This window comes from Orcinus orca, chromosome 5 (genome assembly GCF_937001465.1).
Source record: "Orcinus orca chromosome 5, mOrcOrc1.1, whole genome shotgun sequence".
NCBI classification, from domain to species: Eukaryota; Metazoa; Chordata; class Mammalia; order Artiodactyla; family Delphinidae; genus Orcinus; species Orcinus orca.
The window spans coordinates 33,375,605-33,447,693 of NC_064563.1; positions in this window are offsets into that span (position 1 = coordinate 33,375,605).

The window sequence follows — 72,089 nt, forward strand, 5'->3', positions numbered from 1 at the left end:
CACCAGCAATACACAAGCATTCTAAATTTTCTACATCTTCACCAGCACCTGTTATTTTCTGCTTTTGATTATAGCCATTTTAGTGGGTATGAGGTGGTATCTCATTGTATTGATTTGCATTTCCCTAATCACTAATGATGTTGAGGACCCTTTTGTGTGCTGGTTGGCCATTTGTATATCTTTTCTGGAGAGATGAGATGTCTAATTCAAGTCATTTGCCCATTTCTTAGTCGAGTTATTTGTCTTTTTGTTGTTGAGTTCTTTATATATGTTAGATAGTACATACTTGTCAGATGTATGATTTGAAAATAGGCTCTCCTATTCTGTAGGTGTTTTTCATTTTCTTGACAGTGTCTTTTGAGGCATAAAATTTTAAATTTTAGTGATGTTCAATTTATTAATTTTTTTATTTTGTTGCTTGTTCTTTTGGTATCATATCTAATAAATCATTGCCAAATTCATGGTTGTAAAAGATTTACCCATAAAGGTGCCTACAGTCCTTGGTCTGGAACCTTCCTCCACATTCAAAGCCAGCAGTATAGCAGCTTCTCTCTTCTCTGGCCTCTACTTCTATCCTTACTTCTTCTCTCTCTGACTATGATCACCCTCTTTCCTTAGAATGAGAACCCTTGTGATCACACTGGGTCCACCTAGATAATCCAAGATAATCTCTCCATCTCAAGATCCTCAATGTAATCACATCTACAGAGTCCCTTTTACTATGTAAAGTGACAAATTCACAGGTTCTGGGGATTAGAAGAGCATGACTGGGGGCCATTATTTAACCTACCACAACTGGTATCAACATTTTACCACTTCCATTGAAATGTGGTAACCTCATTACCATTTAGATTGCTTTACCTTATCCACTTTTAAATATCATTGTCTTGGACATGAAATGTTATAATTTTTGTTTTAAACATCGATTACAATTTATAAAACTCATGAGGAAAATATCTTTTGGATGTAACTGTATTTCTGCTTCTTCCTTTGTTCTTCTTTCCTGAAACTCCAAGATTCCTCCTTTTCTTGTTTTCTTTCCCTTTGAAGAAATTTCTTTAGCAACACTTTAAGGATGTTTGATAATGACAAATTTTAAAAATTTTCCTTTGTCTGAGAAAGTTTTTATTTATGCTTTATTTCTGAAGGGATAGTTTCAACAGATATTACATTTGCAGTTTACAATTCTTTTTCTTCAGTACTTCAAAAGTATTGCACCACTTCTTTCTGACCTCCATGGTTTCATATGAAAAATCTACTGTCATTCAAATGGGTGTTCTCCTATAGGTAATGTGTTCTTTCCCTCTGACTATTTTCAAGGTATTTTTTCTTTATTTTTACTTAAAAATTTTTAATTATGATGTGTCTTGGCATGGGTTTATTCTTTTTGAGGTTTACTTAGTGTCTTGTTTCTATAAGTTTGTGTCTTTCACCAAATTTGGAAAGTTTTCAGCCATGATTTCTTCAAAGACTCTTTCAGCTCCTCTCTCCTCTACACCTGGGGTAGCAGTCACCTTGTTTAGGTTTAACATGCTGGTCTTGGCTTACTTTTGTGGGCTGTTGTTCAAAAGGCAGACTAATTAATCAAAGTCTTTACAGTGTTATTTTGGTCTGCAGAGTGTATCTGGTGCCACTGGGGTTCTCACTGGTCCTTGCTGGTGCTGCCTTTAGGGGTAGAAGGAGACTCCCCAGGTGGGATTCCCGGGTGGCTGCAGGTGCAGGGGCATATAATGGGATCCCCCTACCAGAGCCCACTCAACCTTCACTTCCTCACCTATGTCCCATCCCCAGGGTCTCTGGGTGGGGAAGGAAAGTCTTGGACTCATGGAGACAAAGATTCTTCTTAGATCAGTCTGCCTGCTGTAACTGTGTCTCTCCTGCTGGCTTCTCCTGCCCACTTCTTATATATCTTTGTGAAAAAGAGGAATCTTGGGCCTGGGGAGGAAAGAGAATGCCTCTCCTGGCTCCTGATGAATTCCCCTTGCCTGTTGTGTTGGGCTCACCTGACGTTGCCAGAGGGGCTCCTACTGGATCTGGGGGAAGAAAGAACCTACCTGGGCTGCCTTCTACTGTGAGGTTGGGGACTGGTCTGGATAGCCTTCTTGTGTTGGTTGGGGGGAGGCAAGATGTCTGCCTCTGTGTTGTTGCTCTAGTCTTGAGGTCCCAAACCAATTCACTTTTCTCTTACCACATTTTAGAGTTCTTCTCTGGTTGTCTCTTGCTCTATTTCCAGGGTTATGCTTAGCATGGAGGAGACAGGAAAAACAGGCTTACACCATCATGTCTGGATGGAACTCCACCATTTTTCTTTGACAATTTCCTCATCTTCATTGACTTTGATCTCTCCTACTAGAATTCCTATTAAATGTACTTTGGACTCTGTTTTCTTCCTTCACTTTAAGAAATCTTTACTTTAAAAATTTTCCATCTCTGCCTTTTTGCTATGGAAGATTTCCTTATCTTCCCATCCACAATTTTGGTTTTCATTTTATTCATTCTTTTTTTTTTTCTGCCCTGCTATTTAATTTTAATTTCAATTTTCAAAATTCCGATTTTCAATAGTTCTCTTCCCTTCTGATTACTCTTTTTAAATATTTTCCCAAATGACCCTAAGTATTCAAGTAAGAAGTACAGTTTTTAAATCATTTTCTTTTCCTTGATTTCTTTCATACGTTGTTGTTGTGGTTCATTTTGTCTCCTCTTTCATGCTGTTGATTTTCCTTAAAGTCCTTAAAGGCCTTGTGATCCATGGCTGACTTCTCACATTTATGAGTGAAAGACAAGGCTGTTTGGTACAAAAGGCACACAAGGGACCCTTTGCCACTGTGTGCAAGGCCTTGGTGGGGGGGAGTATTGGTGTTGAGCGTGGGCAGACGAGCAGGTTCATGATTCCCATCACTGCCTAAATACATTATTCTTGACTTTTGTCATAGCACTTCACTGTATTTTACTCTGCCTCCATTTCTGTTTGTCTGCTGAGGAGGTTGGGGGATGTCCAGTCTCTCCTCTCTACTTCCTCCAATACCCACACTGTGGCCTCAGGGCCAGCCATGTACACATGTTGCAGCCAACATCTTTGTGAATCAGGAAGGCATAGGGCCAATTAGCCCGGATAACACACCATGGGTGCTAGTGGTGGGGGTGGGGGGGCTGAGGGTTGTGCATGTGGATCCACTGGGTGTGCAAAGTAATGCTTAGAACTTTTACTGACATGAATTTTATCTCAAATAAGAAAGACAATAATACACTAATTTTAACATATAGATTGTCATTCCAGTAAGTCCAAGAGTTCCTTAATCCACTTATTTGCTTGTTTGATTGTCTTGTGTTGAATTGCAGTTCATATCTTCTTGGTTAAGGAGATTTATGGATAATATATTCCATTAAAAAAATCTAATTCTTTCAAAATGGTTAAGTGATTAAAAATTCTGGCAAAGGAAATGTGAATCAAAGAGAATTTGAAAATGCCAACACTAGTAAACACCTTGAGAATAGCAACGTCTAACTTTTATTGACTGCATTATGTGATGAAAATAATGATGATTTTATGAGATCTGATGGGAATTTGGTCCCTAAAGTTCAAACTATCATGAAGACTACTTGGAAGATGTAGTCTCTCATGATCGTTAATGATTAATCTCACCTAAATATAAATTCTGTTGAGATATTTGCTAATAAGTATAATATATATATGTAGTTTATCAATAAATAAATTTACATAAACTGTGGACATGTGCTTAATTTTTTTAAGTGTTAGAGTATGTGACTCAAAATAATTTGGAAACCACTTCTGTAGATAGTCCTCCAACAAATGATTCTGATTTTCACTTCACAGCCAAACTCAAACAGGGAGATCCTCTGGGGCTCCCCTGGGAAGTACTGTACTTACTACTGCTAGAGCTTTCTCCCTCATGGCTTTGAGTTGCAATAATCCAGTCACATCTATATTCCACTGTCCATAAATTTTTTATCATTCCTGTTCCATCAATGACACTCTTCCATGTATTTAAGACTGCAATGGATTTATTCTTTTTTTGCCAAATGTCTTTGACACTTCTGTGGAGTCCTGCAGGAGGTGGGGACAATGCATATGTATTGGCCACCACCTCAAATCTAAAGCCAAAATGTTGCTATTGAACGTGGAGAACAAGAAATTCTCCACTGAATGTCTTCTCTATAAAGACTACTTTCTTTTTATTTTCTGTTGGTCTTTATTAAAAAAAAGTCAACAAATGAACAAAAGCAGCCAGATTCAGGAATCAGGGGATAGAGCATGCAAGTTTAGATTTTGTAATGCAGTAGGGGACTTCTGGGGACCAACGTGGCTTTTGCAGGTTGTCCAAGGGGAAGGTGAGACTGGCAGGATGAAGGGCAGGTTGTTATTATCATTGGGTGGTGTTATTTAAAGGGAAATAGAAATGACTATTTCTTTCCACCTAGAAAAATCTCTACCAGCATGGTAGAGAATTAGAATTAGAGCCAAGCATTCCCCACTCACCCTACGCCAACTGCAACGTGCCACTTCCTGGTGCCCTTCACTGCTTAGGTGCTTCGAGGCTCCTGGATTTGCTTTTAATGAGGGAGTCTGGTTCTTTACAACAAGGCCCTCCTATTGCTTAACTTTATGTTGCACACACTCCCTCCTAAATATGTCATATTGCACCTTCAACACAAAAATGAATTTAAATTAATTGGATTTGAGATTCCTTTCTGGAGAATTTCATGAAGCCCTTTGAAATAACAGAAGTGTCACAAATACAGGTTGGGAAGAAGACATCAGGTACAAAAAGTATCTTCTAGAGGAAGATACAGTTGTCAAAAAGGTATTTTTCCCCCCACAGTGACAGGTGGCTCTGACAGCTCTGGTTTGTAAGCAGGCAGACACATGAGGATGAGAGGATCAGAAATGAAAGATGCCAGTGAAAATAATTCCTTCTATGGCTGTGAAGTGATCATGACATTGCTGTATCATAATGCAGTGCTGAAGACAGAATCAAATTGAAATCTCTCAACCTGCAGGAGAAAATGTTTGTGATAATGCCCTCTGTCCAGCCCTTTCTATATTTACTGCTGTTCTCTGAGGGTTAACGGGAAGCGCAGGACTGTCTGTGGATTTCTGGAGGCTGGAGGCAGACAGGGTGTGGTTGTCAGGCTTGTGTCCTGGAGAGAATGATGTTCCAGAGGCTGGGTGCAAGCACCTGTGGGGATGAGGTAGGTTGTAGTGCCCGGGGCCCAGCACCAGTGGGAGACCTACCTTCCAAATCAGGAGGCACAGACACCTTGATATGATAGTCATTTGTACTAAGTTCCTTTCCCACCTTCTGAGGGTTGCAGATCATGGGGAGGGTGTTCACTTTCTCAGGAAAGAAGGTCTTAGAGAAATACTGTCTCCTCAAGGCTTCTGGAAATAGCTGATGGCTACTGTAGTTACTGTCCCAAGTGAATAGAGTCTGAGGGCTGCAGCTGAGAACATAGCTAGCCACAGAGTCCTAAATAATTTAAACTAGACACAGGGAGGGATGCTTTTTCCATCAATCGGTCGTAATGATGAAAAAGCATCTTCCTGCTGGGTCTGAGTGGAGGTAGCTGTGACCAAGAGCCAGAGAGGGGATTTGGGGGTATTAAGCTCATAATGTGGGTGAGCACAGGAGGCAAGGGCTATCATAGAGATAGATGGGCTCCTGAATGGGTCCCAAATGCTGCTGCCTTATGGGATCTACTACGGCTTTGCTTCTCAAGGTTTTTCTGATCATTTGGGAAAACAACTGTATGTAAATCAATAGCCTGTACCAGTTCATGTGATAATGAGTTTCCTATGCTCTCCATCTACAGTGGGTAGACGTTCATTTTTATCATACCTTCAAATTTAAGGCTTGCTTTCTTAGTCTACTGATGTGGAGTTTGGGAAAAAGGTTTATATTCATCTTAACACTGCATATATTTGGAAAACTTGGCATGCTTGCTTCCCATTGGTAACTGTGGGCTACCAGTTCTAGTCTTAGGTATCAAGCCATCATTTTTTCTGTCAAATGAAAAAAATATAGAAGGGAAACAACAGAGCTGGCCGCAAGTTCACCGGCTTTCTGTCTGGGGCCACTTTCCTTAAGATAGTGCAGAGAGCTGGAGGGACCATTGTCTCACTGAACTGAGGAGGAAGATATGGAGGTTTGAATCTGCTGACATGGCTTAGAGGGATGGCTATGAGCACACAGAGACCTGACATGCCCAGCAGGGAACAGATGTTGCAGGACAACAGCTGAACAGAGACATTTGATTTCAACTGAGTCAGAGTGAAGAGTGTTTATTATACCTCTGGACTATTCAAGAAACCCCCAAAAGGCCATATCTTAGCTACAAAAGTCACACACATTGTAATAAACAAAAAAATAGACATTAACAAAAGCACAAAAGATCCTTAACAAAATATTAGCAAATTGAATCCAGCACTATATGAAAAAAGTAATACACTTTAGCCAAGTGAGACTTATCCCAGGCAAGTTGGCTTAACATTTCAAAAACATTGTAATTTACCACATTAACAAAATAAAGGGGGAAATGTGATTATTTCAATAGATAGAGAAAAAATATTTGACAAAATTCAACAAATTTTCATGATAAATATTCTCAGAAACTAAGAAGAAAATTGTCCCAATCTGATGAAGAGCCTATAAAAAAAATATATCCTACAGCTAAACATTGTACTTGATGTTGAAGTATTCAACACTTTCCGGCTAAGATTGGTGTCAAGGCAAGGATGGTCATTCTCATCACTTCTATTCAACAATTTATTGGAAGTTCTAGCCATTGTAATAAGGCAATATATAGAAATAAAGTTACAAAGATGTGAGCAAAGAAGTAAAACTGTCCTTTTCCACAGTCAATGTTATTGTTCACGTAGAAAACTTTAAGGAATTCACACACCAAGAAAACCTACAGGATTTAGTTTATGAAACTGACAAAGGACAAAATATAAAGTCAATACAGCTTCCTCTCGCTGGCCTGAGTGAGCCAGAGCCCCCAAATCAGCGGATCCTTTAACCCCGTCTTGTCTGAGCGAAGAACAGAAGCCCCTCCGGTGACCTAGACAGAGAGGCGGGGCTGGATCCAAAGCAGAACCCCAGGAGCTGTGCGAACAAAGAAGAGAAAGGGAAATCTCTCCCAGCAGCCTCAGGAGCCACGGATTAAATCTCCACAATCAACTTGATGTGCCCTGCATCTGTGGAATACCTGAATAGACAACGAGTTATCCCAAATTGAGGAGGTGGACTTTGAGAGCAAGATTTATTATTTTTTCCCCTTTTCGTCTTTTTGTGAGTGTGTGTGTATGCTTCCGTGTCAGATTTTGTCTGTATAGCTTTGCTTTCACCATTTGTCCGAGGGTTCTATCCATCCGTTTTTTGTTTGGTTTTTTACTTAAAAAAATTTTTTTTCTTAATAATTATTTTTTATTTTAATAACTTTATTTTATTTTATCTTTATTTTATTTTATCCTCTTTCTTTCTTTCTTTCTTTCTTTCTTTCTTTCTTTCTTTCTTTCTTTCTTTCTTTCTTTCTTTCTTTCTTTCTTTCTTTCTTTCTTTCTTATTTTTCTCCCTTTTATTCTGAGCCGTGTGTATGAAAGGCTCTTGGTGCTCCAGCCAGGAGTCAGTGCTGTACCTCTGAGGTGGGAGAACCAACTTCAGGACACTGGTCCACAATAGACCTCCCAGCTCCATGTAATAACAGATGGTGAAAATCTCCCAGAGATCTCTATCTCAAAACTAGCACCCAGCTTCACTCAACGACCAGCAAGCTACAGTGCTGGACACCCTATGCCAAACAACTAGCAAGACAGGAACACAACCCCACCCATTAAAATCATAATAACTCCACAGACACCCCAAAACACACCACCAGACGTGGACCTGCCCACCAGAAAGACAAGATCCAGCCTCATCCACCAGAACACAGGCACTAGTCCCCTCCACCAGGAAGCTTACACAACCCACTGAACCAACCTTAGCCACTGGGGACAGACACCAAAAACAACGGGAACTACGAACCTGCAGCCTGCAAAAAGGAGACCCCAAACACAGTAAGATAAGCAAAATTAGAAGACAGAAAAACACACAGCAGATGAAGGAGCAAGATAAAAACCCACCAGACCTAATAAATGAAGAGGAAACAGGCAGTCTACCAGAACAAGAATTCAGAATAATGATAGTAAAGATGATCCAAAATCTTGGAAATAGAATAGAGAAAGTGCAAGAACCATTTAACAAGGACCAAGAAGAAGTAAAGATGAAACAAGCAACGATGAACAGCACAATAAATGAAATTAAAAATACTCTAGAAAAGATCAATAGCAGAATAACTGAGGCAGAAGAATGGATAAGTGACTTGGAAGATAAAATAGTGGAAATAACTACTGCAGAGCAGAATAAAGATAAAAGAATGAAAAGAACTGAGAACTGTCTCAGAGACCTCTGGGACAAAATTAAACACACCAACGTTCAAATTATAGGGGTTCCAGAAGAAGAAGAGAAAAAGAAAAGGACTGAGAAAATATTTGAAGAAATTATAGTTGAAAACTTCCCTAATATGGGAAAGGAAATATCTAATCAAGTCCAGGAAGCACAGAGAGTCCCATACAGGATAAATCCAAGGAGAAACATGCCAAGACACATATTAATCAAGCTGTCAAAAATTAAATACAAAGAAAACATATTAAAAGCAACAAGGGAAAGTAACAAATAACACACAAGGGAATCCCCATAAGGGTAACAGCTGTCTTTCAGCAGAAACTCTGCAAGCCAGAAGGGAGTGGCAGGGCATATTTAAAGTGATGAAGGAGAAAAAGCTACAACCAAGATTACCCTACACAGCAAGGATCTCATTCAGATTTGATGGAGAAATTAAAACCTTTACAGACAAGCAAAAGCTGAGACAGTTCAACACCACCAAACCAGTTTTACAATAAATGCCAAAAGATCTTCTCTAGGCAAGAAACACAAGAGAAGGAAAAGACCTACAATAACAAACGGAAAACAATTAAGGAAATGGGAATAGGAACATACATATCGAAAATTACCTTAAATGTAAATGGATTAAATGCTCCCACCAAAAGACACAGACTGGATGAGTGTATACAAAAACAAGACCCATATATATGCTGTCTACAAGAGACCCACTTCAGACCTAGGGACACATACAGACTGAAAGTGAGGGGATGGAAAAGGATATTCCATGCAAATGGAAACCAAAAGACAGCTGCTGTAGCAATACTCAAATCACACAAAATAGACTTTAAAACAAAGATTATTACAACAGACAAAGAAGGACAGTACATAACGATCAAGGGATCGATCCGAGAAGAAGATATAACAATTGTAAATATTTATGCACTCAACATAGGAGCACCTCAATACATAAGGCAAATACTAACAGCCATAAAAGGGGAAATAGACAGTAACACATTCATAGTAGGGGACTTTAACACCCTACTTTCACCAATGGACAGATCATCCAAAATGAAAATAAATAAGGAAACACAAGCTTTAAATGATACCTTAAACAAGATGGACTTCATTGATATTTGTAGGACATTCCATCCAAAAACAATAGAATACAAATTTTTCTCAAGTGCTCATGGAACATTCTTCAGGATTGATCATATCTTGGTTCACAAATCAAGCCTTGGTAAATTTAAGAAAATTGAAATTGTATCAAGTATCTTTTCTGACCACAACGCTATGAGACTAGATATCAATTACAGGAAAAGATCTGTAAAAAATACAAACACATGGAGGCTAAACAATACACTACTTAATAACGAAGTGATTACTGAAGAAATCAAAGAGGAAATCAAAAAAATACCTAGAAACAAATGACAATGGAGACACAATGACCCAAAACCTATGGGATGCAGCAAAAGCAGTTCTAAGAGGGAAGTTTATAGCAATACAATCCTACCTTAAGAAACAGGAAGCATCTCGAATAAACAACCTAACCTTGCACTTAAAGCAATTAGAGAAAGAAGAACAAAAATTCCCAAAGTTAGCAAAAGAAAAGAAATCATAAAGATCAGATCAGAAATAAATGAAAAAGAAATAAATGAAATGGTAGCAAAGATCAATAAAACTAAAAGCTGGTTCTTTGAGAAGATAAACAAAATTGATAAACCATTAGCCAGACTCATCACGAAAAAAAGGGAGAAGACTCAAATCAATAGAATTAGAAATGTAAAAGGAGAAGTAACAACTGACACTGCGGAAATACAAAAGATCACGAGAGATTACTGCAAGCAAATCTATGGCAATAAAATGGACAACCTGGAAGAAATGGACAAATTCTTAGAAATGCACAACCTGCCTAGACTGAGTCAGGAAGAAATAGAAAATATGAACAGACCAACCACAAGCACTGAAATTGAAACTGTGATTAAAAATCTTCCAACAAACAAAAGCCCAGGAACAGATGGCTTCACAGGGGAACTCTATCAAACATTTAGAGAAAAGCTAATACCTATCCTTCTCAAACTCTTCCAAAATATAGCAGAGGAAGGAACACTCCCAAACTCATTCTATGAGGCCACCATCACCCTGATACCAAAACCAGACAAAGATGTCACAAAGAAAGAAAACTACAGGCCAATATCAATGATGAACATAGATGCAAAAATCCTCAACAAGATACTAACAAACAGAATCCAACAGCACATTAAGAGGATCATACACCATGATCAAGTGGGGTTTATTCCAGGCATGCAAGGATTCTTCAATATACTCAAATCAATCAACGCGATAAACCATATTAACAAATTGAAGGAGAAAAACCATATGGTCATCTCAATAGATGAAGAGAAAGCTTTTGACAAAATTCAACACCCATTGATGATAAAAACCCTCCTGAAAGTAGACATTGAGGGAACTTTCCTCAACATAATAAAGGCCATATATGACAAACCCACAGCCGACATCGTCCTAATGGTGAAAAACTGAAAACATTTCCACTAAGATCAGGAACAAGACAAGGTTGCCCACTCTCACCACTCTTATTCAACATAGTTTTGGAAGTTTTAGCCACAACAATCAGAGAAGAAAAGGAAATAAAAGGAATCCAAATTGGAAAAGAAGAAGTAAAGCTGTCACTGTTTGCAGATGACGTGATACTATACATAGAGAATCCTAAAGATGCTACCAGAAAACTACTAGAGCTAATCAATGAATTTGGTAAAGTAGCAGGATACAAAATTAATGCACAGAAATCTCTGGCATTCCTATACACTAATGATGAAAAATCTGAAAGTGAAATCAAGAAAACACTCATATTTACCATTGCAACAAAAAGAATAAAGTATCTAGGAATAAACCTACCTAAGCATACAAAAGACCTGTATGCAGAAAATTATGACACTGATGAAAGAAATGAAAGATGATACAAATAGTTGGAGCGATATACCATGTTCTTGGATTGGAAGAATCAACATTGTGAAAATGAATCTACTACGCAAAGCAATCTACAGATTCAATGCAATCCCTATCAAACTACCACTGGCATTTTTCACTGAACTAGAATAAAAAATTTCACAGTTTGTATGGAAACACAAAAGACCCCAAATAGCCAAAGCAATCTTGAGAACAAAAAACGGAGCTGGAGGAATCAGGTTCCCTGACTTCAGACTATATTACAAAGCTACAGTAATCAAGACAGTATGGTACTGGCACAAAAACAAAAAGATAGATCGATGGAACAGTATAGAAAGCCCAGAGATAAACCCACGCACATATGGTCACCTTATCTTTGATAAAGGAGGCAGGAATGTACAGTGGAGAAAGGACAGTCTCTTCAATAAGTGGTGCTGGGAAAACTGGACAGGTACATGTAAAAGTATGAGATTAGAGCCCTCCCTAACACCATACACAAAAATAAGCTCAAAATGGATTAAAGACCTAAAAGTAAGGCCAGAAACTATCAAACTCTTAGAGGTAAACATAGGCAGAACACTCTATTACATAAATCATAGCAAGATCCTTTTTGACCCACCTCCTAGAGAAACGGAAATAAAAACAAAAATAAACAAATGGGACCTAATGAAACTTAAAAGCTTTTGCACAGCAAAGGAAACCATAAACAAGACCAAAAGACAACCCACAGAATGGGAGAAAATATTTGCAAATGAAGCAACTGACAAAGGATTAATCTCCAAAATTTACAAGCAACTCATGCAGCTCAATAACAAAAAAAGAAAAACAAACCAATCCAAAAATGGGCAGAAGACCTAAATAGACATTTCTCCAAATAAGTTATTCACATTGACAACAAACACATGAAAAGATGCTCAACATCACTAATCATTAGAGAAATGCAAATGAAAAGTACAATGAGATATCACCTCACACCAGTCAGAATGGCCATAATCAAAAAATCTACAAACAATAAATGCTGGAGAGGGTGTGGAGAAAAGGGAACCCTCTTGCACTGTTGGTAGGAATGTAAATTGATACAGCCACTATGGAGAACAGTATGGAGGTTCCTTAAAAAACTAAAAATAGAACTACCATATGACCCAGCAATCCCACTACTGGGCATATACCCTGAGAAAACCATAATTCAAAAAGAGTCATGTACCAAAATGTTCATTGCAGCTCTATTTACAATAACCAGGAGATGGAAACAATCTAAGTGTCCATCATCGGATGAATGGATAAAGAAGATGTGGCACATATATACAATGGAATATTACTCAGCTATAAAAAGAAATGAAATTGAGTTATTTGTAGTGAGGTGGATGGACCTGGAGTCTGTCATACAGAGTGAAGTAAGTCAGAAAGAGAAAGACAAATACTGTATGCTAACACATATATGTGGAATCTAAGAAAAAAAATGTCGTGAAAAACCTAGGGGTAAGAGAGGAACAAAGACACAGAATTACTAGAGAATGGACTTGAGGATATAGGGAGGGGGAAGAGTAAGCTGTGACAAAGCGAGAGAGTGGCATGGACATATATACACTACCAAACATAAGGTAGATAGCTAGTGGGAAGCAGCCGCATAGCACAGGGAGATCAACTCGGTGCTTTGTGACCACCTAGAGGGGTGGGATAGGGAGGGTGGGAGGGAGGGAGACACAAGAGGGAAGAGATATGGGAACATATGCATATGTATAACTGATTCACTTTGTTATAAAGCAGAAACTAACACAGCATTGTAAAGCAATTATACTCCAATAAAGATGTAAAAAAAAAAAAATCATTACAGAATGCAAATGAATGTCTATGTAGTAGCAGTGAACAATAGGAAAGTGAATTCACAGCATGATTATATACACTATAATTTAAATTTCAAGACATGATTGATAGATGACAAATAAATAATAAATAGATACATAAGTGACAGATAATAGGTTCCTCATGTAGATAAAAGGTATTACAGGGTAGGGAAAAATAGGTCCAAGGAAAAAATAAGAATGTTTCCCTTGTGAACAGAACCGTACCTGTTCCACCCTCGCTGCTGTCATCACAGTAAATGTTGTCTCTATCTGCCATTGCTCAAGTCAGATACCTGGAAGTTATTCCTGATCATAGCTCTCTCTCAAGCACCACATCCAGCCACCAAGCTCTGATCGTTCTTCCTTCAAAGACAAATTTAATCTGTCCACTTCTCTCCGTCTGAGTTGCAATCACCATCTAAGCCATTATCATTTCTCACTGGGACTTCCTCTTAAATCGTTTCCCCAAATCCAACACATTTTCCACTGGGCAATCATAGTGATCTTTTTAAACAGTAAACTGATGACTCCCCTCACTCTGCTTAACACCCTTCAGAGACCTCTAACTGCCTCCAAAGACATCCAAACTACCAGAGATACTAGCTGAGGCAGTCTGATGAATACACATCTGGGCAGAAGAAAGATTCTTGCTGGCTGCTGTGTGGAGAGGGATTGGACTGGGTCACATGAGGAGAAAGGGAGACCCAGGGGAGGCTGTTGCATCTATGCCAGGAGGTGCCAGTGGGGATGGAGAGAACAGGGCAAAGTCCAAGTACGTTTCCTTTCCCCCTTGGCCTAGTGAGGATGGGTAGGGCCCAAACTCCTGGGCATCCTCTTAGTCTAAGACAACTTCTCTCCTTGATTGTTGAGCTCTTTTCTCCTCAGCCTGAGAGCTGCTGGGCTGGAGCTGGGGTAGCTCGTGGTCCTGAAACACTTATGATTCATTTCTCCTTCCTTGGAGCTTCCTGACTCTCTGGGCCTCTTCTTCCAGAAACTGGGCAAAATTCACCCAGAGCCAGAGGCCACTTACACTGATTGTATCAAAGTGGACTTAGGGGAGAGAAACAGAGAGAGCCTGACGAGGATGGTGTCTCCAGTAACTTGGATGGTTTTTGAGGCAGTGGGAAGCCTGGACCCTGATTCACTCATTTCCTTAAATTCCTCCCTAAAATGCCTGTTTTCCAGACCATTTCCTTTTCTCTCTGAGGAACGGATAGAAGTAATGGCCCCTTCCAGCCCCCTTCCATGCATGTGTAACACATACATTAAAGGCAAAGTCTGGGGCAACAGCCCTTCTGCCTTGTGTGTCTGCGGGTGGAGCACAGTCTTGACCATCCAGCTCTGAGCGGGAAGCTTTTTATCCATTCAGCCCTCAGAGCCCTCCAAAGTCCATGGACAATCTACTCACCAGGCCCACAGACCCATTTCTTGAGTCCAGTCCTGCATCGCTCCGTTTCTAGCTCCAGGCTTCTTCTCTGGGAAGAAGGGAATTCACTGTTTTAAGGGAAGTGACTTTCAAAGTCAGGAGGATGCTGAACTCATTGGCATACTCCGTTTGCATACCAAGTATTTACTGGGCATCTTCTTTGTGCGCATCTCAGCTCCAAGTACTGTAGAGAATAGAAATCAATCTCAAGGTAGGTTCTTACCTTTACACTTTACCTAAGAGAATAAGCACCTTATTCGTTCAGCAAACAGCAGGTTATTTCCTGCTTAGAAAGGCATCTGGCAACGTCCTATGCCCCAGTGAACTCTTACCTCTTGGTGGCTCTCCCAGCAGTAAGGATTCGCAGGTACCCTAAGGGCAGACAAGGCTGTCTTGGGCTGGTCAATGAAGAGGCAAATCTTTGTCAGCCCAAAATTAGGCTCCTACCGTAATCTGATAGAATCCCCCCATAGGATTCTCCTCACATTTCCAAGAAATGGCTGGCCATGCACCCTCAGCTCTCTCTCCTGCAATATCAGGTTTGCTCTCTGCCAGGTTGTTCATTCTGTGCTTGGGCAGTTCTGTCATAAAGTTCTGCCTTATACTGAGTGCAGACTTCCCTCCCTGTATGGTGATCATTCCGTCTTCCCAGCTGACTCAGAGCAAACCACCCCCTATTCTGCAGGTAGTCCTGAGGAGAAGGCTGCTCTCAGGTGCCTTCTGGATGTTTCCTGGGCTCAGCCACCCATTTCTTCCTATTCTCCCTCCTAAGGCTTGGTTTTACTTTCCCTCATCATCCTTGGGCTACCTATGGCCATACTCCCTGTGACGGGGTCAGAGCTCAGAGCTAAACCCAGCACCCCAGGTTGGGGAAATGTTCTCACTTGAGTTCAATGGGGTCATTGACCCCCCTCCTGCCCCACCACCCAAGGTAGACATTCTAATTCTGTTATTTCATCTCTCGGCATCCCACTTTCCTGATCCATCAAAGGAGGACAAAAATGGTACTAACCTCATAAGGTCATTTGAGGTTAAGGCAGATAATCTATGTAAATCACCTTACACACTGACTAAACATGGTTTATGAACTTAGCTGGGTTACCTCTGGAGTCTGAGACAAAGATTTGTAGGCAGAGAATTTATTTTGGAAGAAGGTGGCAGGGAATAGGAATGGGGGATGGGAGGGCCACATACAGTCCTAGGAAAAGTGAGAAAAGAGGGAGGTAAGGCCAATACATACCCGTGTCCTTGAGCTGGTCACCACTGTTGCCAGCTGGGGCTCAACCCTGCTGGGATCCTCTGCAAAGCAGTAAATCTTAGAATTGTCCACCTGAGGTATGGAAGAGAGGGGAATTTTTTTTTAATTTACATATTTTTTATTGAAGTATAGTTGATTTACAATGTTGTGTTAATTTCTGCTGTATAGCAAAGTGACTCAGCTATACACACACACACACACACACACACACACACACACACACATATATATTCTTTTCCATTATGGTTTATCCTAGGGTATTGAATATAGTTCTCTGCGCTATACAGTAGGACCTTGTTGTTTATCCATTCTCTACTTAATAGTTTGCATCTACTAACCCCAAACTTCCAGTCCCTCCACCATCCCCCCTCCCCCTTGGCAACCACAAGGCTGTTCTCTGTCTGTGAGTCTGTTTCTTTTTCATAGACAAGTTAATTTGTGTCATATTTTGGACTCCTCAAATAAGTGATATGATATGGTATTTGTCTCTCTGGAAGAGAAGAGAATTTATTGTTGCCCCCTGGCCAAAGATTGCCTTCTTGGGTGTTGACTTCCTCACACTTTCTGACTGCATATGGAAGTGCCAGCAGGTTCCCAAAATGTCCCACACTGAGGAATCTGAGAATCCTCAAAAGCAACAGGGACGAGGTGCAGCAGAAACAAGGTGTTATCGGGTTACACTTGAATAAATGTGGTTGCAAGAAGTGTCTGATACACAGTGCTCGATAAATCTTTGTTATTTTTCTTCTTCTTATCCTCATCACAATTAATGCAAGCTCAAGGTCACGTTCACACTTTGTCAGCCACACGCTGGTCCTGGTCATTGTGTTGGCACAGAACCAGGTTTCCCAATAACCTCAGAGCTACACGTAGTGTCCTCTACTGTGTATCAGCACCAACCAAATTGCACACTCAGCAAAGCATCCTGAGCCCCTCTCCTGTAGATTTTTCTTCATGACCCCCAGGTCTCCTGTGTTTACTCAATCCAAGTTTCCTAACCTACAAAATAGGCGGTTGTGCATGCAAGGAGGGCGGCATCATAGAGCTTTTCTCCTGGTTGGAGGAAAGGGCTTTTCAAAGGCGTCTGCAGGGAGGAACTATGGATGGTCTGTCCCAAAAGCAGATGGGGCAGTGGTCCTCATTTGCCAGTGGTCTCCAGAGGACACAGACGTGGTCCTTGATAGCCTTTTTGGAACATGGAGAGAATGAGGAAGAGGCATGGGCTCTGTAGCTATAAAGGTGGACACCAAGGGAACACTGCCTAGTGAACATGTGCAAGGAAGGGCATTGGGCACATGGGCCACTGGCTGATGTGTCCCAGAGGCAGGTCACACCCTCTTCAATGCAGGTGAGAAATGTGGGGGCAAGTGGGAGGATGGACGGTGCCCTCTCCTCCCCACTCCCTGTCCCCCCAGGCCTACAATGAGGAAGGGGAAATCTAAAGTAGCAATCTAGACTGGAGATGACTAGAAAGCCCAAAATAGTCCAAGAAATACTTGAAAGATGGGAAGGGCAGATTGGACAATGCACAACTGGAGACAGATATTGGAGGAAGACCCCTTCAGTATGTGTCCTGCAGAGTTCAGACGGTTCAATTAGCTGGTTCCATTTGTGGAGCCGGGTGCCAGAGTGGACCACTGAGGGGCCAGTTCACAGCATGCCCGTGTCTCTGACTTAACTTTCCTACAAATCGGTCCATGGCATGGAGAGATTCAGGGCTGCCTTCCTGCCCAAATCAGAATGTCATGCTTGATTGTCTTCATTCCTTCCCTGGAAATGATGCTGACTAAGAATCAGATGGAGCTGCTGTCTCCTAATTTTCTGTGATTTTACCCAGGAAGGCTACTGGCCAAGGTGGGGTTAGTACCCCTGGCCTTCCCATCTGTGCTGCAGATGAAGCCTGGCACTCAGTCATGGGTATACTGATCTGTGCTCTGGGCAAAGGAGCTCCTGACAAGCACACTGACACTTCCATTACTCTCATGCCAGGGCAAGGCACAACTTTAATTAAACGAGGTTGCTTAAAAGTGTGGCAGGAGCGCTGGGGCTCAGAGAGCCTCTTCTCTCCTATGACATCACCCGACTTGCAGCCTTTCTTTCTCCTCTCCTCTGGACTAATCTCCCCTTGGCAGCTGCCGTTCTCTGACTTCAGACCATTGAGATTTCTTTAATTTCTGCTTTCAAAGCCCTTCACAAAAATAAATTCTGAGGCCAAATCTAGTGGGGAGTGGAGGCAGAAAAAGCTTCTTCTCTGTGGGTTGCCCCTTTGGGAAGAGGGAAGTCTTTTTGTACCCTCTCCTGTTCACCCCCTACTCCTGTCTGGTTGTGCGTAGTAAGAGTAGGAAATGTGACTGTCCAATTGAGCGTTGCATGTTCTCTAAGAGGTATCTCATTTGCTCATATCCTATAGACGGGCTTAACACCTGTGGGGAAAATAACCCGAGTCTTCCAGCAACCATATTGCCATCATGTCCACAGAGGCCTGAAGAGTCAGTCCTTTCAGGACAGAGTTGAGGGGAAAGCTTGTTTCTTCAGGACCTTGGGGACCTCAGTCTCAAGCTGCTTCCTCAGCACAATACTGGGAACATGAAGGGACAGGGGGCTGGGAGGGGGGCATGGTCACATTTCAATATGAGTCTGGCCAATTCCAGTTGGCTGACCTCCCGGGCATCATGGCCAGGCACTTCTTCTCCATCGCTATTCACTGCCCACTAGAATTAAGACCGGGTTTATTGATTTTTGTATTTAGTTGTTTTAAAAGAGGGGTCTCTCTTTGCTTGGAGGTGGAGATGTCTTTTTCCCTCTAAGTAGGATATAGTAACTCTGCTCTGGCTTTTTAAAGTTGATCTTTGGTAGGCTGCCATATTTAAAGGAAGGAGAAAGAAAAACCGAATAAATAATCTCACCATGCTTGATGGCTAGGTGTCAGAGAGGGAGATAAAGGCCTATTCCTGGTGACTTATTCTCGGTATGAAATGCATCAGGACAGGGAGAAAAGCCTTGGAGAGAACGTTTAATCAGAGGAAGTGGTAAGCGATGAACGACGGGCAGACTTCTGCCCAGATATCCGCCTTCTGCAGTGTGATCCTCAGGAAAGGGGAAAACAGTGCCTTCATCTGCCCCTCTTAACGGTTTCTAACTTTTCAATGCATTAAAATCCTTTTTAAATAAGTGACGCGTTCTGAAGGTTTTTTAAATAACTCTGACTTGACTAAAAGTTGGATTGAGAACGTCATTTTTTTTTTTCTGGAAATTTTCCCCAGCCTTTGAAGTACTCCCAACTATATTCTCCCTTCAGACAGAAAATGGTTGTTTTGAAAGTTGCCTTTTAAGCAGCAACACTGTTTTCTCTCTGCTGAGAGCTGCTCTTGTGCACTTCAAAAGCAGGGCATGTCAGCCTTCTCCACCCTGTTTCTCCCCTTTGAAGTAAGCGTGGGGGCAGCCGCTGTCTATTAATCACACTCTCTGGCATTTCCACGGCACTTTACAGTTTTCAAAGCTCTTTCAAAGCCGTTTTCTTATTTGATTCTCACGACAACCCCTGAGATGGGCAGGGAAGGTATCTTTATCCCCATTTTACAGATGAGAAATCTAGGGCTCAGAGAGATGGAGATTTGTCCCAAGGTGACAACCACCCCCAAACTTGAGGATACTGGACTAGTGTCAAGCCTTTGATGGCTACATCAGTGCTCTTTCTGCCAAACTGCATTGCCTTGCCCTGTTGGTGTTTGAGGGACCAGGGATTGAGAAGCTGGGGTGATTGAGATATTTGATATTGGCTCTGTCCAACGTAGGAGATGTATGTGCTCCCTGAGGCTTTCTGTGCCCTGTTCTGGAGACTGTGTAGGAATCGACCCCATTAAGATTTCCCTGGCTACAATGGAGCAAGCTTAAGTTAGAAATAAAGCTGACCATTGGCAGATCTCGTCCCGAACTCCCATGGTCCATAAATTCCCACAGCTGTGGCTACTTCTTCCCCCACCTCTGGACTCAGCCCAGGCCTGGCCCTGGGGGCAGGAACATCAGATGCTCTGGCTCAGAAGCTGCTGGTCCAACTAGTCCGTAGTGACATCGTCTTTCAGTGACTGAACTTCAGCTCATTTTGAACCCACTCCAGTACATTATTCATTTTTGTCCACAGCTTATTTGTTATGTCTAGAGCAGAATTTAACTCAGAAATCAAGCTTCCATGGCAAGTGGTCATCTCTTTTACCTATACATCCAGGAACTGAAACTTAGGAAAATTTCTTTCAGTGTAGACACTTCATACTCAAGACTCTTTTTGTGAATTTCATCAACTGTTTCTTCCAGCAAGCACCGTATACTTAGTGCTTCCCCTGAGACTTGGCAGAGAAATGAGTGAGTCCGATGCAAAAAGAGGCAATGACGTTTTGGGGTGGGAGTGCCAGGATGGGCATGAGCCCAGGTGCTGTATCATCTCAGTCCAGAACTGGGGGTCAGAGAAGGCTTCTCGGGGAAGGAAAGGCCTGATCTGGCTCCTGAAATGTGAGTAAATATAAGACAGGCAAAGATGGCTTGGGAAAGGGCAAAAGGAGGGAATAGTCAGAGAGGACATTCTTAGAGGAAGAAGCAGCACAGAGAAATGCCAGGAGATGAGGGGAGGGTGCAGTGTGACTTGAGTATAGAGTTTGGGGAAGAAGAGAGAGGTGGTACATGAGTCCAGAGTGTGAGGGCTTAGTCATAAAGGAACACATTAAGGGTCTTGGATTTTATCCCAAAGTCCATGTGTAGCTTTTTTTTTTTTTTTAATGTGTAGCTTTTTTAAAAAAATTCTTTATTGGAGTATAATTGCTTTACAATGGTGTGTTAGTTTCTGCTTTATAACAAAGTGAATCAGTTATACATATACATATGTTCCAATATCTCTTCCCTCTTGCGTCTCCCTCCCACCCTCCCTATCCCACCCCTCTAGGTGGTCACAAAGCACCGAGCTGATCTCCCTGTGCTATGCGGCTGCTTCCCACTAGCTATCTATTTTACGTTTGGTAGTGTATATATAATATGTAGCTTTAATACGGTTTTTTAAGCAAGATAATGTCATGCTTAGATTTGCATTTTAGAAAGATCATTCTAGTTGCAGTCTAGAGAATTCAGCACAGATATACAGAAATCCAACCCTTCCCACAGGTCTTCTTCAGTCATAGGCGATTTGAAAGAGACAGTCAGAACAGCACACTAGTTCCCCATTTTCCTGGACCCCCTAAGCTCTGTACTTTTACCTAGCAAGGTCATCAGAAAACAAAATGCTTGGCCTGGGCCGTTTTAGTTCCCCCACAGGCATGCCATTGCAGACCTGGCATTTAATGATATTTCATTTATACAAGAACCATCCACCTGGAAAAATGCTCTGCGTTTTTCTCAAACTGAGGTTAAAGACATCAAGTAATTACTATGAAGTAATCAATATCTCTTATCTGAGGAGCCTCTCTTTTATTTTATTTATTTATTTTAAATTTTACCTTTATTCAAATTTTTTTCTCACATCTTTTTTTTTAATTGAATGAAAGATGATCTTTAAATTATTCTACAATGCTTTAAAATTCTTTAAAGATTCTATGATCTTTAAATGATTCTATAGTGCTTTACAACTTTCAAAAGCTTCACACACATGATTTCATATAATCCCACAATAACCCTCCCTTATTAGGAGCCTCCTTTTTAGAACTTTGTTTCCTTCAGCATCAAGAAAAACATCCAACACGGCTTTCCTATTTGTGATATGGCCTCATGTAATTACCTTTCTGGGCTGTTGGGAAGGTCGACTGTGGCCACATGTGTGATGATCCTTGGATCCTTTGGGTACTAAATAAGCATCTTGTAACTGCTCATGATTTACACATAACCTTTAATTCTAGGAGGTGGTGGATGGATATGCGCTTGGAACCAGGTGCCAGATCTGAGCTCACATCCTGGCTCCACCACTTTCTACAGCTGAAACCATGGGCCAGGTATTTATTTAATTTATTTGAACCACTGTTCTTTTATCTCTAAATCTTGGAGACTAACATTCATTCCACTGAGTTAGAGAGGTGAATGAAATAATACATGGAGAGTGTTTGCCACACAGTAGGTGCTAAATGAACATTGATGCCTTCTTCTTTCTGCAAACAAATCTGTGGGCTTCATTTCATCTTAGTGTGAGGATGGTATAAATCAGCATCTTTCTCTTTCCTTCTTTTCTGCCAGGAAACTCAGAGCTCACTGCCAGCATCTATTCTTCTGCCCCCTTTTTTCAGATTTCTCTTTGTTTTCATTTTGCATCATTCTACTTTGTATGTGTTTATGTTTTATACCCATCTCAAATACACTCTTTAAGCTGGCAGATTTAAGTCTATAATAGTTTTACTAAGTCAATTTATTTGGTTATCAGCACCATGTTAATAAGGTTGAGCACCTGGATTTTATCCCTCTGTGGAGAGCTGACCTATGCCCTGGTCTTTTCCCATAAACTTACAATCCAGCCTACGGATTTACAATCTGTAAATGTAATGTGGTAGGTGGTCTCCTATAGAAATAGCCATTCATCTTGTAACAGATCCTACTGTTCGCTGGCAGTTCTCTGGAGTATTGTGTCAAGTAGATACCAAAAGAAATGGTGCACTGGCCCAGCAAAAAGGGAGGATATGGTTGATAACATGGAAATGTTCAGAGATAATGCTGGTTTCAGGCAAAGCTTGATTGGGGCTTATACAATGTCACCAGGGCATGGATTGTCTTGTCTCAGCTCTACCTTCCTCCATGTGTTGACTTTATGCATAGACTCAAGTTCCAGCAAGATACTGGTAGGAGCTTCAGTCTAAAAATGTTCAGGTCAGCCTTAATCTTCTTTCTGCCCTTGTCCCAGAGATCGCAGGGTGGTCTCCATGCACCACATTCACTCTGGCTGAATTTTGTCATATTGCCTTTTAGTTCCTCTTCATGATGATCAGTGTGATGTGGCGCTCTGATTGGCTTACACCCATTTAAGCCTCACCTCTGGAGCTGGGGGTGAATCATTTTACCTAATTTGCAAGGATTGAGACTGAGAAAAATGGGTTCCAAAAAAATTTGATGATATTGCTTTTGTCCAGGAGAAAGTGGATGGATGCTGTGTGGCAAAAGGGATAAATGAAACAATGCTGGGGCCATACAAGGATCAGCTATTCACCTATTGTATCTCACCCTCAAGACCACTCCTTCATACTTTGCTCTGTGATGCTGGGGTGGAGATCCTGCAATCTCCACTCCCCAAGCTCCCTTTTCGGCAAGACTTCTATTAAATTTTACCAATGGGAGGCACTAGAGGAAGACTAGAAAAGAGAAGAGGAAAAAGGGGAATTTATTTCAGTTTTCATGTTTTCTTCATCTTCCTTCCAATAACAGCAGAAGGTTGGCTCCAGCCCCAGCTTCTTTTGGGCCTTCCAGAACCATTCTTGCCTGAGCTATTGCCTCTAGTTCTTCGCCTTCCTTATTTCTGGACATATACCCAGAGGTAGATTACATGTTCCAGAGGACAGGTGCAAAGTCTGTCTCAGAGGAAAAGAGCTGAGAGGCCCAAATATCTGCAAGATTTTGCTAATTTACATAAGCAGAGACCTGGAAAATAGTCTGGGGATGATTTATAAGGTGATAGAGCAAGAAGGGTTGTCTATAATAGTGAATCAGGCTGAATTTATCTATATGGTTCTTGGGTAGTCGACTGAAACCCAAGCTTAGTGATGCTGAGATACTCAAACTTCTCTGGCATAATAGAGAGGAAAGTCAAAATGCGGAAGAAAATAAAAACGTTGAGGTGGATTTATCTTGTGCAGACTCCACACTTCCTCAGCCCCACTAAGTCCACCAAAAGGCCCAGGGTGTATTTCCTTAATTAAAGTATTGAGAAGAGCATTAGTGAAGGAACACCTGAAATCTTAATAGCTGTGTTGTGGCCATCTGTAGGCTGGGAGATGCTGTCTGTGACATGGTTTCCTGATTTCAATGAGGTTGATAGAATTCTGAAGTAGCAGAAACCAAGTGATAACACCAAACTATCAGAGACAAGGTGGGTAGAATGACCATAATGAGCAGCAAGGACAAAGTGATACTCGTCATTTGAGCAGTTTTAACCTGCAGGTATTTTTGGCAGTTGGCTAGTTGATCACAATGTCCCAAGGAATAAAATATGTAAACAGCCTCTTAGACTGTTATCTTAATTGATATAACAGGAAAAACTACAGTCTGCTTGTCCAAAACCTGGAGAGAGACGCCAGAATGGAGGATACTGGTCTCTCTCCCAGCTTCAAAGCCTAAATCAGGTCACAGACGCAGAGCCCTAGATGGCTGGGAAGACTGAGTTCTTTTGAGACAAGTCCCTGCAACACCACCTCCATGTCTGCCTCCGCAAATTCTGCAAAGGTGTAGGAAGACATTTACTAGGACGATTGTACACAGGCTAATGGGTAATATCAAGACCTTTCAGGAATTAGCCAGACACTGGCTCTGATTTAATGTTAATCCTTGAGGACCCAAAATGCCACAGAGTCTTGGTGATAAATTGGGCCCAATTCTGTCCCATCTGTTGCTCTATAGGTCCTCTTTGTGTGTATTTTCCTGATTTTTTAACATACAATTAGAATAGACATACTCAGCAACAAGTAGGACTCCCACATTGGCTGCCTGATTTAAGAAATAAGGACTCTTATAGCAGGAAAGGCCAAGCAGAAGCCTCTGGAACTTATTGTCCCTATTAGGATAGTAAGCCCAAGGCAAAACCATACCTCAGGGGAAACTGCAAAGATTAGTGCTACCATTAAAGACTTGAAAGGAGCAAGGGGGGTAATTTTTCTCAGATCCCATTGAATTTGGTCTCCTGGGCTTGTGCAGGAGGTGAATGGAACTTGGGGAATAACTGCAGAGTATTGTAAACTTAATTATGTGCTGACGCGAATTACAGCAGCTGTTCCAGATGTGGACTCTCTCCTGGAGCAAAATGACACAGCCCCTGGAACCTATTACACAGCTATTTGTATAGCAAATGCTTTAGCACTATATCAGTTTACAAGTGCTACAAGAAGTGGTTTTCTTTCACCTGGCTGGGGCTTCAGTACACCTTCCTGGTTGCTCTCAGGCTATGCCAACTCTCTTACTCTTTGCCATCTTATCCAGAGATATTAGTCATCTTGACATTCTATATTCTATAGAATATCACACTGATCACTGCTGGCCCTGAAAATCTGAAAGTATCAGGTACCTTAGATGTTTTAGTAAGACATATTGGTGCCAGAGGACTGGAGATAAATCCCATAAAATTTCAAGGGCCTACAATGTCAGCGACAAGTCTAGGGTTCCTATGATCTGGATCATATGGGATATAGTCTTCAATGTGAACGAAAGTGCCTGCACCTTGTACCATGTACCGCAGAAGATGGAACAACATTTTTCGAACTTCTTTGAATATTGGAGGTGACATATAGCACCTTTGAATGTGATGTTCAGACCTATTTATCAAGTGAACTGAAAGTTTTAAATGGGTCTCAGAGAAAGAGAGGCTCTGCAAGAATCCAGGCTTCAGGGCAAGAGACTCTGATGTTTGTTCCCTATGACCTAGCAGAGCCAATGTCACATAGTTTCTGAAGCTCTTCGTGTCTTCTGGCAAGAATCACTGTGGCAACTTATTATCAAGTAAAAATATAAATGATACAAATGATCAGCCTCACGCAGGTCCTGCAGGCCCAAGCAAGTCAAATTCACCAGTGACTCAGACTCCTTCCTTATAGAGCTGCATTGCCTCTCTCCCTCCGTACACATATTCCTGTGTGACAATTGGCTCCCTAAACTTAGGCCTAGTTTATAGATAGTTCTTCATGATATGCTGGCAACCATAGGAAATATATTGCTACAACTTTACTGTCTAGATATATTATGGTTCTACCAAATATTCTGTTTTTTATCTCCGCAGTGTCCCTTCTTGTTTGGAAGTAGGCATTCCATGATCTTTCTGTTTTTCCTCTCCACCACCCTTAGCAGGTTGACTTACATGGTACAGTGACAAGATGGCAGCTGAACTTCCAGACATCATTCATAGTCAATGCAGGAAGAAATGATAAAGGAAATGCCAGCTGGCTTTCTCATTAATCAACAAAACAACCTTCTGGAAAACTTCTGCTGAAGTCCCCTTGGCTGTAACTGTGTAGTATGACTACCTCTAGTTGTGGCAGATGATGGCAAAGTATTTAGCTCTTCATATTCTTGCAATGACAAGTGGCAAGGGGGGAGGGGAATGGGAATGGCTGGAGGGTACACCAACCAGCAGTGTCTGCCACAGGCACAACTAGTCATCAACTGCTCTTGGTGACGGAAGCTGCCTCGTGAGACCCCTCCCCAGAATGCTACACTATCTTTAGACAAAAGAAGCCAGCCATCGTTTTCTGCTTCAGCAGACAAAAATAAATTCAAGTAATCTGAAAACTATCAGAATGGGTATAGGGCACAGATTTTTTTTATGATATTGGTAATTTTGTGAGGGATAAGGCCATTTCTTACAGTCTGATTCTTGCATTAAAGTCTCTGAAAGAGAGTTAAATAGGCTTGGGTCAATAATGAGGTTGTACAGCTTAGGCCAGGTTTGATTTCTGTCTGTGGTGTAAATAGTTGATGACAAGATCAATACATGCTTCCAGGTCTTAGGTTATCTTTACTTGTGTTTCCAATTAGAGGAAAACAGACCACACAGAGTATTTCCAATTGAAGTACCTAGGTCTCTTGTTTATCTAAGATAGAGCTGGCACCAAATTGAAGGTACATTCAATGGGCTGATGTAGCTAAAATTTGGGGAAGCCAAGGATTACCTTCTTTAGAGTCATTAAATAGACTTTGAGGCAAACCTGCCCAATTATTTGGAGTAAAGTGTTTTGTAAGAATCATAGTCCACAACCCATTGCAGTTTTAAGGGAATCCTAGAATCAGAATTCATCTTAAAAGCTCTCTTCTTTGGCTCCAGGCAGTTCATCAGATGTTGTGTCATCACTAGAAAAATTCTGTGTCCCATTTGGCATGGAGTGGGTATCACATTCCCACAGATGTAGGAACCATGGCTCACCCAGACATCCAACGTGACCACTTCTTCAGAGGCCTTGCCATAGGCCACATTTTTTGTGTGCATGTGTAGTAAGGTTTTAGTAATTAAAAAAAATCAGAGTATAACATACATATAGAAAAAAAATCAGAAACACAAAAGACCCCGAATAGCCAAAGCAATCTTGAGAAAGAAAAACAGAGCTGGAAGAATCAGGCTCCCTGACTTCAGACTATACTACAAAGCCACAGTAATCAAGACAATATGGTACTGGCACAAAAACAGAAATATAGATCAAGGGCACAGGATAGAAAGCCCAGAGATAAACCCATGCACATATGGTCACCTTATCTTTAATAAAGGAGGCAAGAATATACAGTGGAGAAAAGACAGCCTCTTCAATAAGTGGTGCTGGGAAAACTGGACAGCTGCATGTAAAAGTATGAAATTAGAACACTCCCTAACACCATACACAAAAATAAACTCAAAATGGATTAAAGACCTAGATGTAAGGCCAGACACTATAAAACTCTTAGAAGAAAACATAGGCAGAACACTCTATGGCATAAATCAGAGTAAGATCCTTTTTGACCCACCTCCTAGAGAAATGGAAATAAAAACAAAAATAAACAAATGGGACCTAATGAAACTTTAAAGATTTTGTGCAGCAAAGGAAACCATAGACAAAATGAAAAGATAACACTCAGAATGGGAGAAAATATTTGCAAATGAAGCAACTGACAAAGGACTAATCTCCAAAATTTATAAGCAGCTCATGCAGCTCAATATCAAAAAGAAAACAAACAACCCAATCCCCAAATGGGGAGAAGACCTAAATAGACATTTCTCCAAAGAAGATATACAGATTGCCAACAAACACATGAAAGGATGCTCAACATCACTAATCATTAGAGAAATGCAAATCAAAACTACAGTGAGGTATCACCTGACACCACTCAGAATTGCCATCATCAAAAAATCTACAAACAATAAATTCTGGAGAGAGTGTGGAGAAAACAGAACCCTCTTGCATTGTTGGTGGGAATGTAAATTGATATAGCCACTATGGAGAACAGTATGGAGGTTCCTTAAAAAACTAAAAATAGAGCTACCATACGACCCAGCAATCCCACTACTGGGCATATACCCTGAGAAAACCATAATTCCAAAAGAGTAATGTACCAAAATGTTCATTGTAGCTCTATTTACAATAGCCAGGACATGGAAGCAACCTAAGTGTCAATCGACAGATGAATGGATAAAGAATATGTGGCACATATATACAATGAAATATTACTCAGCCATAAAAAGAAATGAAATTGAGCTATTTGTAGTGAGGTAGATGGACCTAGAGTCTGTCATACAGAGTGAAGTAAGTCAGAAAGAGAAAAACAAATACCATATGCTAACACATATATATGGAAAGTAAAAAAAAAAAAAAAAGCTTCTGAAGAATCTAGGGGCAGGACAGGAATAAAGACACAGATGTAGAGAATGGACTTGAGAACACAGGGAGGGGGAAGGGTAATCTGGGAAGAAGTGAGAGAGTGGCATGGACATATTTGACATACATACACTACCAAACGTAAAATAGATAGCTAGTGGGAAGCAGCCGCATAGCACGGGGAGATCAGCTCCATGCTTTGTGACCACCTAGAGGGGTGGGATAGGATGGGAGGGAGATGCAAGAGGGAGGAGATATGGGGATGTATGTATATGTATAGCTGATTCACTTTGTTAAACAGCAGACACTAACACACCATTGTAAAGCAATTATATTCCAATAAAGATGTTAAAAGAAAGAAAGAAAGAAAAGAATCACAAATGATAAATGTCCAGTTTGATGGATTTTTTTATCATCTGGACATTTGCATGTTACCTGCACCCAGATCAAGAAACAAAACATTACTAGCACCCCTTCCTGTTAATAATTCCTCTTCCAAAAGTGACAGCTCTCTTGATTTTTTTTCAATATTTATTGAGATATAATTGATGTATAACACTGTATAAGTTTAACATAATGATTTTATATATGTATATTGCAAAAGAATCACCACAGTAAGTTTCATTAACATCCATCACCTCACATAGTAACAATTTTTTTCCTTATGATGAGAACTTTTAAGATCTGCTCTCTTAGCAATTTTCAAATACATAATACAGTAGTGTTAACTATAGTCACCATACTGTACATTACATCCCCAGAACTTATTTATCTTGTACCTGGAAGTGTGTACCTTTTGACCCCTTTCATCCAATTCCCCCACCACCTACTTCCTGCCTCTGACAACCACCAATCTGATCTCTGTTTCCATTAGCTTTTTTTTACATTCCATATATAAATGAGATCACATAGTATTCATCTTTCTCTGATTTATTTCACTTAGCATAATGCCCTCAAGGTCCAGCTATGTTGTCACAAGGGCAGGATTTCCTTCTTTTTTATGGCTGAGTTCATTGTATATATAGATACCTCATTTTCTTTATCCATTCTTCTGTCGATGGACATTCTCTTGACTTTTAACAGCATATATGTGATTCACCTACTTTTGAAATTTATGTAAATAGAATCATAGAGCGTGTCTTCCTTTGTGCCTGGCTTCTTTCACTCAATATTACAAGGTGGGATTCACCCATGTCAACACATGTGGTTGTAGTTCATTCATCCTCATTGATGTTCAGTATTCCATTGAATGTATACACCATTGCTATCCATTCTTTGTTAATCGTCATGTAGGTAGTTTCAAGTTTTAGGCTGTCATGCACAGAGTTGCTATGAATAGTAGTAATGTACATGATTTTGATGAATTTAGGATGTGTTTCTGTTAGATGAAATTGCTGTGTCATGCAGTATGTGTATGTACAGTTTTAGTAGACACAAGCTACTTTCTCAGAATCGATAGGCACTGATAGCCCTCGGTACCTCAGGCTGGGCCTTCCTCTGAAAGCAGTAGGGTCTCTGGCTTTTGCAGGGGAGAAAGAGCTTCTGATACAAAGTATAATGAGTTCATGGAATCTTCATGCAAGCTCCTGTTCAGATTCCATGTTGCTGATTTTCCTAGATTTTATATATATTTTTAGATGCTTCCTGGAAATTCTCATTTAACCAGCTATTTTATTGCTCAAACTAGGGATAGTCAATGCTTAGCATAAGCCAAACACTGCTAAGTGCTTAACCTATTTTACTCCATTACAATTCACATTAAGCCTCTGTGGAGGGTTTGCTTCTTTCATAGATGGAAAAACCCATGATCATGGAGGGGAGGTGTAGAACAAGTAGGAAAGACCCAGGCCAGTCCGCTTGCCTCTCCCTGTCAGCTGATATTGCTTCCCAACTTGTTCTCATACCTGGCTTTAACAAAATTGGAATTTACTAAAAATGGAAAGATGCATTTCATAACTCTTCTCCCAACTTGCTCTTCTCTGTCAGCAGAGACAGTGTGAAAATGCTGCTGGTGGAGAGTTAAAGCCTTGATACTATTTGAAGCACTACAAGGTGGCATCGGGGGCGTGAATAAGAGGAGGCTCTAGAAAGCTGAGTGTGGAGCCAGTTAGGCTGAAGAAGGGCTTGTGCAGGTGCCTGGATCCTAACGTTGTCCTGAGCACACAGGGCACGGGCTGCTGCACCCATGCACCCATTTGTCTGATACTTGCTTGGAATGGTTTTCACGCTAAGCACTCTGCTGGGCTCTCAGATAGAAAGACGTGTGGTGCCTGCCCAGGAGGAGCTCCTAGTTTACAGGAGAAGGAAGGAGGTTAAGCAAATAATTGCACACAATTGCCAAGGTGCTCTAACAGAAATACGGGAGACACGGGGGCACAGGAAAGTAGCCAGTTATCCCGGAGAGAGGGGCTGAGCATGTGGTCAGGAGGGATCCAAAGAAGATGAGTTTGGAAGGTAAATAGTAGATGGCATGGGAGTCAAGTGTGAAGGGGAGAAAGAAGTTAAGTGTAGACAGGGACCAGGCAGGAAGGAGCATGGTGGGGCTTTAGCAGGGAAGAGGCTATCCTAGAGTCAACTCATGACAAGAAGTAAATGCCTAGCCACAAATTCCTGGACAAGTACCTGACCTGTTTCCTGTCAGCATCACCCCTTGTAAGAAGCTGGGTTAATGTGAGAATCAGGCCCTGCCCTGTGGTAAGGTGGGCATTTGGTCATGATGGGATATGGCTTCTGGTCATACAAACAGACCTCTGGAAACTCACGGGCCCGTTGCCAATGCTCTTTCAGGCTGGGATATGGAGACGTATGGGCATTTGCCTTCCAAACTATAGCTCTCCCTACAGCCCAGTCCTCCCTGTGCTGTCAGGGGTGGGGGGCGCATATTTTCAGTGAAGTGAGCTTTCACACTCGCAGGGAGGAGATTTCATACTGTCAGTGAACTCACGTGGGGATCAGTCTTCTCAAGAGAGCCTGCTGCTGGTAAGGTGTTGAAAGGATTTCTTGAGTGAAACCCGCCCTTTTGCCAAGTGTGCTAAGGGGGTTCACCTAGGGTCGTGCTAATTCCACCCAGTGGAAGTAGAGAATGGTATCTTTCCTGACTACTACCTCCTAGCAGGGATGGAAAAGAGTAAAAGAATGTGTACCCCTGCATCTAGGGGAAGAGTCCCACTGGGTCTGTGTCTCTTCTCCAGGCTCCTGTGATGCTTGAGAAACCTGTTCTGTAGCAAAAGCAGGCAGATCTGGGAGGCTGATGAAGAGAAGTTCAGAGGAATTCCTTCTGAGCGGGGTCTGGAGAGTGACCCAGGGGTCCCTGTGTCTAGGGTCTCAGAGACAGCAACCTCTCCACTAGACAAGGAGAGGCTGCTTATTGGCAGGCAGCTGTGCCACGTATCCCCCCATATTTCTTTCTTGGTAGGAAAGGTGCTCAGGAGAAAGGGCTGCGTGACCTCGGGATGGGTGAAGGGGTCAAGGCATTTCTACATGGACTCCTATTTCTTCCCCTACTGCTGGTAGCAGAGTTTGACTCTTCCCAGGACTGCACACGTGATCAAGCTGGACCAATCTCATATTCTATCCTAGAAAATATAATTGTGGGGCAAAGGAAGATAAAGGGTCACATATATCACCTGAGAAAGACTCCTGGTTCCTGCTGCTGCTGAGATGCGTGGAACAGTCCTGTTCCTGAGATCCCAGGTTCCGAGGCCAACTTTTCACTCCTCAGTTCTGCGAGCTACCTCGGGTTCCTTCCAATTAATCACACACACAAACCCCCTTCTTTCCTCGCAGTTTTTTTCCCCCTGCTTAAGTCGGTCAGAACTGGTTTCTGTTGTTGCAGCAAAATCTTGGCTGATATAGAAATTGGTTCCAGAAATAAGTGGTTGTCAGCAGGCCCTCGGGGTGTGTGGAATTGCTCGTGGGCCCAGATGGAATGTGTGAATAGACAGAGAAGGAGCAGCGACTGGTTACTTGTTGTGCTCACCTGAGACTCCACTAGTCCAATGAGGGTGCAGTGCTGGGGACCAGCAGCCCTGCCACAGAGCACGTAAGGGGCGAGCCGTGGGCATGGTGGGTCCTTGGCAGAGCATCCGATAGCATAAGCAAGTGCTCTAACCTCAGCTCAATCAAAAATCTCTCCTTAAAGTAGATCATTTCCTATCTGTGGCTGTTGGGCTGATGCACCTTTAAAAATTCCGCATAGCACAGGGAGATCAGCTCGGTGCTTTGTGACCGCCTGGAGGGGTGGGATAGGGAGGGTGGGAGGGAGGGAGACGCAAGAGGGAAGAGATATGGGAACATATGTATATGTATAACTGATTCACTTTATTATAAAGCAGAAACTAACACACCATTGTAAAGCAATTATACTCCAATAAAGATGTAAAAAAAAAATAAAATAAAATAAATAAATAAAAATTCCAAAGATTGAGTCTTCCAGTTTCTGAATGACAGCACTCCTTAATTCACAACCTCATGACCCAGGGGTGTGGAGAAGGGAGCTCATGATACTGGCATGGGGACCTCTGAGCATGGGAGGACTTGAGGACCCTCCTTCTCCAAACCCCTCTGAAACACACACCCACTGTACCCCTCTCTTGCCTGTCAAAGGGGCTGACAGTCTGATACCCCTCCTCACTGTTCCTCTCTGAATAAGCAAGAGTTGGAGTCGACATGGCCTGGAGGTAAAATGGATAATCAGGATACAAAAGAAAATGATGTGCCTGGAAATAATTATAGCTCCATCACCTGGGGTAACTTGGAGGCATACATTTTGAGAGTTAACTAATGAAGTTGAAATAAAATTTTAAATGAGGCAGAATCTATTGTCATAGGTGAGCCCGTCAGTTGCTGTACCTGCTGTGTGCCTGCTTGGACAGTCAGCTGGGTTCCAACAATTGGATGCTTTCATTATGAACATTTCTCCTAAAAACTGGCCCATGCTGGGTGGAACCAAATGGCCAGAAAGCTCTGCAGCAATGCAGAGAAGGAAATTCGGAAACTTACTCTCTTGCTTATCCCTTGACAGGGCCCCAAAGACTCTTCTATTTCCCTTGCGTTGAGGAAGAGATGGTAAGGGAAATGTCAGGATCTTTTAAAAATACTCTACTGATAGTGCCCTCTGGGCAAGAATATAGTGGATGGGGCTCACTCAAAATGGGCCCTTGGTATCCTTGGGGATGGAAGAATCTTAGAATGATATGGTCCAGGGCACAGCTAGAAGCAAAGCAGTTTTGGTTCTCAGACAGTTTTATAAGTGTGGTTGGGACCCAGTGAAGGGTCTTACACCTAGCAATAACTAGCTGTGATCAAACAGTCATGTGCCCCAGAGACTGTGACCACCTCAGAGTCTGTATCACTCAGCTCAGGCTAGGTCATGGTGCAGTAACAAACAGCTCCTGCAATGTTACTTACTTAAGATAACAAAGATGTAAATCCCTCTCACTCAATACCATTTTCCACTGAGGGTTACTCAGAGGAGGGGACTGGGGAGGGCTGTGGTCCTCATGGTTATATATAGGCCCAAGGGGATGAAGTAGACACTATCTCAAATGTTGTGGGTCACACCCAGGAGAGGGAGATCTGGGGAGCGGGCCTCACACTCAGCCTCAAAGGAGGGACACATATGATTTCTCATTGGGTAGAAGTAGTCACACAGGCCCACCCAACCAATAGGAAGCCAGGAAACACAGTCTACTGTGTACTTAAAAGTGGAGAGATGAAAATAATTGGGGAAAAAAACTAATTCTGACTACCACCCTATTCACCTGCTTATCACACAGCACCTATGACACTATGGGAACATTCTCTGAGGCCTTTACACAACGAGAAAAAATGAGAGGTTGACCCTCGGGTGGTTCCAACAGCAGCTGTCAGTCCCACCAAGAAGTGAATGCATCTCCTCTCAGAGATGGCTTGAACCACCACTGGAGAAGGGAACTCCTCCCGGAAGACCAGTTCAGCCTGGACGTGTAGACAAGCTGAGGTTAAGGATCCGCACAATTTCTGACAGTGGCTGTGGAATGGGGTGGGTGGTTAGAGTGTGTGAGATTCTGCATGTGCCCTTGGAGAAAGGAGTCTCTGTTTCCACTGCCCTCTAGCTTTCCCATGCACCTGCCCCACTGGCCTTCAAAGAAGGATGTTTTGGGGGGCACTCTTCCTGATGCAGAGCTCCCGGGGCTAGGGAACCCGATATGTGGGGCTTGGACCCTCGATCCTTGTGGTGAACCTCTGCTATTATGATAAACCTCCCATTTGTGGGCACCTACCTGGGGGGGTGGGTCTTGACTATACTGAGTCACCAACCTTCTTACCCATATCTGTCTTCAGTTGTGGAAAATCTTTTCTGCTCGTCCTCAGATTGTTCTCATAGACAGTTGCTCCGTAAATCGTTATACTGTGGTCGTGCCTATGAGGGAAGGTGAGCTCAGGGTTTTCCTACTCCGCCATCTTCTACACCTGCCTTTCCGTCATCAGGGCACACTTATACTCTATCAAGGTCTGGGTAGTGGAAGCAAAAAAAAAAAATACCGTCTCCTCTGTACACATCTTCTTAGCAAACCCTTTCATGGATAAGGATGATTCCCATTGGTGTGATTCTGTGCTTCTTCATCTGTTCATTAGTTTACCCCTCTACCTGTGGGACCCCTCCTCAGTGCCAGGCCCTCACTACACTTATGACTATGAATATGTCTTGTCTTCCTGAACCACAGTCTCCTTTTTTTATCACAACAGAACCCTGACCCTGGGGAAGGGACTGATGGGAATAAGGCCTCATGTTCCAGCCAGGGATTCCAACTCATGGTAGGAAAGGGGGCTTCTCTGTTTCTTGGATGGCTAAATTGGGATTAGCCCAAAGCCAGGCAGGGTGGAGGAGGGCAGCCTCAGGACCAGTGCTGGGGGCCCAGGGGATGGGGAGCCATTAGAGATTTTTGAGGAAGGAGCAGAGATTTCTGGATAGGTGGCTTGACTCCTGATGGCCAAATGCTGGGTTGCTTCCTCTTGGTAGTGAGGTAATTGTTCTCTGAGCCTGCTAAGGACACTAGCATGATAAGGCCTGGGGAGTGTTTTCCATCCTGAAGGTTCCCTTTGTAAGGCTCGGACTGCTGTCAGACCATACACACTCCTTGAAGCCCCTCCAGTCCCAGGGAGAGGAGCCTGGTACAGTGAATGTGGAGCCCCGGGCATCCTGCAGGAAGGTCATGACATTGTGGTCTGAGCTGTCAGCCAGCTCCTGAGTGGCACCCACTCAGGGCAAGAAGCAGAAACGTCTGGTCCAGGTCAATTGGAGACTGATTTACTTGACATGTCCATGTTATATGTCTATTGGATTTCCACAGATGGCTGATCTGCAGTTGATATCACACCAGACAGAAGGAAAGTGATGAGATAGCTTGCCTGTTCAGATCCTGGCTCCCACAGCCCTCCCCTGTAACTTGACCATTTAACCCTCACAGGAAGCTGCAACCATTCCAGTCTCAGAGACCACATCCAGCTTCAGGCAGGTGTTCTGTAAGGAGCCTGGGCTCTGTGACTTGTTGACTTGGGATTCCATCAGCCTGGTTGTGGTACCATGTCAAGTGTCCTGGATTACAGAACCAAGGCATTCACCCCTTTTCTAGGATCAGCCTTTCTTTTTATCTTCTTTTGACCCAGACTTATCCTCTACAGTGAATTTGCATCTCTGGGTTCCAGCTCCTCCTGACCTATGACAGGTCCTGATTGACCTCAAGTCTTCCAGAGATTGGTCCTGCCCTGAGTCTGTGTCTGGGACCCTGATATTACTCAGACTTTGTCTTATTCTCAGCCTTTGCCTTCCTCTGACCCCTACCCACAGGTTCTATCCCATCCCTGGACCTAGCCATTAATACCCCTACATGCCTTACACACCCACCAGAGTCCCTTTTTGCTTCAGACTTGAACACCTGTGCCCCATCCTCCTGTTAAATGTCTGCCCAGACTACATCTTAGGATGCCATACCCTCTGGACATATGCTTATCTCCCTGCCCTCGTGGTCTAGGTTCCCAGCTCCTACTGGGTGGGTTTAGTGCTACCTTCTGACCTCTTGTCACTGTCCTGCTTGCTGGAAGATATCGGCAAGACCTCCTCCCACCCAATGCTGCCTTCATTGATCCCACGATCTACTGGGCTTGTGCTGTGCCCTGTGTCTATGTGTTGGCTCTGAAGGGTAGGGCCATCCCTCTGGACAATTACTCAGATGCCAGCTTCATACTCAGGCCAGCTGGATAGGTGACACCAGTTGCCTCTCTGAAGGTACCAAGAGGGACCATATTTTATGCTAAGAGAGCTAAGCATGTGCTTCTTGGTTGTAAAGGGTGCTTTGATGGTATCCACCAGAAGGGTGCAGACCATCCAGTAGGAAGGGCTGGAGGAATTGGCCCTTGAAAATTGACTCTATTTTGTAATCAATTACCTGATGTCATGTTACAAACATTTATAGAGTACATACTGCATTAAAAGCAAACAAGACCATCCTGACTACAGGGAGGTGTGTGGTGGTATCCTGAGTATGAAATATTGAGCCTCATTCCAATCTTGCAACATGGTTTTAGCCACATGAGGTAGGGTTCAGGGTTTCTGTTTGGGCTGGAATATGAAATCACAAATCAGATCACCTGAAACCAGGTGAAGGTGGCATCAACTATCAGTAAGATCTCAAAGGGAATCAGAACCTTGGGGGTGAGAATCTGAGTGAACTGGTTCCATTAGCCCTCCTGTTGGAGACCCACCATCCCTAGGAGGCTGGTGGTGGTGGAGTACTTACAAGTATGGATTTTGAATGCAGATGGTCCTGGGTTACAGACACACCTCCATCACCCACTATATTTACAATTTGGACAATTTACCTAAACTCTCTGTTCCTTACTTTTCTCACTTATAAAGTAAAAACTCTAATACTTGGATTATAGGAATTAATTGAGATAATATATGCTGTATATAATATATCCAGCATAGGGCCTGGAACATAGTAAGTTCTCAATAAATGGTGTCTATCAAATTTAATACGTTTCCAGCCTTGGGTGATTGGGGTTTTTTTTTATTCAGGAAGGAGGCAAGTTCCTTTTACTATCTTGCTTGGTCAATCTTCTGTTGCCTGATGCTTGGACCTGCACCTTTCCTAGGGCCTGAGGACAGATCCAGTCTCTGGGTCCAGGCCAACCCACTGTTTGGCAGTTCCCTCCACCTGCTAGGCCCCAGCTCTGGAAGGTGCCAGAGAACAAACCATGCATGCAGAGTGTGAAAGAGCTTCCTTTTATGCTCTCTATACCTTGAAGATGTCTTGATAATGCATTTGAACTCTACCATCACAGTCAAGTGACCTAAAGAGCTTTGTAAGCTTCCTGTTAAAGAAAACAATAATATAAAGTGAAGGTGTGGGTTGAGAGGGGTGGGGAGACAATAAAGTAATGTCACTGGCAAACAGTGGGAAGATCAGGCTGACACCCATCTCCCTCCGCATTTCAACAAAGAGTTTGGTTTTGCAGCTCCAGCTTAGTTCTCTTTATGCATCCAAGTTGGGCCTTATGCAATCTGTCCCACTCAGTAGTAATTAGGTGTGCATGTGAACTAACATTTTCACACCCTCTCTTCTTTTATCCAACTTAAGCATTTAATTGTCTAATAAGGGTGTTTATAAGATAATCAAAAAGAGGGAGAGTAGAGCAAGGCCTGGGAGAATGGAGAACCTGACAATGCATGAGTACATGCAACGGTGAGCTGGTGGCCCCCCACCCGACCCCATCTCCCATTGCTGTGTGTCCACCACCAAGATTCAAGCTAGAATTCCACCTGGCCACTCAACACACAAGCTCAGCTCTGAATTCCTTCAGGCTGAATTAGGGATCACTCTCCTCTCTTTTTTCTCTTCTCCTCACATCCTTCTCCTTCCCCTTTGAAATAAACTGAATAGAAGGTTTCCATGTTATGTCCCATTGTTATTGGTGCTTCATATTCATTCATTAACAAATGTTCATCAGAAGCCTCCTCTGTTCTAAAGATATTGGTTATGTCAAGGTGAGTAACTTTGAGTGGAGGGCTTTGTATATTTTAACCATACTGAGCACCGGGGAGAATACAAGTTGTGCTCAAGAAATACCTTCCGTTGATTTACTTAATGTTCCTGTCTTTGGCCTTGAGAAAAATGATCATCATTTCTCAGATGGTTATGAAAAAAGAAGGCCCATCTTCTGTTACGAGTGTTGGGTACACACCACGTGCCAGGCACTGTGCTGGGGAGTTCACACTGCTATTCTCATCTCTTTCTTGGCCCTTCCTTCCCTCCCCTTTCAGCCAGAGACACAGTCACTCAACAAGATTTTACTGAGAATCAGCTCTCAGTGTGGGGCTGGAACCACACACTGGGGATGCAAGACAAACAGATAAATATCAAATGTCTGCTCTGAGTCAGCACCAGAAGATAAACACGTGAGAGATAGGCCACCTTGCCCACCCCACCCCAGGGCAAGGCGGATGGTATGGGGTACTCGCTTCCAGCTTTCCTGTTTCTCCATCATTCACAGCAGCATCTGTGAACTACTATTAATAGTAGTGTGGTCTTTTGCTTTCCTGACACCCTCTTCTCATTCCAGCATCTTAGGAAGGACTTTAGGCTTGAGTTCTAATACTGCAAAACATCTCACTTACCTTGTACCCCGTTTGTCTCGTAGCAAACATTACTGACAGAAGAAAAGGCTCTGCCGGGCAAGTTTTGTTCTGTGTTGAGATGAAAGGAGATGAATTTGCATTGGAGTGAGAGCTGTCTCTCGAGACAAAAGTGGTCCCACTGTAGGACATCACTGACAGGGAGCCTCTCCTATGACAACCCCTCCCCAGGCCAGACTCTATGACTCTAGAACACCTCCACCCCTCTTGGCTTCTGGGGCCGGCTCCAGTTAGAGCTTGGTCTGCCCTGCTTATCGCCTGCACACACTTCCCCCCTTTCCTTTGCCCTTCAGAAGTCACCTAGGACCCTAACGGTACTCTGCTTCCAGGCAGAACAGGGACAGGAAATCTGGTGCTCGTCCGCTCCTGCAGAGGCACAGCTGTTCCTGCTCAGCGGGTGGAGAGCCAGGCCCACCACTTCAAGAGAGGAGAGAACTTAGGTGCCACTGACTTCTGCCAGCGGGACGATGAGATGCCTACATCCCACTGAAGGACATGCCCAGATCCTTCCTGGCCACGTGGTGAGCAAAAATCTGTCACTGAAGTCTGCTGTCTTGGCAGTCTCCGGGCTGCAAGTTCATGGAGAGACCAAGAGCCAGGAAATGAGTTAGTGAGCAGTGTGGCTGCAGGCAGGCTCAAAGAGTCTGGCACAGGAAGAACTTGCAGGCAGAGCCATCCAGCCACCAGACGGGGTCTCACGACAGCCGCTCAGGGCAGAGGAAGGACTGGCAAGATCTAGAGGGGCACAAAGAATACGGTGGGGACTCCAGGGCTCCTTTGTGAGCACATTCGGAGGCTCATCTCCTCCCTTCGAGCTGTCACTGTATGTGGGGTCATTCATCCCTGCCACTTCCTCGTTTTGATGCAGGGTGCCAGCTGTGTCACCGTGGTCACTAGCTGAGCCGTGCTAGTTCCCATACCTCTAGAGCTGTGGAGATCAAGGGGACCCATAAGAAAGTTCTTCCTTGTACTGATGGAAATTTTTCCTCCCTATAATTTCTACCCATTAGTCTGAATTCTGAAGTTCCAAAAATCAGGCTTCTCCTTTGTGTGACAGTCTTCCCAGTATTTAAAGGCATTCAAGAGTCACAGCACCCATAGGATCCAGGCAAGTGACCCCTTGTTTCTCCAGGGACTGTTTCTAAACCCCTCTTAATCCTCCTATTTTCACTGGATGTTCATAACTTGCTACTCAAAGTGCGGTCCACAGACCAACAGATTTCGCATCCCCTGGAAGCCTCCTAGACATGCAGAATCTTAAGTCACATCCTAGAACTCCTGAATTAGAATCCGCCTTTTAACAGGTTCTCTAGGTGATTTACATACATGGTAAACTTTGAGAAATACCGGAAGCACTGGCTTATAGCATCTTCATAGCAACACACACGTTCAAATGTAACCTCTATGCCAAACAATAGAAAGATTAATTACATTATGACATATTTAGGCTATGAGATATTACGCATAGAAACTATGTAGAAACTACATAGAAGCCTAAGGAAGTACTCATGACAATAACATTAAAGAGAGCATTGACTACACCTCAGATTCTGTTCACAGTATATTAGTGATTACCTCCTTGAATCACAAGCTAGATAACACTGTTATTCCCATTTTAAAAGCAGTGAAAGAGGCCCAGAGAGGCTGAGTAACTTGCCCACAGTCATACAGCTAGAGCCCAGGCAGTTTAGTTTGAGAGTAACTGTGCCTGACCACTGCTAAAATGATAAAGCCACAGATACAGAACTCTATATAAGCCATAACTGCAGCTATGAGGATATATACTGCATATGCTCTAATGCTGTCAAATTGTGCTATTGTAATAAAAATAATAAAAAAGCAGCATGCCCCAAAGAGAACACAGCTTTATCCAGCTCCAACAGTGTTTCTACCACCTCATTACATTTTCTTTCGAATTAAACCATGTTTACAATACATGTATAATATACATTCATGGTAAAAAAAAAATCATACACACAAAAGGATATAAAATAAAAAGTAAAGAGCTCCCTCTCCAGTAGCCCTGCTCCACTTTGAGATCATCACTGTTAGCAGTTTCTTGTATGTCTTTCAAAAAATGTGTTCTTCATTTAAAGTAATGAACACACACACATATACACACATAGGTACATATATAACACACACACGATCCACTCTTAGCTTGGCTACATCTGTTAAACAGTCTTGCGATTGGCTCCTGTTTTATTTATGATGAATTGGAACAACCATATCTTTCGCACATGAAGTGTTATTAAGTTTTCATCTCTCCATCTTGTATAGTTTTTTTTGTCACCTAAATGTAGGATATTTTATATCTTCTTACTGAGTTTCATGTAGCTGGTTGTGTTCTAGCATTCCAGCGAATTAAATCTTTTTTTACTTCTGAATCGAAAGCCTAGAAGCTTTCTCCTTCATAAGTCTAATAAGTATACCCTTATTTTCCAAGGCCTAAAGGGGCAACTGCAGGGCTGGCACGAAGAGGGTATAGGGATGGTTTATGAGGGTCAGTGTATTAACAATGAAATATACCAAAAATGCACCAAATGTCAACAGTGGCTATTTCCAGATGATGGGTATTTTTCTATATTTTCCAAATGCTTAACGATGAGCATGGGTTAATTTTGTCATTTTTAAAAAAGAAATAAAAGCAGGAATTTTACTGATTGGATATTGTTTCCACCTCTTCATTGTCTTCCTGAAAGAGATGATACACCCATTCCTTTTGCTGGGACACTTTGTACTGGCTCCCAGTAGAGTAAGCACTGTGTTCGTGCCTGATCTATTGACTTTGGGTTTAGGGTTTGACCATGTGACTTGCTATGGACAGTATGATATTACCTGGTGTGATGTGAGCAGAGGCATCAGCTTGTTTGTGTGGTCTGATTGGCCCCTTGTGTTTCTGCAGCCCACCATCCACCAAGAGAAGGGTGTGCCCCAGGTAGCCGTTGGTCCCAGAATTGAGAGCCCTTCGAGTAGATGTCACCCTGGTCCATAGCCCAAGGCAGAAATCCCCATTCCCCCATCAACCCACGGAAACCTGATTGAGAAAAATAAACGTAATCAGGGAGTTTTTAAAATAATAGCATAATTACAGTAATAACTGACTAGAAGGGAGAGTCAGCTCCTCCCATGCTGACCAGTGTGTCCTGACAATAGTCGCCCACCCTTCTCCAGCTATTGTAGTTACCCTCTCCTTGCTTTGTGCTTCACCCCCAGCCACTGCAGCTACGCTCACCGACTCCTGCCCTTGAGTCACTTGCTTCCCACCATCACCTACATGGCAGGTAAGGGAGTGGAAGCCACACTTCCTGGCTAGTCCTAACATTCTTTTCTCCAAACATTCCTGTTCTGTGCAGTAGAAAGGGCTCTGGTCTACAGCTTAATTATGAGTTGTTGTGAGTTGAATTGTGTCCCTTCCAAATTCACTTGCTGAAGTCCTAACCCCCAGCACCTCAGAATGTGACCTTATTTGAAAATAGGGTCATTGCAGATGTGATTAGTTAAGATGAGGTCATAGTGGAGTAGGGCAGGCCCCTGATCCATTGTGAGTAGTGTCCATTAAAGAAAGAGAATTTGGACACGGAGACAGACACACACACAGGGAGAACACCACGTGAACCTGAAGGCAGAGATCAGGGTGATGCTTCTAAAAGCTAAGGAATGCCAAACATTGCCAGCAGACCATCAGGAGCTAGGAGGGAAGCATGAAACATATTCTTCCTCACAGCCTCCGAAGGAAGAAGCCCCGCAGACACCGTGATCTCAGACTCCCAGCCTCCAGCAGTTTGAAACGATACATTTCTATTGTTTAAGCCACCCAGTTTGAGGAGTACTTTCTTATGGCAGTGCCAGGAAACTAATAGCTGAGGCCACCTCAGATTCTGCAATTACAATGTGTGGGTGTTTTCCCTACACTAAACAATTCTCTGACACCAGCTGGGTGTCCTACAGTTCAACTCAACTCTGACACTACCTACTGGAGATAGTGTCAGATTCCACAGGTTAAGAGCTCACCTTACAAGACTGCTTCCCCCAACTTCAGATGGTAATCGCAAGCCAAGGTTGTCAACTGTGCTTCTGAAGGACAGACCATAGCTGGGAGGTATCAATAGCCCCCTCCTTGCATTCTCTTAATTTGCTAGAGCAGCTCACAGAACTCAGAGAAACATTTTACTTACTAGATTAGTAGTTTATTATAAAAGGATACATCTTAGGAACAGCCAGATGAATGAGACGCATAGAGCAATGTATGGGGAAAGAGCTTGGAGCTTCCATGTTCTTTCAAAGCTTGCAACTCTCCCAGCACATCCATGTGTTCACCAACATGGAAGCTCTCCAAACCCCACCTTTTTGGTTTTTATGGAGGCTCCATTACACAGACATGATTGATTTAATCATTGGCCATTGGTGATTGATTCAACCTCCAGCCTCTCTCCCCTTCCCAGAGGTCAGGGAGATGGGACTGAAAGTTCCAACCCTCTAATCCCATGGTTGGTTCTCCTGGCAACCAACCCCCATCCTTAGGTGTTTTCTGAAAGTTACCTCATTAACATAGCAAAAGATACATTTAGTGCTCTTATCACCGGAAATTACAAGAGTTTAGGAGCTCTGTGCCAGGAATGGGAATAATGACCAACTATATATTTCTTATTATAAATCACAATATCACATCACAGCCAAGTTTTTCTGTCCTTTCAGTGCCCCTGGAGGTACAACTCTGCACTACTGCTCCCTGCCCGCAGCAGCTGGGGCCGGCTGACCTTGAGTGTGAGTGAGCAGGTGAGATGTTCTCTCCCCTCTCCTCCTCCTTCAGAACCAGTCCTTTCCGAACACGTGATGCTGTGCCAAAGCCACCCTCACCCCCCACCCCACTCCTTCCACTCATGGACTCAATGCCGGCCTCTAGCATCTATTGCCGCAAACTCTTCCGTTGTGCTTGTGGTGACTGTCTTTCTGCAAAATGAACCCTAAGTACCACTCTGCAGGTCCCATGTGGATGCATTGATAACCTTGTCAATAAAGACAGGGCTATGTACCCTGCCTGCCTTCCAAGTAGCCATAAGCCCAGAAACCTACTCATTAGAAGTGACTGTTGTACCACAAGCTGGCCTGCCTTCCATCCCAGCACTTCATCAACCACATGGCTCATCATGAATAGATCAACCAGACAGCCCAAACCTGACAGCCTCAAAATACAAGGATCTGTGGGATGCCCTTAATCGGCCAAGCTAGTGAGCTTATCAAATGTGAAATAAAGTTCATATTAGAATGTTAGAAATTTAGGGCTGAAAAGAACCTAGACATTGTCAAGCTCAAGCCTCCATTTTATTGGAGGAACCTGAGGCCTGAAAGAGGAAACGACTAGGAAGGAGTGAGTTCTCAGCAAACCCAGGACTAGAATACTGGTTTTCCACTATGGTTTTCATAAGACCACATCAAGGAGATTAAAAAATAATAATAATAAATATATCTATGAAGGCTCTAACTGATTACAGTTTTACTTTCTAATTTTCCCTGATCATTGGTTTAATAATTTATTTCACACTTTTTATCGTGAAGCAAACATGCACATTGCTAAACAATTTCAAATTGTACAGTAGAGCCTGCTATGGAAACTGATAACCCTCATTGTCTTCCTTCAGCCCAAACACACAAGTCCCACTCCCCTGGGTTAGCCACTCATCACCTCTCCTGTACTTAGCATGTCTGATGGTCATTTATCACTGTGTTGCTAAATAACCTGTTATCCTCTTGTAATTGTTCAAACTTCAGACAGCATTAATGTTAGGTTCTATTTTTTTATTTTCAACTTTAGACATTATCTACTCCCTACAATGTATGGAGAAGAAATTGACATTCATTTCTCCCCTGTACCTTTTACATGGTCAAAGTTTGTAACATTTATTTTTATTCTGTAAACATAATTTAGTCCTCTAAGCACTTATCCATAAGTTAATTCCAAAAGTAAATAAATATCTCTTAAAATATTATGAATATGTAACACTTGTTCAATGCCACTTCCAATACTGAGATTTTTCCTCTCAAAAATGTATATTCTCCTTCATTATTAAGGAAGATTGGTAAGAATGTAAAAGCCAAGTGCTTTTTCTCTTTCCTTACACCCCTTTTAGCATATAACCATGCCTCATTTCTAACTTGCTTTTAAATAAAGAACAGTGTTTTTCTTGGGTAGCCTTTCATTTCTCCTAGACATTGTAACTGAGATCCTTTTCACATTTGAAGATCTTTAAGTGCCTAATCATGCTGCTGATTGAATGAAATCCCCCTTTTTTTACCCTAACAGTCTTCACAGAAATCCTCTATGCTGTTTTTATGTGACCAGTTCTGTTCTAGTACGGCTATACAGCACTTAATGTTATTTTGGAAGTCCATGTTTCCTCTTTTATTCAGGTATCTGGGATACATCCTTGAGCTTTTGTTCAGAAAATATCAATATATGTGAATGGAATTTAAACTTTAAGAATTTTGGAATGCCTGAAATGTCTTCATTTAGCCTCACACTTGATTGATCATTCAGACTGGCATGGAATTCTGGATTCAAATGATTTCCCTCAGAATTTTGAAGGCATTTCTCCTTTGTCTTCTAGAACCCGTTGTTGCATATGAGAAGTCTGGATCAGTTTGATTTTTCTTCTTTTGAGGTCATCTCTTTGTTTATCTCTAGGAAGTTTTAGGATTTGTCTCTTTCTGTTTGGAGTTCAGAAATGTCAGTAAGATTTCTCTCAATGTGAGCTTTTTTTGTGTTAATCCCAGTTGGAATTTGGTCACATCTTTCCATTGGAAGAATCTCTTCTTTAGCTTCAGGACATTTTCTTTTAATACTTCCTTGATAATTTGTTATTATCATTTTTTCCCCTCAGTTTTCTCTTTTAAATCTCTTCTGTATGAATATTAGAACGGCTACACCTGTCTTACAGTGCCCGAACTTTCAATTATATTTTTCACTTTATTCTGTTTTGAGACATTAACATAACTTTATTTGCCAGAGGATCAACTTTGTCTTCAACTGTGCACTTATTATTCAGAATGCAATTTAATTTTTTTATTTTTGCAATCATATTTTATTACTTAGAACACTTTTTTTTTCTGATGATACTTTTTAAATGATCTAATTCTTCTTCTAGGGATATATTTTCTCTTAAATTGTTGTTATGTATACTAATATGAATTATTATTAGGAACACAATATTCTGAACTTTGCTTTTTTTCACCTGACAGTTTATTTTGGCAATTGTTGTATGTCAGCATCCATGAGGTTATTTCAATTCTTCTTAATAGCAACACTGTATCTCATTTTATATTTTACATATGTGTAACTCTTTAACAAGTGTCTTAATGATATCTGGCTTTAAAATATAGAAATGATATTACACTCACAATTTTGCAATTATTCTCCTTGTATGAATATCTTTGTGCATATAGGTTATTATTTCAGTGGAATACATTCATAGTTGTAAAAAGTGCTGAAGTATAGCATGTACAGCATGATGATTATAGTTAATAATTTATATTGCATATTTGAAAGTAGCTGGGAGAGTGGATCTTGAAATCACAAGATCTTCTCATCACAAGAAAAAAATTGTTGTAACTATGTGCGGTGATGGATGATAACTGGATTTAATGTGATGATCATTTTGCAATATATTCAAATATCAAATCATTACATTGTACACCAGAAATGAATATAATGTTATGTCAGTTATATTTCAATTAAAAAAAAAGAGTTGGCACCTAAACAGTACACTAAATAAACAAAAAGTGCTAAGTTGAAGTGTATATGCACTGCTCATTTTGATAGGTATTGTCAAATCTTCATCCACTGAGTCACTATTTACAATCCCACAGAGTGAAGAGAGTTCTGTGTCCTACCCCTTCTTCAACAAAGTATGCTGTCAGACTTGACCACCTTCATCGGTGAAAAATGGTATTTTAGTATAGTTTAATTTGCATTTTTCTTTTTATGAGTGCTATAAATCAAATTATTATACATTCAAAAGCCTTTTGCAATTTAATTTCTGTTAACTATTTAGTTAAACCTGGACCACATATCTATTAAGTTATTGCTATTTCTAAAGTTTTATGGGAATTCTTTATGGGTTACAGAAATTAGTATTTTGCTATCATGTGAGTTAAAAACATTTATTTAGATACTATTTATGGAGTTTTTTCCATCTTAAATTTCCAACAAACTTTTTATTGAAAAAAAATATTTAGAATAGTTTCAATTTTTTTTTAAATTGTGAAGTACAGTTTCTATATACCCCATCCCAGATTCTCCTATTATTAACATCTTAGATTAGTATGATTCAATAGAAGCAATTAATAAATCAATATTAACACATTATTATTAACTAAAGTCCATACTTTATTGTTCAGATTTTCCTTAGTTTTTACCTAATGTCCTTTTCCTGTTGCAGGATCTTATCACATCACATTTAGTCATCACATCTCCTTAGATTCCTCTTAGTCAGTTTTTCAGATTTCCCTTGTTTCTGATGACCTTGACAATTTTGAGGAGCACTGGTTGGGTACTTTGTATAGTGTCCTTCAGTTAGGCTTTGTCTGTTGTTTTTCTCATGATTAGACTGGGAGGAAGACCACAAAGGTAAAGTACCATTCTCATCACATCATGTCAAATGAACATACTATACACATGACTAAATTACTGTTGATGTTAACCTTGATTACCTGGCTGAGGTAGTCAGGTTTATCCACTATAAAGTCACTCTGTTTTTCCCCCTTTCTACACTTTACTCTTTGGAAGGAAGCTGCTATGTGCAGCTCACATCTAAGGAGTGGGGACTTATGCTCCACTTTCTTGAAGCAGAGTATCTTCATGAATTATTGAGAATTCTGCATGGCAGATTTGTCTATTCTCCCACTATTTATAAGTTATGTAGGTATGTACATATTTGTTTGTTTATTTATTTAGTCAATGATTTATTTATGTCAGTATGGACTCATGAATATTTATTATAATTTGGTTTATAATCCAATACCACTTTATTTATTTTGTTGCTCCAATTGTTTTGCTTTGGCCATTGGGAGGTCTTTAGCTGGACCCTGCGTCCCTTTGACATACTCCCATCACTGTGAATGTGTGTCTTCTTAAGTACTTCCTTACTGCAAGATGCTCCAGGCTCATCTTTATATTTCCTGTCCCAGTCCTAGAATCAACCATTTCTCTAAGGAGCCCTATTCCTTTCACTGGAGAATGATATTACAAACCAAGGTATGGGTGCTAGGTATGCTCATTTTAATTGGAATGTCATTGCTTCTAGGCCCTCTCAGCTGACAGAACAAGGAATATATGTGTGTATAATAGCCCGTGTATATACACATATGTATAAATATTTCTATACAACCATCTGAACGTATACTAAGCTAAACACGAGTTCTTATCGAGGTCTTCAACTATAATCCAGCACCACATGTTCTTTCTAGCTTCCTTCCTTGCCTATCAGTAAAATCCTACTCTAACATTGAGAACCCTGGCTCCTACCATCTGTCATGCACTTACTTAATTGCTCAATTCCAGTATACATGTATAGTGTTTTCAGAATTGTTAACCTGTACTCCTTGGAAAACAACTTTATCAATTAGAGTACAGCGTTGAAGTACATGTCCCTTTGCTTTTAGTCTTACAGATTCTACTCACTTCCAAAGTACTTAGATTAGCAATTTTTCCCTCATCCTCTTCAGTGAGGTTGTTCCATACATTTGTAATACAGTTAGATTCTTCTGTCACATTCTACTTTCCATCCTAGGGTGCTCTCACAATTTCCTAAATGAGTTTTTAAAATTTGCAGATGTTAAGGTTTACTCTTTGTGCTTTAAAGTTCTACAGGGTTGGCAATTGTATAGTGTCATACAGCTACAATTACAGTGTGTTTTGTTTTGGGGGGTGGCAAATTATGCTCAGAGACTGAAATTGTCTTTGCCAATATTTTATTTAACACAGATTCACAGTGGGAATTATAATAATTTTGCAAGCCAATAGCATACAGAATAATGTTTCTTAATAAGCCAATAAATAACATACTCCAAACAAATGATAGCTTTATTACTCTATTGTTCCAAGCAAGGTAAAATGAAAGGAGTAAAGTTCAAATTAAGTGGAGGTTTACCTTTTGTAGAGTTTCTCTGGAGAGAGGCTTTGCTGAAGTTCAGCTGCCAGCACAAAAATAAAAGTCCCTTGTTGCTAGAGCGCATTGCTAGGGAACAATGGTGTTGACTGGCTGCCTGATATCTTCAGGCTGTTGCAAAGTTTGCCACCACTGCCAATAAAGGAGTCTCCTTTATTAGGGTGGAGGCAAATGTCCCTTCTCCTCCTGAGACTGCTGCACTATTTAACACCACTGCCAACTGAAAAAGAGTCGCTTGGCTATGGCAGGAGCAAGTGTCTCAAGATCTTGAGAGAGCAGGTCAGCAAAGGGTAGCTTTCCTCTGACCGAAACTCTAGGATATTCCTTACATACTCTCAATATTTATCGTTTAAGTGTCCCCTTTCCATAGTTGTTTCTTTATCTGTTTTATTGATAAACCCCCAGTGGGAGCCCTCAAAAGTAAAGCTACTAAGTGCTTATCAATGACAACAGATGACATGATGAAATCTTGACACAATTTATTTTATTTTTATATCAAAACAACTTTATTGCTAAAAACAACTTTTTTTGGTCTTTGTCATAAACAAATGGATTAAAACTACGTTTTTAAATAATAAACAAGTGGATTTGAAATCAAGTCAAGCCAGTATACAACACAGTATCATACACAATAATTTCACCAAAGAAAAAGATAAAAAAAAAAAGGGGGGCTTCCAGCACTTCTGTCCCCGGTGAAACTTCCACCTAATCCATTGCCCCCTCTGGCATATACCTTAAAATTAGTCAATGAATCTCCTTCCCATATGATCCAGGTGCTTTTCAAGTCTCTGTTTCTGTGCTGGGACTTGGAGAGAGTACTTGTGTGTGAATCCTTCAAGAGTGGAGTCTTGGTTTTCCCACAGCCTTCTGGTTCTCCCAGATGTAAGTCCCACAGGTTTTCAAAGCTAGATGTTATGGGGACTCTCTTCCTGCTGCAGGTCCCCCAGGCTGGAGACCATTATGTGGGGCTTGGAATCCTGGCTCCTCAGGGGGAAATTCTGCAATCGTTATAACCCTCCTGCCTGTGGGCCCCCATACCAGGGGTGAAAGTTCTGATAAGACTACATCTCTGCCCCCACATACCTGTCTCAAGGTGACCTTTACTTTGTATCCTTAGTTGCAAAAAATCTGTTCTGCTTGTCTTCAGGTCATTCTCAGATGTTTGTTCTATATATAGTTGTAGTTTTGTTGTGTCCATGTGAGGTGAGTTCAGGATCTTCCTACTCTACCATCTTGATCCAGATTCCTCATATACAAAATTTTTACATGAATGTTGTGTCTATTTCTCCATTCCCTTTTCTGTTCCACTCAGATATTCCAGTAATGTCAACAGTACACTATTTACTCTATATTTATAAAATATTTTAGTATTTGTAAGACTGATTTTTTCCTCATTATTTTTATTTTTCAGAATTTTCTTAGAGATACATACGTGGTTATTTTTCTAACAATATATGATTCAATTTATTCTGCTTCAAAAATAACCTATTGATTTTATAGGGATCAAAATTAAATGTAGATATTAAGTTAAGACCAAGTGAACTCTTTATAATACTGATTTTTTCTATCCAATAATACAATAGCCTTTCCATTATTAAAAACTTATTTTGTGTCTCTCAATAGTATTTTAAAAGTTACCCTTATAACAATGTTATTCAGTAATTACATTAAATGAAAATGGTGTCACCACTCTAACTGCACAGTGGAATTGTAGACTGGATAAGAAATAAGGCCCAAGTGCTTGCTGCCTAGAAGAAATGCACTTTAAATATAAAGACATAAGTAGATTAAGAATGAAAGGATGGAAAATGATACAGCATGCTAACATTAATCAGAGTAAAGAATATTACCAGGGATAAAGAAGGGCATATCATGATAATAAAGATATCAATGTATCAGGAGAATGTAACAACCCTAAATGTTTATGCTCTAAACAACAGAGTTTGAAAATACACAAAAACTGACAAACTACAAAAAGAAATAGATAAATCAAACAATCATTTTTAGAAATGTCAGTACTGCTCTCTTAATAATTGACAGAATGAGAAGACAGAAAACTAGATATGGAAGACTTGCACAACACTGTCAACCAACCTGGGCTACATGACATGCATAGTACACTCACCCAACAGCAGTGTAATACAGCTTTTTTCAAATGCACATGAACTGTTTACAAGGATAGACCATATTATGGACCATAAAATAAATCTCAATAAATTTGAAAGAATTGAAATGATTAAAAGTTTACCCTTTGACCGAAACCAAAATTACATTAGAAATCAGTAAAAAAACAATATCTAGAAAATTCCTAAATACTTGAAAGTAAATAACATGCTTTCAAATAACTCATGCATCAAAGAGAAAAATCAAAAAGGAAGTTAGAAAATATTTGGAACTAAAAAACAAAAAAAGAAAAAAAATTATCCCAAATCAGCTTCCATCTCTAGAAACTAGAAAAAGAAGTGTAATATAAGTTCAAGTAAGTAGAAAAAAAGAAAACAATAAAGATCAAAGTGGAAGACAATGAAATAGAAAACAGGAAAACAAAGTCAATAAAAACAAAAGTTTTTTCAGAAGATCAAAAAATTGATAGACTTTAGCCAGACAGATTATGAGAAAGAGAGAGAAGACACTAGTTATCAATGTCAGCAATGAAATATGCAGCAAGACAGATGGATGGGTAAAGGAGATGTGTAAATATTGTATACATATATACAATGGAATACTACTCAGCCATAAAAAAGAATGAAATAATGCCATTTGCAGCAACATGGATGCAACTAGAGATTATCATACTAAGTGAAGTAAGCCAGGAAGAGAAAGACAAATACCATATGATATCACTTATATGTAGAATCTAAAATGTGACACAAATGAACCTATCTATGAAACAGAAACAGATTCAGGGACATAGAGAACAGACTGGTGGTTGCCAAGGAGGAGGGGGTTGGACTGGGAGCTTGGGATTAGCAGATGCAAGCTGGTATACATAGAAAGGATAAACAACAAGGTCCAACTCTATAGCACTGGGAATTATATTCAATATCCTGTGATAAACCATAATGAAAAAGAATATGAAAAAGAATGTATATATATATATAATATATATATATATATATAAAACTGAGGCACTTTATTGTACAGCAGTTATTAACACAACATTGTAATTCAACTATATTTCAATAAAAAATTAATTAAAAGAAAGAAATATGCAGCAAAACAGATTCTATAGCTATAAAAAATTTTAAGAAAACATTATAGAGAATTTTATAGCAATAGAATTTTAAAATCTTAGATGAAATGGTATATTTCCTTGAAATGCACAAACCGTCAAAGCTTTCTTAAGAAGCAGATAATTTAAATAGCCCTTTATTATTAAAGAAATTGAATATGTAACTAAATCCCTTCTCACAAAGAACCCCAGGAATAGTTCACATCAGTGGGGAGTTCCACCAAACATACAAGGAGGAAAAATACCAACTCTGCACAAACTCTTTCTGAAAATTTAAGAGGAAGGAAAACTTCCCAAGGAATTCTATGTGGCCAGCATTACACTGATACCAAACCAGACAAAGACATTACAAGAAAAGTAAACAGTAGACTAATATCCCTCATGAACATTGATGCAAAAATCTTTAACCAGGGCTTCCCTGGTGGCGCAGTGGTTGAGAGTCCGCCTGCCGATGCAGGGGACACAGGTTCGTGCCCCAGTCCAGGAGGATCCCACATGCCACGGAGCGGCTGGGCCCATGAGCCATGGCCCCTGGGCCTGCGCATCCGGAGTCTGTGCTATGCAACGGGAGAGGCCACAACAGTGAGAGGCCCGCATACTGAAAAAAAAAAAAAATCTTTAACCAAACTTTAGCAACCTGAATGCATAAAAAGGATAATACACCATGACCAAACTGGGCTTATGTCAGGAATGTGAGGCTGGGTTAACACTAGCATATTAATTGATTCAATTAGCCATATTACAAGCTAAAAAAGAGAAAAACATGATCATCTCAATAGATGCAGAAAAAGCATTTGACAAAATTCTGTATCTATTCATGATGAAATATGTTTAGCAAACTAGGAAAAGAAGTGAACTCCCTCAGTCTAAAAAGGGGCATCTAGAAAAACCTACATTTAACACCATATTTAGTGTGAAAGACTGAATACTTTCCCCCTAAGGAATAAGGCAGGTTTGTCTGCTCTCATTTGTATATATATATATATATATCACTTTTATCCAACATTTTACTGGAGTTTCTAGCCAGGCCAACAAGGAAGACAAAAAAGAAAGAAAGACATCTAGGTTAGAAAGGAAGGAATAAAGCTGTATTTATTTGCTGATAATATGAGTGTCTATGTAGAAAATCCTAAAGGATGTACAAACAAGCTCCTAGAATTAATAAATAAATTTAACAAGGTCAAGATTAAAAAATAATTGCATTTCTACATAGTAGAGATGATCACTTAAATATAAAATAAAATAAATAGTTCATTTATTTAAATTATAAATTAGTTTCACTTATAATAACATCATAAACAAAAAATATTAACAAAATATATTCCAGTATTTGCATCCTGAAACTACAAAATATTAATAAAAGCTATCAAAGAAGGACTAAATAAATGGAGAGTTATACTATAAATTCATTGCAGCTCCATTTAAAATACCAGCAGACCTTTTTGTATAAATCAGAAAGCTGATTCTAAAATCTACATGGAAAAGTTAAGAAATTATTCAGAATAGCTAAAACAATTTTTTAAAAACCACAGAGGACACGACCACATCATTTACATGCTTACCATAAAATACAATAATTAACACTGTAATATTTGTGAAAGGTTAGACACACTGATAAATGGAACAGAATAAAGATAGCAGAAATAGGTTCAAACCTATGTAATCAATTGATTTTCACTAAAGTTCCCAATGTAATTTAATAGATGAAAGACAGTCTTTTCAGCAAATATTGATGGAAGAGTTGGATATCCACATGTAAAAAGAAAAACAAAACAAAACAAAACTTCAACAAAAACAACTGAAAACGAACCACAAACCTAAATATAAAATGAAAAACTGGGGATTCCCTGGTGTTCTAGTGGTTAGGACTCTGTGCTTCTACTGCAGGGTCCCCAGTTCAATCCGTGGTTGGGGAACTAAGATTTCACAATCTGTTCAGAGTGGACAAAAAAATTTAAAAAGTAAAAAAAAAAAAAATGAAAAGAAAACGGAAAACTGTAAAGCATAACAAAGAAAACATAAAAGAGAATTTTTTTACTTTCAGTTAAGCAAAGATTTATCAGAGAAGACACAAAAATACAAACCATGAGATTAAAAAAAAGATAAATTGAATTTAATGAAAATGTAAAACTTAGGTTCTTTGAACATTAAGAAAATAAAAAGCCATAGACTGGAAGAAAACATCTGGGATAAAAAGAAAAAGAAAGTCTGATAAAAAAAATGTCTATCCAGAATATGTAAAGAATTCTCCAAACTCAATAAGAAAAAAAAAATTAAAAAATGGAAAGAAGACTTGAATAGCTGCTTCACCAAATAAGACATACAAAACAATAAGGACATGAAAAGGTGCTTGGCGTCACTAATCATTAGAGAAATGTAAATGAAAAGTATAACTGAACACTTATTAGAATGGTTGGAATTAAAAACAATTCCATGTCAAGTGCGAGGATGTGAAGTAACGTTTTCATCCATTGCTGCTACAAGTGAATGATACAAAGCACTTAGGAAAACCGCAGTCAGTTTTTTTAAAAAGTTAAACATGAACTTACTATATGGCCCAAGCATCTATTTCAAACTAATTATTCAAAAGAAATGAAAACATAGGTTAACCCAAAAGCCTGTATGTGGATGTTTATAGCATATTTATTCATAATAGTAAAAAACTGGAGACAATCCAAATTTCCATCAACTGGTGAATTGATAAAGAAATCGTTGTACATACAATGGAATACTACTGAGCATTAAAAATACATGGACAAATCTCAAAAGCATTGCACTAAGTGAATGAAAGAAGCCAGACATAAATGGTTATATTTTTTTATGATTCCATTTATATAATACTCTGGAAAAGGAAAACAATAGAGCTCAAAATCTGATCAGTGGTTGCCAGGGATTGTGGGTGGAGGGAAGAAACTGACAACAAAGGAACACAAGTGAACTCTTGGGGATGATAAAATATTCTATATTGATTGTGCTAGTGATTACATGACTGTATGTGTTTTTCAAAACTCAGAGGACTGTACACCTCAAAAGGGTGAACTTTATGTAAATTAGATTTCTTGCATGTCCTATGGGTAAAGCAATGCTTACCCTTTGTTCTGGACTAGTTTTTCAAGAATGTTTGCATAGCAAATAGCCTTGGGAGACACTGTCTGGAGCAAAGCACAGGCATACTTAGTCAAGTATAGTAAAGAAAGTCTCTCTCTCTCTGGGTCAAAAAGAAAACTTACTGTTGAGTAAGTTCAGGGTTCCTCTTCTGCAATGCAACACGCTGCACGTGCAGGTGTCCTTTGGCCCATGTGATGACACCCTGTGGGAACTGGGACTCAGGGAACGGTCCAAAAGTTATGATATTCTGGTTACTATTATTTCTGTGGTAATAAACTGTCCTTCATCTCTGACCCAGGAGTCTGGTAGAACAGCATTCATGAAACAATGGCAGGGTAACTTGTTAGCTTGAAAGTAGGGTAAAATCTCTGACCCTTTACAGTTTTGACACTTTCAGCAAACATGTTGACCAAAATATATGTTCAACCAGGCAATAAATTGTCCTCTACTTCATTGTCTGTTAATGACAAGGAATTGGGGAGAAATTGTAGATCAAATACCAGGAAATAGGTTCAAAAACAGCTGCCTGAACTGGGCCTTGGATATTGTAACTCTCCACTTCGCCAGTCCAGTGGTCAACTTCAAGTTGACCCTATAACTGATATTAAGATTTCTCTTGAGGGTAGCTGGTTAAAGGTTCTGTCTCTGTGAAATAACAGTTACAAAAACACTCACATACACAGATAATGAAAGGAGGGAAATTTGTTACCACAATGTGCAGAAAACAGGAGAATCTATAGACCTTTGGCCGATTCACTTGGGAGATGAAGGGGGTGGGATGCATGATGCTTGTTAAGGAAGAAAGGGAACAGCTGGTTCATCTTAGGGCTCTGTCAGTCTGTCATGACAACTGAAGGTCCATTTGGAGCTGACAATAATAGGTTTAGAGATTTTTTTTTTTTTTTTTTTTGCAGTAGGTACTGGCTGCAATAAAGGAGTTTTCCCTAAAACAGACAAACTCCTCTGGGAAACCATAAATGAGGTGTTGACTAGTATTCAGGGTCTTACTGCTCTGAACTGGGTTTACTATAAGGATGAAAGTGACCCACTGTAGAATGAGAAACTGACCCAAAGAAATCTAGATAAATGCTTGCTGTCAACCCTGCCACCCTGGAAAATTCCCCTAGCGCTTATGTGGAGATCAAGTAAGAACTTAGGAAATGTTATCTTCTTAATGGGAAATGAGGTCCCAGATTAATATGGGTTCCTCAAAGAATGTTACTGCTGTGGGAGCCAAGCCCAAGCCAGCCAGATGGCACACACCCCGTGACCCCAGCTGGAAATCAATGTGGCTGTGATTGCTGAGTCAAGAGATTCCCAAGGATGAAACAGAGGGTGTTAGCCATGAGGACATCACCATTCCATATAGTATTAGATAGGCTGAAACAATGGAATTTTGTTTGTTTGAGCTGAGAGTAGCTGCTGCACTGCTCGAAATGGAAGGTAAATGTGCCTTACTTACGGTGTGAAGCTACTTTCTCTCCAGTCCCCTCGATTCATCTTTCCCTCACTCTCTCAGTTTCTTTAAGGAGAAAGATGATTAGACTTGGGGCTGAGATCTCCTCCTGTTCAGAAGTACTGAAGGCAATATGCACATGTCTGTGTGTGCTAGGGAACTTCAGGGAGGGAAGAGATTCAAATTTTGTGGCTCTGTTGGACACAGTTGCCCAAGTCACCATTGTGCCCATTGCCTGATAATTTAATATTCACCATTATGAAACTATAATATAAAATAAAAATTGTCCAAATGATAAGTCAAAAGCCTGATGAATTTTCATAAAACAAACTCACCCATGTAACCACCACCCAGATCAGGAAATAAAAAAGCAGATGTAGTTAATGAGGGTTTAGACAAGGTTCAGAGAAGGGGAAGGGAGTTAATGTAATTTTGTGGTTGGGATCCTTCAGGACAATTAAATGTACTATGGTTGTGGCTTTCACTGTTGAATGTGTAATTGATATTGATGTTTTATATATATGCATTGTGAATGCTCATAAAGTGCCAAGGAGGGTCTCTTGATCAGAAGAGAAGTGCTCACTGAATGCTTAACATTTCCCCATGGGTGCTTAAACTGTGCTGTGATTTGCCAGTGGTGAATGAGTCAGATTTTAGCAAGAGTGTTTCTACTTCCTGATGTCCAATGCTTTCCTACGTAAATGATGTCCTGTTGGTTGGCAAGTCAGAAGCTTGGGTCTCTGTGTTTCTGACTGTAATGTGATCATGCCTCTGGGGTGGCCGATAAACTCTGATAAAAATCAAATCCTGCTCTCTGAGTCTATGGGACTATGTGGATGGATTCACAGTGTTCAAGTACATCCCTTCTGAAAAGCATCTATTAGTTTTCTCTTGTGGAAAGTAAATGCCTGATCATGAAATCCTTGTGATCCAGGATCAATGATTTAACAAATTGGGGAGTGTCCAATAAGCCTCACTTGTCAAATGGAAATTTTATATTCAAGTCCTTAGCCAGGTTGGCCCAACAGCACCTTAGTTTTTCATGAAAAAGTGGAAGCTATCTCTTTGGGAGAAACTTCATCTCCTATTCTATGACTTTAGAAAACTACTTGAAAGTACCTATTAAAACAGTACATATAGATATTCCAGGACCCAGCAATTTCACTTCTAGATATATACTAACAGAAATGCAGACATGTGTTTATTGAAAGACATGTACACCAAAAGACATGTGTGAGAATATTCATAGTACAATTATAACAATCAAAAACTGGAAATAGCTCAAATGTATGACAATGGAGTAAATAAGCAAATTGTGTTATATTCATACAAATGAATATCATACAGCTATTCAGATGAATGAATTAAATTATAAGGACATGAATTTCACAAATATGATTGAGCAAAACAGATCAGACACAGAATAATAAACACTATTATTCCATTTATATAAAGTCCAAAATAATGCAAAACAGTCTTTGGTTTTAGAAGTCAGGAGACGGCTACCTGTTTACTTTTGCAAAGCTGGGGGAATAGTGACTGGGAGGGAACTTGATGCTAGTGGCTTTCTTATTTCCTGATGTAGGTGGTGGTTACATGGGTAAGTTTGCTTTATGAAAATTCATCAAGCTGTTGATATAATTTGGACAGTTTTTCTTCTATATTATACTTTCATAAAAGTGAAAATTAAATACTCAGGGCCATTGAAAATAAAATGCTAGCAAATATGCAAACAAGAAAACTACTCCCTAATCATATTTATTAATATGGAAGCAAGAATCCTAAGTAAAATTATAGCATATCAGATCCACCAGTAAATTAAAAACAAAACATGCCATGATGAAGTAGAGTTTACTTCAGGAATTCAAGTCTGGTTCAATATATTCTCTTATCTGTAGATGTTAAAATGCATTTGAAAAAAATAAAGTATCTATTTAAAATAGTAATTCTTAGTAAAACAAGGATAGGAACTCCCTTATTTGAATATTCATATAACAGCAGCAACGAATATCACACTTAATTGTGAAAAAATAAAGGCATTTCCACCTAAATGAGAAGAAAGAGAAATACTTCTGCCAATATATTATTGAATATTTTTCTAGAAGTTCCAGACAATGCAGTAAGGTAGGAAAACAAATTATAAATATGGATAACTTGAAATTAATATTTTCTTGTATTATAGACTGTGATATGTGCCTGAATAAAAGACAAACAAATGAAATAATAAATTCCATTGAAGAAAATTTAAATAATAATGCTCAGCGTGTTTGATATTTATAAAATATACATTAAAAATTAGAAAGTGTAGAGGACCTTCAAGATGATGGAGGAGTTAGACGTGGAGATCACCTTCCTCCCAACAAATATATCAAAAATACATCTACATGTGGAACAACTCTTACAGAACACCTACTGAATGCTGGCAGAAGACCTCAGACTTCCAAAAAGGCAAGAAACTCCTCATGTACCTGGGTAAGGCAAAAGAAAAAAGAACAAACAGAGACAAAAGAATAGGGACAGGATCTGCACCTTTTGGAGGGAGACGTGAAGGAGAAAAAGTTTCCACACACTATGAATCCTCTTCACTGGCAGAGATGGGGGATCTGCGGGTTGGGGAAGCTTGAAGCCACAGAGGAGAGTGCAGCAACAGGGGTGCAGAGGGCAAAGCAGAGAGATTTCTGCACAGAGATTCAGTGCTGACCAGCACTCACCAGCCTGAGAAGCTTGTCTGCTCACCCGCTGGGGTGGGTGGGAGATGGGAGCTGAGGCTCAGGCTTCGGAGGTCAGATCCCAGGGAGAGGACTGAGCTTGGCTGTGTGAACACAGCCTGAAGCAGGCTAGTACACCACAGCTAGCTGGGAGGGAGTCTGGGAAAAACTCTGGACCTGCCTAAGAAACAAGAGACCATTGCTTCAGGGTGTGTGAGGAGAGGAGATTCAGAGCACCACCTAATTGAGCTTCAGAAATGGGCATGAGCCATGGCTATCAACGTGGACTGCAGAGACGGTTATGAAATGCTAACACTGCTGCTGCAGCAACCAAGGATCCTGTGTGCAAGCACAGGTCACCATCCACACCTCCCCTCCTGGGAGCCTGTGTGATCCACCAGTGCCAGGGTCCTGTGATCCAGGGACAACTTCCCCAGGAGAACACATGACATGGCTCAGGCTGTTGTGACATCACGCTGGCCTCTGCCACCACAGGCTCACCCCGCATTCCATACCCCTCCCTCTCCCCGGCCTGAGTGAGCCAGAGCCACCTAATCTGCTGCTCTTTTAACTCCCTTCTATCTGGGTGGAGAACAGATGCCAGAGGGCAACCTATATGCAGAGGCAGTGTCAAATCCAAAGCTGAACCCCAGGAGCTGTGCGAAAAAAGAAGAGAAAAGGAAATTACTCCAGCAGCCTCAGGAACAGTGGGTTAAATCTACACAATCAACTTGATGTACCTTGCATATGTGGAATACCTGAATAGACAATGAATCATTCCAAAATTGAGGCGGTGTATTTTGTGAGAAACAGTAGACTTGGGGTTTGCTGTATGTGACTAACTAGTTTCTGATTTATATGTTTATCTTAGTTTAAGTTTTAGCGCTTCTTATAATGGGTGGATTTGGGTGGAATGGTTTTATTGTGCTCTTTTTTTTCTATTACTTTTTAACTTTAATAATATTAAAAAATTTTATTATAATAATTTTTATTTTATTTTATTTTTCTTTCTTTTTTTTCCTCTCCCTTTTCTTCTGAGCTGTGTGGCTGACTGGGTCTTGGCTCTCCGGAGGGGTGTTGGGCCTGGGTCTCGGAGGTGGAAGATCCAAGTTTAGGACACTGGACCACCAGAGACCTCCCAGCCCCACATAATATCAATCGGCAAGAGCTCTCCCAGAGATATCCATCTCAATGCTAAGACCCAGCACTACTCAATGACCAGCAAGTTCCAGTGCTGGACACTCCATAGCAAACAACTAGCAAGAGAGGAACACAATCCCACCCATTACCAGAGAGGCTGCCTAAAATCATAATAAGTCTACAGACACCCCAAAACACACCACCAGACATGGACCTGCCCACCAGAAAGACAAGATGCAGCCTCATCCACCAGAACACAGGCACTAGTCCCCTCCACCAGAAAGCCTACACAACCCCCTGAACCAACCTTAGCCACTGGGGGCAGACACCAAAAACAAGGGGAACTATAAACCTGCAGCCTGCAAAAAGGAGACCCCAAACACAGTAAGTTAAGAAAAACAAAAAGACAGAGAAATATGCTGCAGATGAAGGAGCAAGGTAAAAACCCACCAGAGCAAACAAATGAAGAGGAAAGAGGTAGCCTACCTGAAAAAGAATTCAGAGTAATGAGAATAAATATATCCAAAATCTTGGATATAGAATGGAGAAAATACAAGAAACTGTTAACAAGGACCTAGGAGAACTAAAGAGCAACCAAACAATGATGAACAACAATATAAGTGATATTAAAAAATCTCTAGAAGGAATCAATAACAGAATAACTGAGGCAGAAGAACGGATAAGTGTCCTGGAAAATAAAATAGTGCATATAACTACCACAGAGCAGAATAGAGAAAAAGAATGAAAAGAATTGAGGACAGTCTCAGAGACTTCTGGGACAACATTAAATGCAACAACATTCAAATTATATGGGTCCCAGAAGAAGAAGAGAAAAATAACAGACTGAGAAAATATTTGAAGAGATTATAGTTGAAAACTTCCCTAATAGGGGAAAGGAAATAATAAATGAAATCCAGGAAGTGCAGAGAATCCCATACAGGATAAATCCTAGGAGAAACATGCCAAGACACATATTAATAAAACTATTAAAAATTAAACACAAAGAACAAAATATTAAAATCAGCAACAAATAATATACAAGGGAATCCCCATAAGGTTAACAGCTGATCTTTCAGCAGAAACTCTGTAAGCTAGAGGGGAGTGGCAGGACATATTTAAAGTGATGAAAGGGAAAAACCTACAACCAAGATTATGCTATGGGCTTCTCTGGTGGCACAGTGGTTGAGGGTCCACCTGCTGATGCAGGGAACACGGGTTGGTGCCCTGTTCCGGGAAGATCCCACATGCTGTGGAGTGGCTAGGCCCGTGAGCCATGGTCGCTGAGCCCACGTGTCTGGAGCCTGTGCTCCACAATGGGAGACGCCACAACAGTGAGAGGCACATGTATCGAAAAAAATAAAAAAAGATTACACTACAAAGCAAGGATCTCATTCAGATTTGACAAAGAAATTAAAAGCTTTACAGACAAGCAAAAGCTAAGAGAATTCAGCACCACTAAAACCACCTCTACAACAAATGCTACAAGAAATTCTCAAGGCAGGAAACACAACAGAAGGAAAAGTCCTACAAAAACAAACCCAACACAATTAAGAAAATAATAATAGGAACATACATATCAATAATTACCTTAAATGGAAATGGATTAACTGCTCCAACCAAAAGACATAGACTGGCTGAATGGATCCAAAAACAAGACCGTATATATGCTGTCTACAAGAGACCCACTTCAGACCTGGGAACACATGCAGACTGAAAGTGAGGGGATGGAAAAAGATATTCCATGCAAATGGAAATCAAAAGAAAGCTGGAGTAGTAATTCGCATATCAGACAAAAGAGACTTTAAAATAAAGACTATTACAAGAGACAAAGAAGGACACTACATAATGATCAAGGGATCAATCCAAGAAGAAGATATAACAATTGTAAATATTTATGCACCCAACCTAGGAACACCTCAATACATAAGGCAGATGCTAACAGCCATAAAAGGGGAAATCAACGGTAACACAATCATAGTAGGGGACTTTAATATCCCAATTTCACCAATGGACAGATCAACCAAAATGAAAACAAATAAGGAAACACAAGGTTTAATTGACACATTACAAAGATGGACTTAATTGATATTTTTAGGACATTCTATCCAAAAACAACAGAACACACTTTCTTCTCAAGTGCTCCTGGAACATTCTCCAGGATAGATCATATCTTTGGTCACAAATCGAGCCTTGGTAAATTTAAGAAAATTGAAATCGTATCAAGTATCTTTTCCAACCACAATGCTATGAGACTAGATATCAATTAGAGGAAAAAATCTGTAAAAAATAAAAACACTTGGAGCTAAACAATACACTACTAAAAAACAAAGAGATCACTGAAGAAATCAAAGAGGAAATTAAAAAATACCTAGAAACAAATGACAATGAAAACATGATGATGCAAAACCTATGGGATGTAGCAAAAGCAGTTCTAAGAGGGAGGTTTATAGCAATACAATCCTACCTCAAGTAACAAGAAAAATCTCAAATAAACAACCTAAACTTACACCTAAAGCAATTAGAGAAAGAAGAACCAAAAAAAAAAAAAAAAAAAAAAAAAACCCAAAATTAGCAGAAGGAAAGAAATCATAAAGATCAGATCAGAAATAAATGAAAAGGAAATGAAGGAAACAATGGCAAAGATCAATAAAACTAAAAGCTGGTTCTTTAAGAAGATAAACAAAATTGATAAATCATTAGCCAGACTCATCAAGAAAAAAAGGGAGAAAACTCAAATCAACAGAATTAGAAAAGAAAAAAAAAGAAGCAACAACTGATACTGCTGAAATACAAAGGATCATGAGAGATTACTACAAGCTACTATATGCCAATAAAATGGACAACCTTAAAGAAATGGATAAATTCTTAGAAAAGCCCAACCTTCTGTGACTGAACCAGGAAAAAATAGAAAATATAAACAGACTAATTGCAAGCACTGAAATTGAAATTGTGATTAAAAATCTTCTAAAAAACAAAAGCCCAGGACCAGATGGCTTCACAGGCGAATTCTATCAAACATTTAGAGAAGAGCTAACACCTATCCTTCTCAAACTCTTCCAAAATATAGCAGAGGGAGGAACACTCCCAAACTCATTGTATGAGGCCACCATCATCCTGATACCAAAACCAGACAAAGATGGCCCCCCAAAAGAAAACTACAGGCCAATATCACTAATGAACATAAATGCAAAAAACCTGAACAAAATACTAGCAAACAGAATCCAACAGCATATTAAAAGGATCACACACCATGATCAAGTGGGGTTTAACCCAGGAAAGCAAGGATTCTTCAGTATATGCAAATCAATCAATGTGATACACCATATTAACAAATTGAATGAGAAAAACCATATGATCATCTCAATAGATGCAGAAAAAAACTTCTGAGAAAATTCAACACCAATTTATGAGAAAAAACTCTCCAAAAAGTAGGCCTAGAGGGAACTTACCTCAACATAATAACGGCCATATATGACAAACCCAGAGCCAACATCATCCTCAATGGTGAAAAACTGAAACCATTTCCAGTAAGATCAGGAACAAGACAAGGTTGCCCAATCTCACCACTATTATTCAACAGAGTTTTCAAAGTTTTAGCCACATCAACCAGAGACAGAAAAGAATAAAAACAATCCAAATCAGAAAGGAAGTAAAACTGTCATTGTTTGCAGATGACATGATACTATACATAGAGAATCCTAAAGATGCTACCATAAAACTACTAGAACTAATCAACGAATCTGGTAAAGTAGCAGGTTATAAAATTAATGCACAGAAATCTCTTGCAGTCCTATACACTAACAATGAAAAATCTGAAAGAGAAATTAAGGAAACACTACCATTTACCATTGCAACAAAAAGAATAAAATACCGAGGAATAAACCTACCTAAGGAGAAAAAAGATCTGTATGCAGAAAACACTCCCAAACACCACACACAAAAATAAACTCAAAATGGATTAAAGACCTAAATGTAAGGCCAGACTCTATAAAACTCTTAGAGGAAAACATAGGCAGGACGCTCTATGACATAAATCACAGCAAGATCGTTTTTGACCCACCTCCTAGAGAAATGGAAATAAAAACAAAAGTAAATAAATGGGACCTAACGAAACTTTAAAGCTTTTGCACAGAAAAGGAAACCATAAACAAAACAAAAAGACAACCCTCAGAATGGGAGAAAATATTTGCAAACGAAGCAACTGACAAAGGATTAATCTCCAAAATACACAAGCAGCTCATGCAGTTCAATATCAAAAAAAACAAACAACCCAATCTAAAAATGGGCAGAAGACCTAAATCGACAGTTCTCCAAAGAAGACATACAGATGGCCAACAAACACATGAAGGGATGCTTAACATCACTAATCATTAGAGAAATGCAAATCAAAACTACAATGAGGTATCACCTCACACTGGTCAGAATGGCCATCATCGAAAAATCTACAAACAATAAATGCTGGAGAGGGTGTGGAGAAAAGGAAACCCTCTTGCACTGTTGGTGAGAATGTAAACTGATACAGCCATTATGGAGAATAGTGTGGAGTTTTCTTAAAAATTAAAAATAGAACTACCATTTGACCCATCAATCTGACTAGGGCATATACCCTGAGAAAACCATAATTCAAAAAGAGTCATGCATCACAGAGCAGAAGCACGAAGAACTACAATCCTGCAGCCTGTGGAATAAAAACCACATTCACAGAAAGATAGACAAGATGAAAAGGCAGAGGGCTATGTACCAGATGAAGGTACAAGATAAAACCCCAGGAAAACAACTAAATGAAATGGAGATAGGCAACAATCCAGAAAAAGAATTCAGAATAATGGTAGTGAAAATGATCCAGGACCTCGGAAAAAGAATGGAGGCAAAGATCGAGAAGATGCAAGAAATGTTTAACAAAGATCTAGGAGAATTAAAGAACAAACAAACAGAGATGAACAATACTATAACTTAAATGAAAAATACACTAGAAGGAATCAATAGCAGAATATCTGTAGCAGAAGAATGGATAAGTGACCTGGAAGACAGAATGGTGGAATTCACTGCTGTGGAACAGAATGAAGAAAAAAGAATGAAAAGAAATGAAGACAGTCTAAGAGACCACTGGGACAACACTAAAAGCAACAACATTTGCATTACAGGGGTCCCAAAAGGAGAAAAGAGAGAGAAAGGACCCAAGTAAATATTTGAAGAGATTATAGTGGAAAACTTCCCTAACATGGGAAAGGAAATAGCCATGCAAGTCAAGGAAGAACAGAGAGTCCTGAGGAGAAACACACTGAGACACATAGTAATCAAACTGGCAAAAACTAAAGACAAAGAAAAATTATTGAAAGCAGCAAGGGAAAAATGACAAATAACCTACAAGGGAACTCCCATAAGGTTAACAGCTGATTTCTCAGCAGAAACTCTACAAGCCAGAAGGGAGTGTCATGATATACTTAAAGTGATGAAAGGGAAGAACCTACAACAAAGATTACTCTAGCTGGCAAGGATCTCATTCACATTCGATAGAGAAATCAAAAGTTTTACAGACAAGGAAACGCTAAGAGAATTCAGCACCACCAAACAAGTTCTACAAGTGCTAAAGGAACTTCTCTAAGTGGGAAACACAATAGAAGAAAAGGACCTACAAAAACAAACCCAAAACAATTAAGAAAATGGTCATAGGAACACACATATCGATAATCACCTTAAACGTGAATGGATTAAATGCTCCAACCAAAAGACACAGGCTTGCTGAATGGATACAAAAACAAGACCCACTTTTCTTGCTGTCTGCAAGAGACTCACTTTACACATAGGGACACATACAGACTGAAAGAGAGGGATGGAAAAAGATATTCCATGCAAATGGAAATCAAAAGAAAGCTGGAGTAGCAATACTCATATCAGATAAAATAGACTTTAAAATAAAGAATATTACAGGAGACAAGGAAGGACACTATGTAATGATCAAGGGATGAATCCAAGAAGAAAATATAACAATTATAAATATATATGCACCCAACATAGAGGCACCTCAATACATAAGGCAACTGCTAACAGCTCTAAAAGAGGAAATCGACAGTAACACAATAGTAGTGGGGGACTTTAACACCTCACTTACACCAAAGGACAGATCATCCAAACAGAAAATTAATAAGGAAACACAAGTTTTAAATGACACAATAGACCAGATAGATTTAATTGATATTTATAGGACATTCCATCCAAAAACAACAGATTACATTTTCCTCTCAAGTGTGCATGGAACATTCTCCAGGATAGATCACATCCTGGGTCACAAATCAAGCCTCAGTAAATTTAAGAACATTGAAATCATATCAAGCATCTTTTCTGATCACAATGGTATGAGATTAGAACTCACAGGGAAAAAAACTTAAAATACACAAAGACATGGAGACTAAACAATATGTTACTAAATAAACAAGAGATCACTGAAGAATTCAAAGAGGAAATCAAAAAATACCTAAAGACAAATGACAAAGAAAACACGATGATCCAAAGCCTATGGGATGCAGCAAAAGCAGTTCTAAGAGGGAAGTTTATAGCTATACAAGCCTACCTCAAGAAACAAGAAAAATCTCAAATAAATAATCTAACCTTACACCTAAAGGAAGTAGAGAAAGAAGAAAAAACAAAACCCAAAATTAGCAGAAGGAAAGAAATCTTAAAGACCAGAGAGGAATAAATGAAACAGGGATGAAGAAAACATTAGCGAAAATCACTGAAAGTAAAATCTTGTTCTTTGAAAAGATAAACTAAGTTGATAACCTTTAACCAGGCTCATGAAGCAAAAGAGGAAGAGGACTCAAATCAATAAAATTAGAAATTTAAAAAAATGAGAAGTTACAAACGACATCACAGAAATACAAAGCAGCCTAAGAGACTCTATACCAATAAAATGGACAACCTGGAAGAAATGGACAAATTCTTAGAAAGGTAAAACCTTCCAAGTCTGAACAGGAAGAAATAGAAAATATGAACAGACAAATAAAAAATAATGAATTTGAAGCTGTCATTAAAATCTTCCAACAAACAAAAGTCTGGGACCAGAAGACTACACAGGTGAATTCTATCAAACATTTAGAGAAGAGATAACACCCAGCCTTCTGAAACTCTTCCAAAAAATTGCAGAGGAAGGAACACTCCCAAACTTATTCTATGAGGTCACTATCACCCTGATACCAAAACCAGACAAAGATACTACAAAAAAAGAAAATTACAGACCAATATCACTGATGAATATAGATAGAAAAATCCTCAACAAAATACTAGCAAACTTTATCCAACAACACATTAAAAGGATCGTACACCATGATCAAGTGGGATTTATCCCAGGGATGCAAGGATTCTTCAACATACATAAATCAATCAATGTGATACACCATATTAAAAATTGAAGAAGAAAAACCATATGATCATCTCAATAGTTGCAGAACAAGCTTTTGAGAAAATTCAACAGCCATTTATGATAAAAACTCTCCAGAAAGTGGGCATAGAGGGAACCTACTTCAACATAATAAAGGCCATATACGACAAACCCACAGCAAACATCATTCTCAATGGTGAAAAACTGAAAGCATTTCCTCTAAGATCAGGAACAAGACAAGGATGTCCACTCTCACCACTATTATTCAACGTAGTTTTGGGAGTCCTAGCCATGTCATTCAGAGAAGAAAAGGAAATAAAAGGAATACAAATGGGAAAAGAAGAAGTAAAACTGTCACTGTTTGCAGATGACATGATACTATACATAGAGAATCCTAAAGATGACACCAGAAAACTACAAGAGCTAATCAATTAATTTGGTAATGTTGCAGGATACAAATTTAATGCACAAAAATCTTTTGCATTCCTATACACTAATGATGAAAAATCTGAAAGAGAAATTAAGTAAACACTCCCATTTACCACTCCAACAAAAAGAATAAAATACCTAGGAATAAACCTACCTCAGGAAACAAAAGACCTGTATGCAGAAAACTATAAGACACTGATGAAAGAAATTAAAGATGATACAAACAGATGGAGAGATATACCATGTTCTTGGATTGGAAGAATCAATATTGTGAAAATGACTATACTACCCAAAGCAATCTACAGATTCAATGCAATCCCTATCAAATTACCAATGGCATTTTTCACAGAACTAGAACAAAAAAAATCACAATTTGTATGGAAACACAAAAGACCCCAAATAGCCAAATCAGTCTTGAGGGAAAAAAATGGAGCTGGAAGAATCAGACTCCCTGACTTCAGACTATACTACAAAGCTACAGTAATCAAGACAATATGGTACTGGCACAAAAATCAGAAATATAGATCAATGGAACAGGATAGAAAGCCCAGAGATAAACCCACGCACATATGGTCAACTAATCTATGACAAAGGAGGCAAGGATATACAATGGAGAAAAGACAGTCTCTTCAATAAGTGGTGCTGGGAAAACTGGACAGCTGCATGTAAAAGAATGAAATTGAACACTCCCTAACACCATACACAAAAATAAACTCAAAATGGATTAGAGACCTAAATGTAAGACTGAACACTATCAAACTCTTAGAGGAAAACATAGGCAGAACACTCTATGACATAAATCACAGCAAGATCTTTTTTGATCCACCTCCTAGAGTAATGGAAATAAAAACAAAAATAAACAAATGGGACCTAACGAAACTTAAAAGCTTTTGCACAGCAAAGGAAACCATAAACAAGACGAAAAGACAACCCTCAGAATGGGAGAAAATATTTGCAAATGAAGCAACTGACATAGGATTAATCTCCAAAATTTACAAGCAGCTCATGTAGCTCAATATTATAAAAAGAAACAACCCAATTCCAAAATGGGCAGAAGACCTAAATAGACATTTCCCCAAAGAAGACATACAGATGGCCAAGAAGCATATGAAAAGCTGCTCAACATCACTAATCAATAGAGAAATGCAAGTCAAAACTACAATGTGGTATCACCTCACACAAGTTAAAATGGACATCATCAGAAAATCTACAAACAACAAATGCTGGAGAGGGTGTGGAGAAAAGTGAACCCTCTTGCACTGTTGATGGGAATGTAAATTGATACAGCCACTATGGAGAACAGTATGGGGGTTCCTTAAAGAACTAAAAATAGAATTACCATATGACCCAGTTATCCCACTACTGGCATATACCCAGAGAAAACCATAATTCAGAAAGACACATGCACCCCCAATGTTCATTGCAGCTGTATTTACAATAGCCAGGTCATGGAAGCAACCTAAATGCCCATTGACAGACGAATGGATAAGGAAGATGTGGTACATATATACAATGGAATATTACTCAGCCAGAAAAAGGAACGATATTGGGTCATTTGTAGAGACGTGGTTGGATCTAGAGACTGTCATACAGACTGAGGTAAGTCAGAAAGAGAAAAACAAATATCGTATATTAACACATATATGTGGAACCTAGAAAACTGTACAGATGAACCAGTTTGCCGAGAAGAAATTGAGACACAGATGTAGAGAACTAACGTATGGACACCAAGGGGGGAAAGTGGCGGGGGGTGGGGGTGGCGGTGTGATGAATTGGGCAATTGGGATTGACATGTATACACTGATGTGCATAAAATGGATGACTAATAAGAAAAATAAATAAATAAATAATAAACATTAAAGAAAAAAATCTGAAAGCAAAAGTAGACAAATCTACAGCAACACTTCCAGACCTTAATCCTTAATAAATAAGTAGTCAGAAATCAGCAGGAATATAGCTGACCTGTACAACACTATCAACCAGTTTATCTTATTGATACTTGTAGGATGCTCCACTGAACAACAGAAAGCATAAAAAGCAATGCTTAGAAGGAAATTTATAACAGTAAATATTTACACTTGAAAAAGAAAAATAATTTCAGATCAGTAACTTCATCTCTTTCCTTGGGTGTGTCCCAGCTTTTGATGTCTCACACACACATGCACACACACACACACACACACACACACACACACACACAGAGAGTCATGTAACACAATGTTCATTGAAGCACTATTTACAATAGCCAGGACATGGAAGCAACCTAAGTGTCCATCGACAGATGAATGGATAAAGAAGATGTGGCACATATATACTATGGAATATTACTCAGCCATAAAAAGAAATGAAATTGAGTTATTTGTAGTGAAGTGGATGGACCTAGAGTCTGTCATACAGAGTGAAGTAAGTCGGAAAGAGAAAAACAAATACCGTATGCTAACACATATATATGGAATCTAAAAAAAAAGGTTCTGAAGAACCTAGGGGCAGGACAGGAATAAAGACGCAGACGCAGAGAATGGAACTGAGGACACGGGTAGCGGGAAGAGTAAGCTGGGACGAAGTGAGAGAGCGGCATGGACATATATACACTACCAAATGTAAAATAGCTAGCTAGTGGGAAGCAGCCGCATAGCACAGGGAGATCAGCTCGGTGCTTTGTGACCACCTAGATGGGTGGGATAGGGAGGGTGGGAGGGAGGGAGATGCAAGAGGGAGGAGATATGGGGATATATGTATATGTATAACTGATTCACTTTGTTATACAGCAGAAACTAACACAACAATGTAAAGCAATTATACTCCAATAAAGATGTTAAAAATAAATAAAGCACTCATTATCACTGAAAAAAATCATTAGAAAGTGTAATGAAAAAGAAGATTCCCTTGACTACAGCCAAACTTGAATTATAGGCATTTTTAACAAAAAATACACAGCATCCGTAAGAAAAGTACAACACTTTGCTGAGGAGTACAAAAGACTACTTGATGAAACAGAGAGAAATGTCCATATTTGTAAATTAGAAGATATATCTGGTATAAAGATTTCTATTCTCCCATATTAATTTAATAGTTAGAGCTATATCAATAAAAATACCAGTATTTTGGAACTTTACAAAATTATCTCATAATTCAATTGGAAAAATATACAGGTGAAAATAGTCATGAGAATTATGAAAGTGAATAAGGATGGATGACCCATGTCACACAACATTAAAATGTGTAATGAGGCTGTGATAATTAAGATAGTGCTGTCTTAGAATAAGAGTTGGCAGACTCATGAAGCATCTCATATGTCTAGAAACAGATATGTATGTATACATATATGTATATACATATACATACATATATATGTATATAC